Below are 72089 nucleotides of genomic sequence, written 5' to 3'. Positions count from 1 at the left end.
CTTTAAATAATAATGTTTTTATGTTTAACTAAGAGTTTTATCATCAGCAACTGGGTGTAGCTATGGACACCCAGTTGCTAATACTAAAGCAAATCTAGTCCTTGCAAGCCAGTAAAATGAATTTATTTATACTGCCTATCAATCTACATTTTTTATGAATCAGCATCTTATTTATTATGTATCTTTTGTGGACAATATTTTTTGATATGGGAAGGTAGTATTGATGAATTGTAGATGTATATATTATAACTACAAAACACAACTACTTTTCTTAAATTTGATACAAGATATTCTATTAAACAAATTGATTTTTTATATAACATTATTATGTAACAAGGGAAGGATTGATACAATTCACAGAAAGAATGTTCAAACTACTAAGTTTTTACATTATGATAACAGGCACCTTCAGCATGTATATGGCAGTGTGATTAAAAGTCAGTGCATTAGAGCTAGTAGACTCAGTACTAATACTAATTACTTTTTATCAGAATCATCTAACATGGCTAAATATTTCCAGGCAAGGAACTATGATAATGCACTTGCAGATAAAAACTAAACAGATTGTCGTTAGTCAACATAATTCCGTTGCTACTCCACTGATCTCAGATTGAGAAAACATGTTTAAGAAGAGAAAATGTATTAATAATTCTGTGAGGTAAGTTATGAAATTTAATAGACATACTTCAATGATTAAATCTGTTCCATATAACAACTGGGGAATTTTACATTCTAATCTTCAGATAAAGGGAATAGTAGTAGAGAAGCCATCCTTTTCTTGTAGTAGGGAAATTAATTTGAAACAACGGCTATGCTGTAAGGATTTTTTTAATGATGTACATACACCTAAATTTAATACTAAAGAAAGTGTTTATTTTTATAATTTTTCCTATTGTAATAATATTAATGTTGAGACTACTTTTAAATGTCCAATTACTAAACACATAGTTTATTTTACTTCTTTTGCTACATGTTCTATGGAAAACAATATACATGGCAAACTGTGTTAAGTGCGAACATATTTATATTGGTAAGACTAATCAAAAATTAAAAATGATAAGATATCACTTATCTGAAATTGGGAGGGAGGTTGATAGTAATGCATTAAGTAAATACATTATCCCCATGGGGAAGACCATATATTCAAATTTAGAGTCATACTGAAGGTACACATTACTTTAACAGGTGAAGATCTGTCTACTAAAACTTAAGATGTTTACAGATGGATTGACTACTTCAGAGCAGACATACCACCTGGACTTGATGTAAATTAGTATTAAACCTATTTTAAAATTTAAGAGAACATTTTTATGAATTAAGGTTTACCGGGCATTATGTTATGGTGAATAATTTAAGTTAATTTTTTTTAAGTGGGCAATTACTTATTGATCATGTGACTAATTGGAAGAAGCTGGCTATTGATATAACTTGAATGGGAGCAGAATTGGTATTGTGTTTTAGCATTGAAAAAGAGTTTATCCTAACTCGAAGCTTTACTGTCTTTTATTGTTTTTTCTGCATTAAATAAATTTTAGACAGTTGATTGCCCACTTGTTTTGCTTTTAATGTGAATTGCTTTTGGTGACTGGGACCTATTTGAACATCAAAAGAGTTGTTTTTTTTTTTTTTTTTTTTTTTTTTGCTATTACTGCTTTTACATTCCTGGTGTTACGTCTAACCACCGCCAACTATATGGATGCACAGCCCGGATATTCTGCAAATATGGCCGCAGTGTCTACATTTAATTCCACTTCACTACAACGGCTGCTTGTGGTTAGTACAAACCCATTTCTTGATATGTGTAGTGATTGTACTGGTGTTCAGAGAGATCTTTTTCCACTCAGCCAAGACCTGACTGATCTAATAAGAAATATATGTAGTTTGAGTGCAAACTGAACATTTTAAAAGACTCCAGTGGCAGCACTTTCATTTTCAAGCTTATCTAGAAATAGGCATTGTTCCTCGTGGGTTGTGAATTACCAAAATGCCAACTTATAGTAATAGTCACCCAGCATTATTAAAGAAATGGCAATAATTAAATCTTAAATTCAGTGGGAACTACATGCACTTGATGAAAAGTTACTTTGCCAGTACTGAATCAGAACTTTTAGCTGAGACTGAAATTCTAGAGGACAAAATTTTGCAATCTGCAAAGTGTCAGTATGTCTCTAGCGAATATAATAACATGCTTGAGAAGACCAGATTTTTCAAAGAGAAACTCATTGCAGTTAAGAAGCGTAAACTAAACTGGAATGTTTATGATGTTAAAAACCAGTATGCTTTCTATTGGCTGAAGGAGCAAAGGCAGGTGTTGATATCAGTGATTAATCCTTCCAGTAGCAATGGAGAATTGGTGGCTCTTCCTAAAAGAAGTGATGTAGTCTACGATTTAAACAGTTTTTCCACCCCAGTTCATACAACTACTACTAATAGTACTGTAACTACAAATAAAACTAAAAACAACAATGTTTAGGGAAGTGACAGAAATAAGGATACAAATAACTTTTCATCCCTTGAAGTGGTTGAAATGGAATGTTCCACATCCCCTTGTTGTAAAACTAGTCGCTCTTTGGACCACAACAGTTTTTTTAAGGTCTCTGAAAGATATCTCTTTAATTACCTATTCAATTATGACAACAATTGCAAGGACGAAGCACCACCAGATGAAAGAACCAAGGGAGGGAAGAACTAACAGAAGCCGCACAGACAAAGATGGGACCACATATATCAGTAAAGGTAGGACCAGCAACCAGAAGCAAAATGTTGATCAAACTTTAGTCGTCTCTACTCTACATAATCTTTTCAAGCATGTATCTTCATTTAACAAACTAAAACTTTTAGATAAAGGACATACATTTAGAACTTCAGCACAAAGAACTATTAGTGACACTTTCACAGATTTAAGACTGTTTATATGCAACATTGAACTAAAGAATGAGTCTAATAGCAATGACCAGTTAAAAAGGAAAAGAGTATGTCTCCCTTTTAATACACCTGTTCTTGATGCATTTTATAATATGTGTGAAGATGATTTTTATACGTTTTTTTTTGAGAAACAATGTGATAGATATCACAACTTGACTTTAGAGGAAAGGAAAGCTTTGTGTAGTTTTTGCAGTAATTATGATATCATTATAAAGCCAGCTGATAAAGGTGGTGAGATTGTAATTATGGATAAAGAACAATATTATTGTTGGCTGTATCAATTATTGTCTGACTGCAGTACTTTTAAGAAGATTGACAGGATGGATGTTAATAATTTTGTGGCTAAGGTCAAGAGTTGTTTATATGATCTACTTATGGAAGGTTCCATTAATCCTGAAATTTATAATTACCTTTACAAAGCTGAGTCTGTTATCACTGTTATTTATAGGATACTCAAAATTCACAAAAATGTAAATGTACCACCTATGCAACTGATACTTTCTGGAAACAGATGGGCAACTACAGCTATTTCTAAATATTTAGGAAAACAACTGTCCCCTTTTCAACAAGTTAGTAAAAGTTATATTAGAGACACCAATGATTTTCTTATTTTGCTTTACCAGTTGTTTATTTCTAATCAATGCAGTAGTTTTATATTTGTGAACTTGTGTATTAAGTCACTATTTACAATAAAACCACATGACTATGGTATTCAATAATTAAGAGAGTTTATGAGTGTTTATAGTAAGTTTACGGGGACTAAAACTGAATTATTATATACAATGCTTGACATTGTTTTAAATAATAATGTTTTTATATTTAACAAATATTTTTATCATCAGCAACTGGGTGTCGCTATGGGCACCCCAGTTTGTAATACTAATGCAAATCTAGTTCTTGCAAACTGAGAAAATGAATTTATTTATACCGCCCATCAATCTAAGTATTTTTAAGAATCAGCATCTTATTTATAATGCATGTTTTGTGGACAATATTTTTTGATATGGGCAGGTAATATTGATGAATTTTAGATGTATATATTAGAGCTACAAAACACAAATACTTTTCTTAAAATTGATCTGAGATATTCTATTAAACAAATTGATTTTTTGATATAACATTATTATGTACAAGGGAAGGATTGATACAACAATTTACAGAAAGAATATTCAAACTACTACGTTTTTACATTATGATAGCATGCACCCTCAGCATGTATATGGTACTGTGAATAAAAGTCAGTGCATTAGAGCTAGTAGACTCAATGCTAACACTAATTACTTTTTGTCAGAATTATCTAACATGGCTAAATATTTCCAGGCAAAGGGCTGTGATAATGCACTTACAGATAAAACTAATTGTTTACAGATACAAACTGAACAGATTGTCCTTAGTGAACATATTTCCTTTGCTATGCCACTGACCTCAGATATAGAAAACATGTTTAGGCAAAGAAAATGTATTAATAATTCTGTGAGATATGTTATGAAATTTAATAGTCATACATCAATGATTAAATCTGTTCTATATAAGAAGTATGGAATTTTACATTCTAATCTCAAGATAAAGGGAATAGTAGTAGAGAAACCATCCTTTTTGTGTAGTAAGGAAAGTAATTTGAAGCAATAGCTATGTTGTAAGGAGTTTTTTAATGATATACATACACCTAAATTTAATTCTAAAGATACCGTTCCTTGTTATAATTATTGATATTGTAACAATATTAATGTTGAGACTACTTTTAAACATCCAGTTACTATATAAATATCTCATTTTACTGCCTTTGTTACATGTTCTATGGAAAACAATATACATGGCAAACTGTGTTAAGTGCGAACATTTTTATATTAGAAGACTAATCAAAAATTAAAAGAGAGGATAAGATCTCGGGAGGTTGATAGTAATGCATTAAGTAAATACACTATTGCCATGGGGAAGGACCATATATTCAAATTTAGAGTCATACAGAAGGTACATATTTCTGTAAGAGGTGGAGATCCATCTACTAAAACTGAAGGATCTGAATACAGATTGACTGACTACGTCAAAGCAGACATACCACCTGGACTTGATGTAAACTAGTATTAAACCTATTTTAAAATTTAAGAGAGAATTTTTATGAATTAAGGTTTACCGGACTTTATGTTATGGTGAATGATTTAAGTTAATTGTTTTTAAGCGATTAATTACTTATTGATCATATGAGTAAGATGAAGAAGTTGGCTACTGATATAAGTTGAATGAGAGCAGAATTGGTATTGTATTTTAGCATTGAAAAAAAGTGGATCCTAACTTGAATAGTTTTGCTGCGTTTTGTTTTTTCTGTTAAATCAATTTTAGATGGTTAAGTCTGGTTGTTTTGCTATTGGTGTGAAATGTTTTTGGTGAGTGGAACCCATATGAACATCAGGAGAGTTGGTATTTTGTTCATATGTGAATAAATGACAGATGCACAGACTATGAACTCATTATAAAAATATATTTTGCATTATGAAATGTTAAGACTGTATATACTAGAAAACAAAGAAGCAAAATATAAACAACTATATACAAAGAGGTAATTAGTTCTGCCCTGTATGCAGCATGGTCCGAGAGTCTTTTATAACTCAAAGAAGAGGATGCATAAGAAACCCTAGACAAGAGCTGTTTACGTACACACCTCTTCTGTCTCCAAACAGGACCATTGCAGCATGGAGTGTCTGTCAGTACAGGATGTTGTATGACATTCAGCTGCACATGTGCCATGGGGAGGACAATGTTATGTCTGGCTGGTGAGGAAGTCATAGCCACAATGGAAGTGGAGGGCTGGGCCAATAATATAATGCAAGCAATGTACACTGTGCCAGGATATTGTGATTGTTACAGGTTGTTTGGGACTTTCAGTTGTTTTTACGGAAAATGTGCTAAAAATTTGAAATGCAGAAAATCTTTATTAGACTGAGTTAAATTTAATTATTGAAAACATAGAAGCTAATGAAACTTGTGATTATCACTTGCTGTATTTCTTGTAGCATGTAAAATGTATTTATTTAATATTTGTTGACCAGGAAAGTCCGACTAGGACCAAGTCTATTTTCAGCAGAGGCCCAGGGAGAAACACTCCAGACATGTCTGTTGGAATGTGGGACAAAAATGGAGTACCCAGAGGAAACCCATGCGAATGCAGTGAAGACATGAAGACTCTGCATTGAAGGCACACCAGCTGAGAACTTTTTGTTGTGATGTGACATCCTTAACTGCTGTACCACCAGGTGCAAAATGGGAAACATTTTTATTCTGTAGTCTTTTTTTAAGTAGAGATGAAACAAGTCTTGGACACTGAAACTGTTTCTTGTGTGTGTATGTCTGAGATTGCCATTTCTCAAAGTATTCCCTTTCTCTGAGCTATGATGAACTTGGAGTAGGCATATATGTAAGCTCTGGGGTTGTGGGGAGACTTGTCCCCCTGGAAAAATAAATTCATTGTTCTCCTGTAATTTAGGACTTTTTCCATAATTTGGGGGTTCGCATTTTTGAGTCTCAGAATTATAAGTGGGAGCCATAGAACCACTTAATTTTACTCTTTTAGCACAGTGGATTAAGGCTATTTGCTGTTAACCATGTACTTTAATAGTCCTGGTTTGAGTCCCTCACTCTACACTTGACCACTATGTGACTGAGCAAGTCATCTAATGAGAAATGTGTCTGGAGAGACTGGGTTCAGCCCCTTAGAGATACCTAGAATATCTGCAGTCTTTAATTCCTGTCCAAAATTATGTTATCCTATTTGGACTACAGTGTCTATACAAGTGTGTGAATGTGAAAACAGTTATCTTACCATTAACATGGTAATGGGTTTAGGGGTTGGCATAATTGTTAAAATGCTTACCTCACAAATACAAGGTACAAGGTTTACTTCCTAACTTTTAGGAATTAGCATAATGCGATAAAGTCTTCACCTCATAAATCCAAAGTACAGAGTTTGATTCTGACCTTGAGTTATTAACTAAACTTAAAATGCCCCTTCAAGACAATTACCCTAGTATTCACCTAGGAACAATTTAAGCAAAACAGAAACTACATAACCTAAAAGTCTTTTAACTTCAGAGAGCAGCTGTTAGCAGCAGCAGACAGACTTTTCTTATTTTGCCTTCAGATATCTGAAATTTGCAGAGAGAATTAATTTTTTTACTGAAAGCTCATGTCTTGGATTCATTACCTGTAAATTTCTTATAGCTGCTAAATTATTTTTAAAGTGGTAGGTAGAATGCAGTAAATTTTATATTTAATAGTCAGTAATGAAGCACAAATAATATACTTAGTGCTTTTCTTTATGCCATCTGTAATGACAGACAGAGAAAAGGGTACTGACATTAGAAAGGCATCCTCTGCTCTTTCTGAAAAAACATTTAATATGTGCATATGTGTGTGTATATGTGTAGGTAAAATTATCTCAGCCAAATTTCACTTGGCAAGGTAGCTCTGCATGGCACTGTGCTAGGAGCAGGGTTGGTGAAATACTGGGAAGACTTTATCTGCTGTGCAGTAGTTCATTGTAAAGCTTAGTGTGGTGATAGCAGGTACTGGCCATAACCTAAGGCAGTAGTGTGCATATGCTATATGCTCTTATGGCTAATTATCACTTGCAAAATATAACTGGGTGGCCATTAGATCAAATCAAAAGGCTGTATCCCCTGACCATAACATATTAATTGGTGGTATTAGGAGGGATTATAGTCCCATGTCATCTCATGTAAACTGGTATCAGTGGTGCACATTTAAAGCCTGTGTCATGACAGTGGTCATCCCTGAGTTGGTAATTGCCACCTACTACTTGACAGTGCAGCTCCCCCACAGTGTCATGAAGTCTCACTAGCCATTCCACCACAGTGCAGTTTATCTATCATATTTGCATTTGCACTGAAGATTTGAAAGGCAATGATCTGGAAGAATAATAGTGTAGTGTTTGTCCTTCCCCACTGTCATAGCCACTTCCTCCTTTACTTATATATGCTCTGCATTTTCCTCATCATTGTGATCTGAAATATTGCAGTGACTGACCACATAAACATATGTATATGTACATTGTGCATGAATGTAATCAGATTGTTTCACATATAGGAAATTATCAAAATGCCCTTATGTATTAGACCTCTCACATGTTTTCTCTAACATGCATGACTATATAACAAAATACATAATGCTATTGCAATTAGTGTGTCCCACCTTAGAGTTACTATGCCATGTGACACAAATGTCACACTTGCACATTGTCATTATGATCCTGAACTTAGGGCAGCTAATATAATGTGAATGTGCTTCTAAAACGTCAAGTTGTGATTACAGTCTAACAGTAGCTTATTCCTACTGAGACTGCTATACATAGCAGGCAAATGTCTGTGCATGTACAAATCCAGGGCTAGCCAGCCGGTGGTGTGAACCTTGGCTCTACTTGATTGCCACAGTTGAAGTGACATCCCATGTGCAAAAACTGAATAAGGAGTTTGATCGATGGATCAATGGACTGATGGTCCAAATGACAATACATATACCATATACAAAAATAAGTTTGACTTAATGCACTGTTCTGTGTGCCATGTAGGAAAATTATCAGGGTATTTTTTTGTTATTCTTGGTCTGTCGAGAACTGGTTTTAATAGATATAACTGTCTGTATTCACATCATTACCAATGTTCATTAAATAAAGACTACAAATATATAAGCTTGTCCTATGAATCAACTAACCTGTCATCATGTTGGACAATGAACAAGAAGTACAATTTTATGGGATACTAAGATGCATCTCTAAAATCTGACTATAGTAGTTCTCTAATAAAATTATTAGAAACAAGAATCATGTTGTGGCAATAGGCTTTATTTTACTAAACTATATAAAAACATCTTGAGAATCACAATAGCAAATATATTATGGCAGGCTACAAGCTAACATATATAAAGTGCAGAGTCATCTTTCCCTCATATTAGGCAATTCTTCCGAAACATCCTCCAGTTACAGTGAGCTGATTTTTAAATAATGCAATAATATTTTCTTGCTTCATCTAAATGGAAACTCAGATTGTCACATTTCTGGAGACTATTCTATTTTTGAACACATTTCCCATGCTCTTACATTACTAAATTTGACTGTGCTCAATTCACACAGGGTTTGTGATAAAGCAAGGTCAAAACATAATACTGATCTATTTATTTCTCTCTACAATGGTTGCTAACTAAACACCTCCGACAATTCTTCTGTTCACACTGCAGCTTAACAAAGCAAAGCCTGCCTATAAGTCCTAATCTCAAACTGCAATAAGCAGTTGTAGCATGATTTCACAGAACACAATTATATTTTCTGTGCTAGCTTACATAAAAGCAATGTCTAAAATAATTAATACAACATACATATATTTTCTGTCCTAGCTTGCACAGAAGCAATGTCTAAAATAATTCTACTTGAATGAATCCATTTCACCAATTATATTTTAGCAACCAAGTCTTAACCGTGCCATATGTGTGTGATCCATACCTTACTTCATTCATTGTTTAGGAAGCATGTCAACAGAGTGTCATGTAGGTGATAAGGAGTGACCTGTACTTCTGCTAGCCCCAGTCTGTGTCACACAGTATATGAAAAGTAATGGTATATGGGATGCTCTTTGAAATCATTATGTGAATTTCTTTGTTTCATTTTAGTAATTTGCAAAAGTTAACCATTACAGATGTGTAGCACACTGAAAGAAGTTGGGGGTCTATATCAAAACTTCGAAGAATTAAAATGTTGAACGTTAAAACATCGAACCCACAACATCGAATGATGAAAATAACGAAGCCCCGGAACATCAAAATTTTACCTAGGGCAAGATTTCAGTGGGCCATTCTGTGGCTTTGCTATTTCCTTCACTGTGGTGCGAGAGTTACGGACCTTAGGGTTAGGGGGCGGGTTAAGATAAGTGGATAGTTAGTAATGTATGTATGGTGTAGTGTAGGGCTGGGTTTTGTTAACTGTATGTGCGTGTATTAATTGCTTTGTTTGTGTATAGTTTCACAGGGTATGTGTGCGATAATTACGGACCTTAGGGTTAGGGTGCAGAATAAGGTAAGTGGATAGTTAGTAATGTATGTATGGTTTAGTGTTGGGTTGGGTTTTGTTAACTGTATGTGTGTGGTTTATTTATTTTGGTGCGCTTGTGTTGTGTGTATGTTTCTCGGAACAGCAAATTTTTTCCCTGGGAAGAAATTTGCTATTCTGATCGTTCGATGTTATCAATATTCGAAATTCCAAGTTTGAACATATGGTGTTTGATATTTTGGAATTTTGAATATATGATATAGACCCGAAGTTGGAATAGCTTTTACTTGTGGTACCTCTGCTACTTGTGCAATGCACAGTGGTGTTAATGGCTGGTAATATAAATGTTATAAGTCATTCATTACCAGATAGAGTACTATCTGTTAATTATTGGCAGGGTACTATAGAAGAGCCTAGCTATACGCAGGGTAAAAGTATGAAACAGCATTTGTGATCAACTTCTATTAATTCCTGCCTATTCCAGCTATACATTTACAGTACTTATGGTGGTTTTGTCTGAGGATTTTCTCACACTTCTATCATACATTTTCTCTTCCCTCTCCTCTTCAGGATACAACTTGGCAGAATTAATGAGCCTGTGTTGGTTCTGTGGTTATTAACAGGACAAAGCTGTCCACTTGTGGTAATACTGCTGCCCATTTCTAGGAAGACAGTGTCAGATTTCAGAGCACAGCTGATGCCTCACAAAATGTCTGCTCTGAAATACGATTCATGCAATGGTTGCTATTCCTCAAGTACACATAGACATGAAGGCCATGGTCAATCAACAAAATATCTCCCAATAACCCTGCAATTGAGGTTAGAACCTTTGTGGCTTTAGCCATCTTGTTGATAGTTAGGGAGGAAATGTATGGCTAAATCATTATGCTTAATAGAGTGACTAGACAAACATCTTTTAGGTACATACGTAGTCTGATTATGGCTTTTCCCTGTATCAGTGCAATGCCATGTCATCCCATGAATGATGCACAAATACAGTGTAGCACACAATAAAATGTCTATCTACTTAGTGTGGATTTTGTAGTAAAAGTGAGACATAGTACTTTGAATTGCAGTAGAATAATTACATATGCTTGTAGACTAAGGCCAATTTGAATGCTGTTTGCATACTGGCCAATCATTGACATGCTTTAGTGTGTAGCTGTTGGTTTTGGGAAGAAACACTATGTAGTTTTTGCAACATTTTTGGAATTAATAAGGTGATTTGTTTGTTATTCTGTACTTTATCATGATAAGCTGCATTTTATTGTTTACAGGTTCTTATTAGGCTGCCATTATAATTTTATGGCACTGTAGTTATATTGCTGAGTAGTATATTTACAGTCCTGCAAATTTGTTAGACTTGTAGAAAATAATTGCATTGTGACATTTTACTGTGTAATACCTGTGTTGTTTCAGGTAGTGGCTTTAAAAGGAAGGTGAATTTTACAGAGCAGGAGTTGTTCCTAAATGGTTTCTAGCCAGACGGTGACCTACTTACAGGTTGTGGCATCAACCAGTAACTCAGGCAGTGAAGGTAGGCAGGCATTAATATTGCCGGTGGGTGCAGAGGGTGAATATATCATTATGGAATTTTACCATAAAAATAAAGGCATGAGTGAAGTGTAGAAGGGAGACATAGGACATGTGATTACTGCAGGGTGTGAAAGTATCCACCCCCACCACAGTCCCCAGAATGCAGCAGATGACCAGTTCTTTCTACCACTAGTACGTGAGGCCTCTATTATGGAGATTAGTGGGAGCATTAATTAAATAAATAAAATACTGGTTCACGTGAAACAGGGGTAGTAAATGATAGAAAATCAATGACTCGGTATGCTGAAACTATACAATGTGACTATAACTGTAATCAAAATATCTGATATGTTATCCTAAACATTGCTAAGATAATGGTAAGAAGTGAATTAGCTACATCATAAGTAATCTTATTGCAAGACTATAAGAGGATGGTTTCAGATACAGCTCTAAAAGAAATGAAGTTCTTCTGCAAACATTACAAAGAGAAATGAATCTGTAGATGTAACATGAAGCTGCGTAATCCATGCAAAGGCATTATCCTTATATGTGCATTTCACTGTGGTCCTCCCCCACATGGAAAGGAGTGAATTAAGATGGATAAGCTAAATTGTCAATAATAAAGAAGCTGCAAGTTAAGTCAGAAGAGCAAGTATTCTTTGACAATAATACAATTAGAAGACCTTCTAGCATAGTCCCAAAGTTAAACACACTGGAAATGAGCACAATGAAAAGGAATGAAACCTAAACTGAGTTTGAAGGTAACTCTACCCTGTCTTCTGTGAAGCCACTGAAGTACTCTGTTCAGTAAGAGGTAAGGGAGAAACAGCGTTGCAGTGAATAATATGCAGGAATCCTGCCTGAAGTGAAAAATAGTAAAGGTGTATGCATATTGTACCCATCCTGAAGACAGGTAAGGCAGGATAACTCAGATCTGTTAAAGGTTACCATGAATCAGATGCATAGTATTATGCAGTGCAGGCTCCCAGGGATATAAGAACATTTTGCATTGCTTAAACCAGGAGGGAAATATTTTATAAAGTCTGGCCTGAGACATGCCTATCATCAAATGAAGTTGGGTAATACACAAAGGTTAAGATAACCCTTTGTACCAGCCATATTAGTGAAGGCAATAGACCAGTTCTTAAAGGAAATTCCAAACATGAAACCAGTTCATACAGGGATCCCATACATCCACTGATGTTCATCATTAAATTGCTGCTGCAGTAACCTAAGCTATATGGTTTGTATCCTGCAACATATCCATTTTGGGCACCTTCCATGCACCTGTACATTTAAGGATGGAAAAGGACATGCCACTGTAAAGGTAGACACACAGGCACCAAAATTCAGGAGATTGTTGCTGCTGAGTTGACCAGTCTGACTTGGTCTTTGCTGACTCTTTAGTAGTTTGGCAAGTAGCTAGTTTTAAGATAACAGATAAATAAGTAACCCCTTGGGGACTTTCCTTCATATATTTCAGTTTGAGTAGGGGTATACGAGGGGTATACGAGAGAGTCTAGGCATGAACATAGTCTAGGCTTATTAAGAACTGTGTGGATTATCTGTAACTAAGAATAAGTAGGAACAGGCGAGATTTCCACCTAATTAGTTTAGGGTTTTCAAAGTTTTAAAAGTGATGAGCTCTATGAAGCATGTTAGTAGTGAACTTTGCTATTTTGTAGTAACACTGTTGGAGTTTAAAGGTTAAGGAGGAGTTTAGATTTGCTAGAACTGGGAGGCATATAGAAGGGATGGTAGTAGGAAACTAGTTACAATACTAGTCCTGGCTACATCTGTGAAGCAGTGCTTGGCCCTATAGAGAATGCTTATTATTTGTTCTATCTTTTTATGATGTGTTGCATGTATGCCAAATTTAATTTGGTCATCTGTGATAACTCCAAGCAGTTTAGTATGCTTCATTAATTCAGTTTTAGTATTGTTGTTTGCTGCTATAGAGAAATGCTGTTTTCGAATGTTAAGCTGTTATGGGGTTAACAATATTAACTTGTTTTTTGGGAAGGTAGATTAAGTAGGAGTTGTGATCTGTCAAGCCAGGTTTCTAAAAAGGAGAACGAGAAATATTATTGAGTCATCTGTTGCAGAGTAGGTAGAATTTTGGCAGAGAAAAGTAGTGTAGAGTTACCAGCATACTGAACTAGAGAGGCATGCACAGTAGCAGTGAATACGTCATTTATGAAAACATTGAACAGTAACTGACCTAGTACTGAGCCTTGGGGCACACCACAATTTATCGGGAGGAAGGAGGAGCAATCATTTTCCCACTTTGCAGCCTGATGTCTGCTTGTTAAGTAGCTATGAAACCAGTTTGGGGTAGATTATGTGATACCAAATAGGGGAAGTTTGTATAGGAATTTTTTTGGAGCAAACATGGTCAAAAAGCATTTGACAAACTGAGGAAGAAAGTGAAGCCAAGATAATTTGGAATTTCTCTGTTAATTAACTATGTTGGTAAAGCAAAACAGAGCGGTACCTTGATTTGATCTGAAGTTGTCTTGCATTGGAGGGATGAGTTTGTTCTCCAGGATATAGTTCAGAAATTTGGAATGAGTTTCCAGAATTATTGATAAAGGTGATAGTATGGTAATGGGTCTAAAACTGGAGAGGTCAGTGGAAGGGTTTCCCACCATGAAGAGGCATGGCATAGCATTTTTTCCAACGTTGAGGTACACAATTTTCTCTTATTGGGTAGTTGAATAAAATAGATATTAGTTGTGCAACTGCATTTGCAGTAGTTTTAATATAGTCTAGCTTGCTAGGGGCTAAAATTATAGGATATATTTTTGTAGGAGTTTTTTGATGAATAAAGTAGAGATTGAGCTAAGTGAAAAACATTTGAGTTGAATGGCAGTTTGTGCTTGTGTTGGTGGGTTTGTGATGGAAGTTTTAGTAAAAAGAGAGATTACTGTTTTAGTAAAATGAGAACTAATTTGAGAGGCTATGCCCTCCTTTTGGAGAGAGGTGGAAGGACATGGTTTGGTGGCATTGGTTATTGAGTGAGGTCCAGAATAGTTTTGGGTTGGACCTATATTTTTCTTGGTATTGCTTATAAAAGTTTTTTTTTCATTTTTTTAATTTCCTTAGCTGTTGTAAATTTGTAGTTGTTTTGTTTTATTATGTCCCCATGTTGCTTGAAATTCCTAGACAACCAGGGGGGGGGGGGTAGATTTTATTTTATTTCTCCTAATATGAGCTAGTTTGTTAAGCATGTTCTTGTTGAATTCTGTAATGGCATTGTCTAGGAGCATGTTTTTTTTAACATTTCAAGTTATGATGTTGTGAAGCAGAGATAAAGTTGTCAGTTTGAAATCTGGATAGTTTTCTTACTTCCTTATACTGGTGTTTAAAGGATATTTGGATTTGCTGTCTTATTAGTGAGGTTGCTAGCTAGTTACTGAGAGAGTTGTACAGAACACTATGGGATGTATGTTTACTTGGAAGGGATATGAGAATCCAGTCTAAGATGGATTCCCTTTTATTTGTTTATGATAACTTCTTGAGTATTGCCAGGCTGTATAAAACCATACTGTTTTATGCCCATCGCTTAAGTTGTTGCTTGAGTTAATGGTGTTCAAGTCAACACTAATATCACTTAGGATTATTCTATCTTGTTGTATATTAGTAGAAATCCAGTAAAGAATGTCTTCTAAAGTGGAGGTATTATTATCTGTTGGTATATATAGACTCCTATGACTAGTCTTTTTTTTCTTTGTGTTGATTTCTGAGGGATGTTATTAATAGTTCATAATTATGAAATTGTGGTATGTTGATATTGTTGCAAACTGTAGCAACACCTCCTTCACTTTTGTGCTGTCTAGCCAACCTAGATGTGTTAAGTCCTGTTAGAATGATTTATTCTTTTATTATCTGTGGTTTTAGCCATATTTCAGTGGTGACTAGGATGCCAAGACAGTAAAGCTGCTAATCAAACACAAATTTAAGAAAGTTTATTACATACACTTCTCAGACCGGCTTGAAATATGTTTATGCCTGTGTGAGTATATAGATTAAGGTTAGGTGGTGCTTGATTGGAAAGTTGTGGGGAAGTTGGAGATGGGCCGGGGTCACTACATCACTTTATAATTATGGAAACCTGATGACAGAGATAATGCCACTTGTATTTGATTATTGGTTAACAGTGAGATTTTTGAGTAACAGAGTTTTGGTTACTATATTTAGTTTGGAAGTTAATATCTTTGGGTAGATTGATATAGTGATGGTGAGCTAGTGAAAGTATGGATTGTCACAAGTTTTATAGATGTGTGAGAGGTAGAAGAGGGTACATAAATTATATGGAATGTATGCAGGTAGGATATGATATGTGAGGGGAGTGATCACAGTGACTGATTTTATTGTGCTGTATGTTTAAGTGATTTGTCTGCTAGATGATGTGTTATTTGTTAAGGTTACTGAGTGGGAAGAGTTGATTAGAGTATACATTTGGAATAAGTGGGGATGTGTGGGAACTGGGAATAGGGCAGGAGAGCTAACTGAGCCCAAGACTCACAATGGTGAATGGAGTTGGGCAAACATCCACATATGGAGCAGAATAACATGCCAGCAAAAGGAAAAATAAAAAACAATCAATGAAAAATGCAGATATCATGGCAAGAGTTTCTGGATCAGATTGTTAAAAACTACATTTAGTTGGTCCAGTGAAGGCAGTTATAAGTACATGATAAAGTCTACACATAAAAATAAAGATGTGAAAACTGTGAATTATCTAGGGAAGATATTTATTATAAGGAAGAGTGGTAAAGAATAAATTGTAAGTAGTGTCCAATATTATGTAGGAAGGAAGGAAAAAACAGTGAACTGAGCTACAATAGTTCATAGGTTCATAGATGTTTACTAGGCTAATGACAAGGGCCTTTTTAAGCCTATCTATGCATCCCAAATCTCTGGCAAATTCTGGTTCCCTTGTTAAGTGTATGGCAAGATCTTGGGAGATGAAACATTTACAAGCAGAAGCCCAGGAGATGAATCATCTACAGGCTGCCTGTGTCCATTAAAGACATAGGTGTCAAATCAAGGATGAATTTCCTGTTTCCCATCCAATTCTCCAAGTTATATTTGAATTAGGTTAAGGAAAAGACAAAAAGAAAAATTTAGCAAGGGTAGAGTTTCCAAAGTATGATTTTTTAAACCTCTTGCAGCAGAGACATCATAGAATATATACAAATGACCCTTTAAGGGCATCAGGTGTTTTAACTACATGGCAAACCTGAATATCAACAGCTTTTTTTGTTTAACTTTATTTATGGATAAATTCAGACGAATATAGCCAAACTCCACTAGCTATGGATATGCATGCTTCTGGTTTCTTAGAACATCATTAGCACAGCATAAGTAGAATGTTTGGTGAACATTTGGAAACACAGGGTTGTTGTACCCAGCTGATATCCCTAAACATGAGTGTGCCTACAAAATATCCCAAATAACAAAATAAAACAATGAGTAAAAAGGTCACACAGAAAAAAACAATTGGTTAAAAAAACAAAAAGAAAAATCTAACAAGGCTAGACTTTCCTCTGTGTGATTCCTTAAACCTCTTGTATCAGAGGCATCATGGGATATATGCAAATGACCCCTTATGGACATCAGGTGTTTTCCATTTAGCTGAAACCTCTGATATCCTTAAGGGATCATTTGCACATATCCCATGATAGTTGGTCTAAATGTGTGGAAGGCATTATAGCCTTGCTCTGCTGGTATGCTCTCTCCATGGTCCTAATCCATGTCTTGGTGACCACAAAGACATCAGCATTCTCTAGGGTGAGGAGAACTTGTAGGGAGTGGAGTTTTTTTTTTTTTTTTAGATTCCTAGCATTGAGCAGTTACACCTTTGTATTTTCTTGGTTTTGATTTGCTATGTCAGAAGTACTTTCGGTTTGGCACTGCCTAAAAAAAGGCACTATGGGGAGGACAATGTTTAGCTTATATTGAAACGTCTAGAATGTAGAAGTGCAGACCATCCCTGGCAAAGCAGTGTGGTCTGTTGACCATCTGCTTCCATGCTGACAAATATTTCACCCCTTAGAATGACACCAGAAACTAAGCCAATTATTAAAGTCATCCTTAGAGAAGGCAAAAGGCTGCTCAATGCCAGGCTCATACAAGCCTGGGACATATATTCCAAAAGCTCCCTCATGTCTGTCTTCATATAGTCTAGGGAGATGCATCCCAGGTGATCTACACTCACTTGGACAATGGCTGAGTCATACTAGTAATTGTGATCCAATGAAGTGAGTGTGTGCATAATGTGGTAGATCCTGGGCTCTGATAAGCAACTGACTGTAACTTTCTCCTTACTCATCCTGGTGACAGGGACTTCAGTATATCTCTCAGTAGAGTCTACAATGACCTGAATATTGGATAGTTGTGGTGGCTTGCCTTTTATGGGCTAAGAAGTAGATGTGTTGTGACTATATGTATTGATGTGGCTGTTGTTTTAAAAGAGTGCATTCAGAGCTGCTTAAGGTATTTGTTACATGTACTTGATCTAGGAGGTCTTTGGGGTTTAGGAAGGTTACATTTATGTGTGTTAGCATATGTGGGTCTATGTGTCTGCTTTGAACTGTGTCATGGGTGCAACATGTATACTACTGACAACCTGATTGACTTAAGGAATGCTCTTGTGTGAGAGCTTTGTCTCCAGTGACATCGTGTAAACACATCTCTCACATAGCATGTCAGTTTGTTTGAGAATGAACTGGTTGTTAGAAAACATGTGGCAATTTCCACATTCCCTCAAGATGCCCATATCCACTGAGCTGGTAACTGAGATAATGGGAAAGTTTGGCTCCATGGCACCAGCACTTTTTTTTTGACTAGATGGTTGAAGTGAGAATATAAAGTAATGTCAGGAGTATGTGTTTTGCAACTCTGGGAACAGTGCTTGTCATTGCAAACTAGTCACCCTGTGTGAAACTAGGTATTGGTGAAATTTCAAAGGTGCTTTTACAGGAAGAATGTCAACTCAAGGTGTTTACGTCTATACAGACATTGCCAAACACTTGAGGGGAAACTAAAAAGTAGACCCTGATTATTTGTGGATGAAGTATTTAGGGAAATATTGTAAAGTTAGGTTAGACAGCAGCAAATAAAGTAGTACTTTAGCTTTGTCAAGATTGATACAAAGAAAGTATTTGCCTGAATGGCTACTGCCAGTCTGGTCTCACCACCGATTCATGTTGTTGGATTACAATGCTCTTTTGCTTCTTCTCTCAACAGAAACAAAACAATAATAGTTAAATATACTGTCAGTACATATGTGCTTGTGGCTGGTTATATATACACACTGTCAGTGCACTTGTGCATGTGGCTGGTTATATATACTGTCAGTGTACTTGTGGCTGGTTATATACACTGTCAGTGCACTTGTGTCTGTGGCTGGTTAAATATACTGTCAGTGCACTTGTGCCTGTGACTGGTTAAATATACTGTCAGTGCACTTGTGCTTGTTGTTGGTTATATATACTGTCAGTGTACTTGTGGCTGGTTATATATACTGTCAGTGCACTTGTGCTTGTGGCTGGTTAAATATACTGTCAGTGCACTTGTGCTTGTGGCTGGTTATATATGCTGCTCAATAGTACAAAACATTGAGAGCATGTAGGGGCATCAAATGTGGTTCCCTCAGACAAGGATGACCGATGCCCTTGACAAATTCAGAAAAAAAAAGATAGGCACATCTTCAACCTTAGACTTTAAACTGTCAGTTCTTGAGCACATATGCCTAGACACTGACTGTCTGGCATCATTTGTTGGCATGAAGAAGATCATTGCAGACTTAACTGATTCAAAATATTAAGTCATCATTACTTTCTTTGCTCTCCTCAGTTATGGTTAAAAAAACATTCTTTGAGATTCTCCTGCAGCAACTGCATCAGTCATACACAGGTATGCAGGATTACAAACCCAAAATGTGCCAGAAGTTACCAGTTAAGAACTTTTCAATGCCTCCCTTGTTAAAGATATTTTAATTGACACATCATCTGTTGATGTTATTAAGAGATTTGCTGCATGGGAAATAAGACTAGGGTAAATCGGGTTTAATCCCCTATGCCAAACAGCATACAGCATAAATTTCCCTTACAACCCTGGGTCATTTTACTATAAACAGTTTAATCAATCACAACAAAGGTTAGGGAAGTAACCATTTACAAGCAAAGGCTGGGTAGTTCTATAAAAAAAAAAAATACAAGGGCACCTCAGGCCCAATCTCAGTTCTGGAAAAATTAGTGATTAAGCCACACTCCTATACATCTTCTCCCATCCTGGAAGCTCCCTTAACCTTTCAAGAAGTCCTTCTTTACATTTTTTCATGGTAGTATCAAGTTGCAACAGATTTTTAGGCACTAGGAATAATTCAGAATGGGTACCTAATAATTCTGCCCCATCCTCAGATTCAAACCCACTTTTTTCCTTTAATCATTGCTCATATGCTATTCTAGTAGTAGTAGAATCTATACAAGAAAATCAAAAAGGAAAAGGATTCTATTCAAGTATATTTCTGTTAACTAAGAAGAAGGGAACCCAGAGACTTGTTTCGGATTTGTCTTTCATAAATCTCCATGTCAGGATTCCAATGCTTACCCTGCAGCTTCTTCTCTTTACCCTGATTCCTCCTCTAAATGTCTATGTAACTTTGGATCTAAAAGATGAATATCAGTATATAGCCACTTAGAGAGACCTCAGATTCATTTATGAGTTCTTTTTTCTGGTTTACATTTTTAGTTCTCTTCTTTACCCTTTGATTTGTCTAGAGCAACACGGATTTTCAAAAAGTGCCTGTGTAACACCAGCAATTGCTTTTTGCAAGTTAGAAGTCATCCACAACCTCCCCTATTTGGACAATCATTATTTTGCAGACACTCTTCAAAACTGTTGAGAAATTCTCCTCTTTGTGTGAAATCTGTTGTAGAAACTAGGTTTTCATCTCAGTCTGGAAAAAGCATCTCTCATTCCTTCAAACAGAGTAATTTCCCTAGGATATCTGGTAGACACTTCATAAATGATTACTGTTCTGTCTCAGGAAAAAGTTAACCTTTGTCAAGAACAATTTCTTCAATTTCCTCTGCAACTTCAAACTTTAGCAAGGGGATTCCTCTGGATTATGTAATACATAGATTCTGGAATTCTCATGATCCCTTTAGCCAGATTACACATGGGAAAGATTCAGGGAATTCTCAAATAAATCTAGACCCAACATCAGCATCCTTTGTCTTTTCAAATGTTTGTATTGACCTTTAAGAGGAGGGAACTTTACTGGTGTGTAGATCGATTGATTCTGAATTGGCTTTTCAAATGTTCTTCTTGATCATATGTAAATATTGTAAATAGCATGTATCCTTACACCTTCTTTTCATACAGTCAAACCTGCTACTTGAAGGAAACTACTAAATCTATTGTATCTACCTTCCTGAATGATGTTTTTTGAAGTATACTGCGTGTATTTGCTTTTTTACTAACTGTATTCAATGTAATGTTATTCCAAATGTATATATTTTATTACTATCTTTTACACTATGTAACTTAGATTGTATTTGCTTTGCTTTTGGAGCTTTTCTCCCCGGGCCTCCACTGAAAATGGGTACGTTCTGGCCCAGTGGACTTCCCCGGTAATCAAACTGGAAATAAATAATAAATAAATAAATAAATCACTTCTCAATCTGTAGCTATGGATGCCTCAGACTTTGCATGGGGTTATATCCAAGGAGTTTAGTGTAAAAGGTCTTTTGGATCACCATTTCTGAAGGAAACATGCAAACATCAAAGATGTTGTGGCACTGGTAAATGCACCAAAAGCCCAAAATCATTTGTGAACAAAAGGACCTTTTTTGGTAATCACAGAGAGGGCCACTGTCATGTGATACATAAACAAACAAGGGGGACCAGGGTGTACCCTTATGCAGGCCAGTCATTATAGCTTGGAAACTGGCAATTAGCACAACTATCCTTTCAGGCTATTTACATTCCATAAAAGCAGAATACTGTGGCAGACACTCTCAGCAGAAAGAGAACCTTTCAGGAAATAATCCACCTGTGGAGAACTTCCCAAGTAGATCTCTTTGCCTCCATTGACAACAGATAGCTGAAATATTTCTGCTCCAGAAGTCAACTCCCTTTTGGCCAGACAGCAATGATTCTCCCTTCTTTTCAAGCTGGCCAAGGGCAATCATCACAAATGTCCTCATATGACAGACTTACTTTCACAGGATCAGGGAGCTCTGATTCACTCTGTCCTACAATTTCTTCATCTGATGGCCTGTATGATAGAATTTTGTCCCACTTGTTCATCATTTTCTGAAGATGTGCAAGACATTTTAAAGGAAGCTAGAAAATCTGTTAATAGAAAATTTTATTTGGTCAAATGGAAGAGATTTTCTTGGTGGTGCTATAAAAGAAACTGAGATCCTTGGAAGGTTGAAGTTCCTTTAGTTTTTCAACATCTGTGTTGATTGCCAAAATCTGGCCTTTCTTAGGATCATAGGAGATTACTAGGCTATCGACTTGGAGGTCATTTTAAGCTTAGCTGTTTCAACCCAATGTAATACAACAGAAGTACTTGTCAATACCCAAGACTGCATTTAGTGATGACTGCCTATGTCAAGGGGGGTTGTAGGAACTATCTCTGGTAAGGATTTACAGTGCCCTATCCATTCATCCAGATTCCTCTTGAGCAGTGTCATAGAGATGCTCTGTTTCACATGAATTGGTAGCCTGTTCCAAAGATGTGGCAATCACTAGGAGATAAATCTGTCCCTCCAACATATCCTATTTAAGTTGCTGGAATGGGTAGCCCTAGGCCCATTTGATTTACAGATATGCAGTAAGTTCATTAAGTTTGAGTCTTGGGTTGCTCTGTAGGTCAGGCATAAGTCTCCCATAAGAAGTCTATATGATATAGAGTATAGTGACAGGGATTTAAGTCAGTCCATGTAAAGTACATGCTGGAGGCCCATTGATCTTCTTTATTAGAAACCTCTGAGGTCTCTCTAATCACTTTAGTTGCTTAGAACGGCACATACCGAATTGGGCATTATAGTCAGTTATTCTCCAGATAAGTGCAGAGTATAGGTGGGTTAGAACTTCTTTTGTTCTCGAGATGATGCCTTTACTAATCAAGTGAGCTATGTGGAAAGGTTTCCTTACAAATATAGATGTGGTGGTTGAAATTAAGGTCACAGTCAACATGTGATCCCACTTCATGGGTATTTAGGGTATTGTTATTGATTTGATAGTGTGAAGGTACATTGTTTGTGTCGAAGGGAATGATGATGCATTTCTTTGCATTCATTTTGAGACTGTGCATAAAACACCAGTTGTTAGTCTATGTGAGACCATCCTGGAGTATACTGACACAATTTAAGGATTCAATGATTGCATCTAGTTTGCAGTCATCTGCAAACTTGGTCAATGACAACCCTTTAGTTTTGACCTGAACGTCTGAGAAGTATATTCTAAACAGTAGGGAGCCCAGCACTGACCTCTGTGTCACCCTGCTGGTACCAGGTCTGCTGACTGATATGCAGTCACCCACTTTGATAATGTGTGTCTGGTTTGTGAGTCAGTTGGCAACAAATCTTACAATGAAGGGCTTTACATTCAATTTGCTAACTTTATTAGTAATGCCTAAATGTGGGATTGTGTTGAAAACCTTTGCCAAGTCAAGGTATGCTATGTGCACAGATCTGCCCTCATCAATTGCCTTGGTCACAATTTCAAAGAAATCCACCGGATTTAACAAGCAGGATCTGCCCTTCAGGAAGCTGAATTGGGTAGGATTCAGGGTTTGGAGGTCTCCTATGTCTTTATTTATGAGGGCCATAATGATACGTTCCATGATGTTACTGATGAGGCTGGTCAGGTGTATGGGTTTGTAATTCACTGGGTCTGTTGCTAGGCCACCTTTGTGGAGGGGAATAACTGTAGCTGTTCTCCAATCCATAAGATCAAAGCCTGTGGTTAGACTATGATTGAAAAGGATAATTAGTGGTGATGCTAGTTCATGTTTTAGCCTGTTAGAAGGCAGCCTGGGTGTCATCTGGTCCCATAGAGGCCATGTTCTTTGCCTTTGACAGGGCTTTGAGGACCTGCTCTTCAGATATGTAAGGTGGGGATGAAGTTTGGAAGAGGGTTTGTCATAAGTTAAGAGGGGATAAGGGAGTGAAATTTTTATCAAACCTATCAGCTAGCAGGTTTACTATCTCTGTGGGGTCAGGGTGTGTGATACCATTGGCCACCAGTTCTGCACATGCTTGGGTCCTACCCTTTAGGTTATGTACATAGCTGTAAAAGGCCTCATTGTTATCCTTGGCAGTACTTGTTAGGTTTCTATCAAAGGAGGATTTGACAAGTTGTCTTATTTGCCTGTTAAGGCTGAGGATGGTGCTTTTTCATTGTTGGGTCCTTGTCTTTGTTTTCTTGGACAGCAACTTTTTTGCATTTATTATAGAGTTTGTTGATGCTGGAAGTTCAACATGGCAGCTTGATTTTACTTGAGGCTCTGGCTTTGATTCTATCTGGTACAGCTGTGTTTACACACTTAGGCATGTGACTGTACAGGGCTTTAGTGTAAGCTTCAACATAGTTACCACTTTCTGCTTGGAGTGGGGCTTGGAATGCATTTATACCTTCATCTAGGAGGGTATAAATTTGCCTTGGTGAAGTTTTTTAGTCTGATTTCATACTTTGTGAGTTCTGGTGTTAGTGTCAGTTCGAAGGTGACTGATTTGTGGACAGTTGTACCTAATGAGGGTTCAACAGCTGCAGCAGTGCACTTGTTTGACATGTTGGTGAGGACCACATCTAGAATGTTTGTTCTCTTGTTGGGGGTATGGACAATTTGCTCCAGGGCATTTGAATTCAGAAAGTCAAGGAACTTTTGTGCTAGTGAGTTTGGGCTACAGTAGGTTTCCCAGTTGATGGTGAGATAGTTGAAGTCCCCCATAACCAGTATGTTTGGGAAAATTTAGATTGTCTTCAGTTTGGTTAAGTAGGCTTTGTGGGTGTTGTGACCCATGGAGGGGGATCTATAACTGTCTTTGACTTGAATGTAGGTCTTACCCACCATAACCTGGACCTGGAGTAATTCCATGGAGTTGTCCAGTCTAACTAGATGTGAGGTGACTTTATCTGTAATACAGATTAAAACACCACCTCCTTTGGTTTTCAGATGTTCATTTTGCAGTCTAAAGGTATGGAAGGGATTGTATCCTTGCAGAGCCAGGGTAATCTCCGAGGCCTTAAACCAGGTTTATGTGCCGGATGCAAACCATCTCTAGCAAAGCAGTGAGGTTTGTCAACCATGGCTTCCCAGGCAGACAGGAAATGGATCCCCTTAGAATGACACCAAAAACTAAGTCAATTATTGAAATAAATCATGTTTGTCTATACTTTGGCACCATTCTATGTGAGGGTAGTACTCTGCTCAAGGCTAGGGACATACCTGCCTGGGACACATACTCAGAGAGCTTGACTGTGTCTCTCTTCATATAGTCCAGTGAGGTACATCTGAGGTCATTCACATCAATATGAACTATGGCAGAGTCATAATGGTGCTTATTACTTCTTACTCCTTCATTACAGTTCAGCCTTTGGCTATTTCTGCCTGTCTCCCCTTTTACCCTTATCTGAGGAATAGATACTAGCAAACTTCTCAACAGTACAGATTTTAACAGAATGTCCAAATTTTTGCCTCATATTTGTGGCCTTTTAATCATAAAATTGTGATTTTCTGGCAAATCATTGAGGAATTAATTTCAGAAAATAATGACAGACATTTGAAATTCAGACTTCATACCCTTCAGAAAATTAATTCCAATGCAAAACCTGTTATTCTACCAACTTTCTAAGTTTGTAAGAGCAATATTTAAAAATTGCCCCTACTTTTGGGCCTTTGTCCCACCATTATTTATGGCTTTGTCCAGATTTATTGCTCTAGGAGTTTGAAAGCTATGGGTACTAGACATTCACCAAAATAAAGTAGAACCACTGAAGTACAAGAGACCAGTAACCACAAATTTACTTCAGTTGTAATACCAGGGTCAATAAAGGCTGTCACATGAAAAGTAGACTATTTATTCCAAAAATAAGGAAACAAGATTCAGTGCTTTCATTTCCTATCCAGAAACTTAATCAGAACCATACTATTCCATCACTACATTCTATTTAAAGACCCAACACCTTTCTTATTGGCTGTAAGTGATTACATCACTTCCCTAATGCAAAACCTCACTGTTAATACAACTTTATTACACAGTGTTTGAAAAACATTTAAATGTTGATTTCTAGTAATCTAAGTATTGATTTACTAGTTATTGCATATGTCATAGTTAAAAACAAAACAACATGAAAAATGCAAAATGTTAAAAATATTAAAAAGTAGTGATAAAAAATATTAAAAAGTAGTGATAATAAAAAAAGTCTATTACAAATTTGAGAACTACAAGTATGTAAATGTATAATGTTTGTAAGTGTATAAAACATCAGGTTTGAAATCTCAGTGTTAAAATCATCAGTATTTGTTTGCTCTCATTTTTAAAGCTGGTAATAAGGAAACATGGTCATTAAGCCCAGGTGGTACACAAACATCCAATTGTAATTGCCATATTAGTTCTCTCAACTCCAGTTTAGTCTTTCAGTCCCCTCCTCTGTCACTTTGTGTGACCTGTTCTATAATCCAAAACTTAAAATCCGCTCTAGGGCATGTTACTATGTGTCTGTATAATGCATTAGTGTCTTTCTTTCTGTTAATTTCGTACATGTGTTCATATAGTCTCTGTCTTAATGTACATCCTGTTTTTCCTATATAATATCACCCACATTCTTTACAATGTGCTAAATATGTCACTCCTTTCGTATAACAGTTGTAAAAACCCATGGAACGAAAAACAATCTTTGGGTTGTTTAGTGTTAACATTTCTTGGTTATATACACAGGGGGCACTAGGGACATCTCCCACATTTGTATGTTCCTTGTTTACTTCTTCCTTGCACACTCTTTTCCTTCTCAAAAATATATTTCAAGTTAGGATTCTTTCTATACCCAAATCTTAAAGGCTTTAAAAACACCTTGGGTTTACTAGGCATAGTAGAAAACATCCTCCAAATTTTTTGTATTATATTTTTGATCCCTTTAGTGTCCTGGTTGTATGTTAATATCATGTAAAAATCTTCACCTTCTATTCTCTTCTTACTTTCAAGCTCGTCACCTATTTCTTGTCCGTATCCATGATTTTCTTGTTGCATTTTAATTAGGGTCTTGTATTTACTTCCCCATCCCTTTCTAACCTCTTCTTTAGCTCTCCTAGTAATGCTGTTAGGGTATCCTCTTTCACAAATTAATTCCTCAGTGTAATCTAATTCAGTACTCATTTCATCTTCCCCTGATGTCATTCGGGCTGCCCAAATCATTTGCCCCTTTACAATATTCTGTTTTTGTCTTTCTGGGTGATTACTGCTATAATATAAATATGAATTTGAGAAGCATTCCTTAATGTATAACTTTGAAATAAATCTCCTATTACTGTTGTCTTTTATAATTGTCACATCAAGATAATGCACCTCCTTGTCCCATATCTCATATGTAAATTCTAAGAATTCAGTGATGTTACTAATGTATTCCATAAACCCTTCAATATCTTGTCTAGACCCTTTCCAAATAATACATATATGTCCAGAAATCGGTAATAAGCCTTTATACCGTCTTTGTCCTGTGATCCAAAGACATATTTTTTCTCCCAGTATAGTAATACTATGTTGGCTAAAATTGGTGCGCATGCCACACCCATAGCAACACCATCTGTCTGGTGGTACAATTCACCCTGAAAATATATATATAATTGTTCTTCAACACTAGTTCTATACTCTCTAATATCAAACAAAATTCAGTATGGTTCAAAAAATCAAATTCTATCAACATCGCTTATATCCATTGCAAACCTGGGTCGTGTGGTATCACTGTGAATAGGTCTCTAACATCAATAGTAATAAACAAATAATCACTATTATATTCAATCTGTCCCATTTTGGACAGAAAGTCCCATGAATCAATTAAAATGTGAGAGTAAAACTTGTAGAACGGTTTCAATTTTTTGTCCATGTATATGGCTAATGGCTCAGTTTTTGAGCCTACTGATGAGACAATAGGTCTCATGGGGGGGGGGGGTTCAGTGGGTTCTTGTGTGTTTTAGGTATTCCAAAAATGCCTGGTATATACAGCTTACACACTTTCAAAAATTCAAATAATTTCTTGTCAATAGCTCCTTGTAGCAGATTATCTTCTAATATTAAATCTATTCTATGGTATGCTATGTTTACCTCGTTTCTAGACACTTGATTGTATCTATTTCCTGTGTTAAGTATATTTAGCATCTTAGCCGAATATTCCCATTGTTGTATAATTATCACCCCACCACCTTTGTCAGGTTTCATTATCCATATATCTTTGTTGTCACTTAAATTGGCTATTATCTTCCTTTCTTCCTCCATTAGGTTGTTCCTGTACTATTTGTTGGTACTTTTATAGTATGTCCTAACCTCTTAACATATAATAGTCTCAAAGTTATTTAATTCAGGTATAAGTGGTGGGTAAAATGTGCTTTTATTTCTAAATGGGTCAATGTTCACTTCTTTGTTCGCTTGGAACATAGTCTCTAAATTCATTTTTCTAACAAACAGTTTAATGTCTAGTAGTGTGTTTGCTAAATTACCCCTTCTGCTAGGTATAAACTTGAAGCCTTTTTTAAATAAATTGAAGTGTCCATGATCTAACTCTATATCCATATAGTTATATACACTAAAATTCCCCATTTTGTTTATAGGTCATATTTTATCTTGAAACCCCCTTCATTTCCACTGGTAATAGTAATGTTACTCAACAGACTAAACTGGAGCTGAGAGAACTAATATGGCAATCACATTTGGATGCTTGTGTACCACAGAGGCTTAATGACTGCATTTCCTTATTACCAGCTTTAAAAATGAGAGCAAACAAATACTGATGATTTTAACATTGATATTTCAAAACTGATGTTGTATACACTTACAAACATTATACGTTTCATACTTGTACTTCTCAAATTTGTAATAGACTTTTTTATCACTACTTTTTAAATATTTTTTTTATTATCACTACTTTTTAATATTTTTAACATTTTGTATTATTCACGTTGTTTAGTTTTTAACTATGACGTATGCAGCAACTAGTAAATCAATACTTAGTGCACTAGAAATCAACATTTAAATGTTTTTCAAATACTGTGTAATAATGTTGTATTAACAGTGAGATTTTACATCAGTTACAGCCAATAAGAAAGCTGTTGGGTCTTTAAATAGAATGTATTGATGGAATAGTATGATTCTGATGAAGTTTCCGGATAGGAAATGAAAGCGCTTAATCTTGTTGCCTTATTTTTGGAATAAATGGTCTATTTTGCATGTGGCAACCTGTACTGAACCTGGTACTAGACATTCAACTATATAGAAAACAAGGGACTCTTCCATGAAATCTTAATTTTTTACTAGAAAACATTTACTTTTTCCTTTTAAACCAACTCATCAGTCTGATATAAAGTTATTGTCATGGAAAACAGTGTTACTCACTTCATTGACTTTGGCTGGTAGAGTGTCTGAGTTGCTGGCTATTATGGTAATTCACTAACCTTTCATAAGGGTAGGGTATCCTTAAGAACAAACTTTACCTTCACACCTAAGGTAGTTTAAGAATTAACTTTAGATCAATTTATTCATCTCCCTACATTCTTTCCTAAACCAAAAGTAAGGGTGAGAGAATCCTGCATAGTTTGGATGTTCACAGACAACTCAGATACTAGAGTGACAGCACAAAAGACTTCAGAACTTCTGATCAGCTCTTCATCTTGTGTGAAGGTAAGAAAAGGGGATGACTAGTTTCGAAGAAGATTATTTCTGAATGGTTATCTCATGCAGCACAATGTGGTTATTCTCACTATGGGAAGTCCATTCCTTTCAAGGTCAAAGCTCACTCTACCAGAGCTTTTGCTACTTTTAGAACTTTCTGGAAAGGGGTCAACTCTTTAAGTATGTTAGAGGCAGCTACTTGGTCATTTGTTTACACCTTTACTAAATATTAGACAATCACAATGAACACTAGTATCCCAGTAACATTGTTGCAATAAGGCCTTTAATCTGCTAATTAGACAGTGAGTAATATATCTATAGAAGACATGTGAATCAGGCTGAACACACTAACTAACATGATAGCCCAGTGCTATCTGAGATAACTGAACTTTGATGACCAGCATCTTACTCCTGAGAAACTAGATAACTGAGGCTGATCTTCCAAATGATAATCAGAGAAGGAAGGAAGCCATAACCCAAGACAATGAATAGAATCCTCTGACTACATACATACTTACATACATGCACACACACACACACACACACACACACACACACATATATATATATATATATATATATATATATATATATATATATATATAAGAAAGATAGATATAGAGTGCATAAAAAGTCGAATGGCCACAGTCTCGAAATGCATATGATCGAGACCATATGCTCGAAATTGTGGAAGCTCAACTGTGTGAATGGAGAACAGCATAGAGCGCAGAACAGGAGATTTCCCTTTCTGTGCTGTAGTGCAATCTCTGAGTTGTAATAAATAAGTAGCGAGGGTGTGGGGGGTGCAGGGGGGCTTGCTCCCCTGCAGAAACACTTTTTTGTGTTATGTCCCATTTTTTGTAGTTCCCTTTCATGAAGCTGAGCTTCAGAAATTCGAGCATATGGTATCGGCCATATGCATTTCATGTTTCTGAATATTCGACTTTGTGAAGCGGAACCATATATATATATATATATATATATATATATATATATATATATATATATATATATATATATATATATATATATATATATTTTATATATATATATATATATATATATATATATATATATATACACATGGGTCACTTTCGTTTGACCTAAAGTTCATTTGCCTGACAGAAATTTCAGGCAGCCCATTTGTCTGACAGTTCATTTGCCCGACAATTGGAAAAAGGCAAGTAAAAGTTTTTTCTCCTTTCCCCCACTGTAGTGCAATCCTGGAGTTAGAATATATAGTTAGGGGGGTGTGGGGGGCACAGCCCCCCACCTAATTTGGTTTTATAGTGTATAGTTTGTGTTTTAATTGTTCACTAAAACTAACTATATATTCTAACTCCAGGATTGCACTACAGTGGGGAAAAGGAGAAATAACTTTTACTTGCTTTTTTCCAATAGTCGGGCAAATTAACTGTCATGCAAATGAAGATGACCCATATATATATATATATATATATATATATATATATATATATATATATATATATATATACAAATTAGTACTATGTCAGACTAGCCAGAAGGATGGATGGTTGGGTAAAACCAGGAACCCTAAGGGCCATCTCTCCAGTGGCACTCTCCATTGTCAAGTTTTAAAAGTATGGAATTTGCTAAGCACCCTAATCTGATTGTGCTTAGACCTGGGAAACAGCAGAGAGTGTAGCAAAGACAATAGTAATCTAAAGGGGTGCTATTCTGATAAAAATCAGGGATGATTTACAGAGACACTATCCTGAACATTTGTTTTATTCACATTTTGGTTCCCAGGCTAGAGCATTAATCACAGCATGAACAACTGCAGGCTTAGCCCAGGTTTTAAAAAGTGCCAATGAGATTAAATGTATGAAAATGAGAATATGCAAATTCCATTTCTTTAATCATAAAGTAGTATTTGATAATGTTACAAATGAGTAGTGTGTTAAAATAATGCTGCTGGACATTATACTAATACTTTGTTTTCAATTAGATATTAAGAATTTACCTTGCACAAATTGTCACTGTGTCTAAATATAGTGTCTGTTGTCCAGCTGAGATGTATGTATACCTTTCTCTAGCATGTTTCAGCTCCTTTGAATCAATCGCATGTAGAAAAAAGGAATCATGCTTGTACACAAAATGTATGTACATTTTGCCTGTGCTTGCATTCAAGTGAGCAAACTTCTGTAATTAAATGACAACTAAATCAAGAAACATCCACCAGAGCTTCCATCTTCCTATATTTATATCAAGTAAAGATATATTATGCAGCCTGGAAAATTTACATCACAAATAATTATAGTAAGTCATTTTTATGAGCTAAAACATAGGGTGCAAAGAGTCACATGTCACTGCTGGGGCTGGTTTTCTGAGGAAAGGAACTGGGGATATTATATAGATTTATGACATAGGACCAGATGCAATGTGAAGGCTTGATAAAAATACATTTGATTATGAGTATGATAGGAACAGGTATATGGAAAACAGAAGTAATGCATGTATCGACTATGGTGGGAGGCAGATGCATAACATAGAGAGATGGTACTTATATCGCGCTGGGATAACTGACCACTGTTATGTATTCTGGCAGGTGTAAATCACTGGGATATAGTACAGCAACCTCTGCTGTACTAGTGTGGGAGTATGTTAATTTCTACAAATCTTTCTAGTACTTTAGACCTTTATGAGCTTTTGCTATATAGCATTAACTTTCATCATGCTTATGTGGAAATGTTTGAAATTCCAGCATCTAAAAAGGTGGATCACTACTCAATAGTCAGTAGGCAATGTACTAGAGAAGCCACAAATCAAATTCAGCATGTCTCATCACATATCCACTAGCTAGTGAGCAGATATAATAACAAAAATTAGTCTAGCCATGAGATAAATTTACAAATATCTGATAACTATCACTGACTGATGTGAAACCTTAAATAGCAATCACAATTTTGGGCACCTTTACCAAAAATCTTATATAGACACATTTCAGTAATTGTCACCTTTAAAGCTCTTTGTTCCTCAAACATTGTTGTAACAGAATGCATTTATTATAAACAGTGACTTTGATCACAAAACTGTCTTTCTCTAGTAGTTTCTCCCTCATTAAGACGAACGTCTAACGGGAGAATAATGAGCTCATGTAAGAAGCAAGCTACAGAAACTAACGAACTGTGATGGGATCTAAGTAAATATGTAACACATTTATGAAGAATTACAGATTATTAATTAAACAAAAGGCATTCTGTTAATTACATGCAGAATGTAAAGTAAAACATATTTTATTATGCTGTTCAAAGTTTCTGTGCTGTCTTAGTAGCTGTTTTATTCAGTGTATGTTCAGCATCGAAGTTTACTCTGCAGCTTTTGAAGCTGACTGTCTGTTATATCCTGTGCAGGATATAACCCATTTAACTTAGGCGTCTGCAACGGTGATCATTCAAACATCTACTCTTATGGTAAGTTTACTTACATATACTTTTACAATACATAAATATCTGTCAGATATGTTATGTTGTGAAAATTAATTGCAGTTCATTCCATAAAATGTTATTCTGAGTTTAACGACAATCAGCACAGTTTGACTAAATAAAAACTAAAAACTAATGAACATTACTTTCAATTTCAGGATGGCCCAGCACTAGACATAATTTCGTGTATTGGACTCATCCTATCAGTCATCGGCCTGATTCTTTCAATCCTGACATTTTTGCTGTGTCAGTCCATAAGAACTGCAAACACAACAATGCTCATCAACCTCTGCATTTGCCTGCTTATAGCAGATGTTGTGTTCCTTTTTGGCATCTACCAGACCAAGACTCAGGTAGAGTTATTCATTACAGACTTAATCTATTTAAATGAACCATTTACTGGAGAGAATTTTAAAATTGTCAGCCACTGTAAGTTGTTTTCTCACATGAGAACTGTTTATGACCCTGTTATTCACAAAACTGCTTTATGTCTTAAAAATCTTCAACAACATTAATGTACATTGTATTGTGGATTAAAATGCATGTGCTTCAAATAGGCTAGAGGAGCTGAAAAACATATTGTCTGAGAATATCTGAGAGTACTGATTGAGAAAGTACAACAGCAATCTGAACAATGTGCCTTGTCTAAGAAACAAAATTAATAAATTACAGTATAAGATGTTTTTTCAGGATATTTCTGGCTGACAGTTGAGTTTTACGTCACTAGTGCATTCATCTTCAGAGCTGAAGAATCAGGATTTAGAGTAACAAATGAATAAATTAAAATTACAGAAAACTAATTAGTAGGATTTGAATGTATTTGATATTCTTTCAGTGCACTTTATGTATGCTGGCCTCATTCCATCATCCTGCCTGCTGTTTTTCTCATCTTGTTTTGTTCCACCACTGATTTTATCTTGAATATGAAGGATCCCAACAAGCAGCACATTGCTCTGGAAGGCTAGCTTTCCCACTTATCACAGCCTACTCCAGGAGATTACCTTAATATTTGTAGGAGTTGTTGTGGAAGAGAGTAGGTTAGAGAAATAGTATATACAATGATGCATACAGCCTTGAACACATTTTCTTAGCTTAATCCATCTATCCATCCACAACCCCTTTATTTCCCATTTTTCACACGAGGTGAGGGTGTCACTTCAAAATTGCTTATGCTCTAGATGATTTAAACACAGTTCATGCAATCATGTAACAGCAGTCACCCAGTCTATTTCATAAGCAGTTTTATTCTGAAGATGTCTTGTTACTGGGGACTGAGGAAAACAGTATATCTTTTGTTAAACATTTTTACCTGCATTCTTGTTTGGTGTATTTTGAATATTTTGCAAGTTAGCCATTGGAATTCAGCTTTGTGTTTGATTGCATTTTCTTAGAAGAACAATGTTCTTGTCAGCATACTGTAAGCTAAAACTGACCAGTCTGTCCAAATACAGGTAGATTGCACCCAGCCATGATATGCACGCAGAAACACACACACAAAACACCAACTTTATGATCCTATTTTATCCAGTCCATCCTATACGACTGATATATACTGAGCCACTTTTCAGATCTGACCCAGCCTTGCTAGTGATCCTTGTCATGAGCTCCTTCAGAATGATTTTTTCTTCCCATAATCCTGCTGCGTACTACCTGCCCTTAGATTCTTTTGCTGCCATTAATGTTAAGATGGCTCCTCAGCGTCTTCCAGCTAAGAGCTCCATATTTCACAATAGTGTTGTGACTAGTTCTGCTTTCTTCAGAGATTTATTCCATTAGATACAAACTTATTTATATCACCGTGTTTATCTTTTCCCCTTCCTTTTGCTATTAGCAGCATTTTGCATCAGCCTCTTTGTGACATTTCAACAACAGGCCTAATGTCTTTATTTTGTTCTCTTGTTACTATCTTAAAAAAATTATTTATTTTTTTTATTTAATTATTGACATTTGGTGACCGGGAATGTCTGACTGGGTCAGGAGGACCAATTTTCAATGGAAGCCTGAGGAGAAAATCTCCATCAAAAATAGCAAGCAGTAGAGATTATACAATTTTAGCAACTTTACATTTTCTTAATAACAGTTACAGACATTTATAGATAATATGTTGAGCAAAACTTACTTTTTCTTTTTTATGTTATCTAGGCCAATATGGTGCTGAGTAAGCAAACATTCTTTTCTCAGCCAGAATAAATAAATTAAGTAAAACATATATTGTTTGGTCTAGTATAGATTATCATACAGGTGAAAATTACAGTTTAAGGTACAATTTAGCTGCTTAGACTAGCAAGATCTGTGGGAGTTATGGACACAATGTTAACAGTGGCAGATCCAGGAATTTGCAAAGGGGGGGGGGGGCGCAGTCAGGTTAGTTGACTACTGGTTGAAAGCGGGACACTAGGTTTGGTGGTTGTGAAAAGATTACCTTAAGAAGCTCTGACATCATGTGTGGAAAGACATCTAATATAATCATCCAGAGAATAGGACATTATCCTATACTTTGGCACTGCTCTCACCCACAAAGACTTACCCTCAGAGACTGAACCTTCCCCGTGTTTTATGGCCTTTCTGAAAAATTTGAAGAGAGACTCTTGATGTAGTTCTTGCTTGGCTCCTGAAGACATGGTGGCACTTTTTCCTGATATACTGCAGCTCATGTCAATACAAGAACTAACTGCTTCTGTGTCTAATGTACATAATAAAACAATGTCAAGTACTACTGACTTAGGCAATGGCCACAACAGCACGTTGTCATTATGCTGAAGAACGCATGCAAAACACTTCACAAATTATCTGTTCTCTGCTTTGCCATGTTGTCATTACTTTACAAACTTGTTTGTCTGTGGATGGTTTGGAAACAAACTAGAGAGGCACGATTGCAATGCTTTGCACATGTGCTGAGGAGGGATACTGTATATATTGGGAGAAGGATGCCAAGGATGGAGCTGCCAGGTAAGAGAAAAAGAGGAAGGCCTAAGATAAGGTTTATGGATGTGGTGAGAAAGGACATGCAGGTGGTTGGTGTGATACAGCAATATGCAGAGGACAGGAAGAAATGGAAACAGATGATCTGCTGTGGCGACCCCTAACGAAAAAAGTTTAGTTAGTGAATACAAAGCACGCAAGATAACATTCAAAAGCAAATAGTTCTGGTATTCTGGTGTAATCCACCATAAAAGCACTGGCACTGGATTGTATGCCTCTGAGAAGCTTTGAATAGGAGATTACCACAAGATAAGTGAGCAAGGCTGGTACATGCCATCACTACCATGAAAGCCAGACTGAGCCATGCACAGAACCTTGTGGACACACAGATGGACTAACTAGGAGGTGAAGATAATATTCTCATCTTATAGCCCAATATTCACTTTCAAAGTAGCAAAAGAACCACAGCATGGTTGTCAGACAGCCTCAACAGTTTGATCAAGAGAGTTACTGACTGACAATTTCACATACCTTTGAGAAGTCAAGGTGAAAAAGAACCAACAGCAACACAGAGATATTCAATTCATATGTAAATCCATCCCTTACAAGAGGATTAACAAAACCCAAATGCACTAAACAAGCTTACCAAAGTTACTACAGTAGCACTCTGGTGCTTGTTTTGCACTTTATCATTTTTGTCATTACACAGTATACGAGGCTGTGAAATCTTTTTATGTGTCTTCAAGATAAGCAGGCCTGTCACACAACTTTGTAAGCCATTCACAGTAAATTCAGAAAAGCAACCCAGGATTTCCCTCATAATGCTTTATAATCAGGTGTCAAAGTCATGGCCTCATGCTAAATGCCAAAAATGCATAGTCATCCCATTTGGGAAAAAAAAAACCCCACAAATTACCACATAGGTGGCAGCCCCCTTAATACAGAAGAGGTAATAAGAGATCTGGGGACCCAGGTAGATAGTAATCTCTCCTTTGACAATCATATTGCCAAAGTAGTTAGGAAATCCTTCTATGTATCCCATCTAATTATTAATGGATTCGCATCTAGAAATAAAGAGGTTGTAGTGCCCCTCTACTTGTCACTCAGACCCATCATAGAGTACAATGCCCCATTTGGGATGTACCTCACAAGACACTTCCAACTGTCCTCAAACATATGTCCTATGCAGCCTGACTGGAAAAACTCTGGCTGTACTCAGTGGCATATCACTTACTCAGAGGTGATCTCTGCCTGACTTACAAAGCCATGTCCAACTCAATTGATGGACATGCTAAACCTAAAGAAATCCAAGTCATGTGTTGCCCTCCTGATCCTAATGTTTCATGTTCGTCCAGTGAGGACCATTAACGTGCATAATCCTCCATTCATCATTCACACTGGGACTGCTGCATGAGTGCAAGTCATGCCCTACTCTATTAACTAACACATACACACACACACACACACACACACACACACACACACACACACACACACACACACACACACACAAAATCTCCACCTGGTGAGTGACCTGGACTGGCCTTGTTGGCAGCTTTGATGTGTCACACACAATCAAACTGCAGTGGAATGGGCACCCTGGCCACATCAGGTAGGGTAACTACCTCCACCTTTTCATAGCTTTACAATATACATGTTAAAATGTATGTAATACCACCATCTGCTGACCAAACTGTAAATTAGAATTTAGCTGATCTCAGCTTTAAAACTGGCTTCAAAGATACATTTTCATTCAAACCCGGGTATGCATTTGCTTCTAAAAGTAATTGCCAATATAGTTCTCTGTATTCTAACCGGGTTTCCCAAGGACCACCTCTTGGGTCGATTGGTAATACTTCTATTGCAAAAAAGCAAAACTAGCATCAGTACAACTTTGGCTATGTTTATACAAGGCATTGTTAATATTCTTCTTCTTCTTCCTAATATCATACATTTATTCATACACTCTTATTTTAAATTTCCTCTCCATTTTTCCTACATAATACCCATCATATCAGTCACATAAACCTAAATAAATAATGCCATCTGTACTACAATTATCATACCCCTAGTTTTGATAATTTTGTTCCTACATTTTAAATGTACCTTTTCTCTTACTTTAATTTGGGGATACTGGGCACAATTGCCACATTTGTATGTACCTCTCTTTTTAGAATTTGCACTATTGTACCTGGATGAACCACTTTTCAAAATAAACTTTATGTTCTGACCCCTTTTATAAATACATTTAAAGGGGTTCTCAAATATACTGCTCAAGTTGGATATACTAGTGAACTTTTTCCATCCGTTCTCTATAATATCTCTAACAAGTTTAGCTTCACCATCGTACGTGATTATCAAGGCCTTATTGTAGGTTGTATCATCGTCATTCTTTTTCTGACCAATGTCTACAACACCTTTTCCTAAAAGTGGGGCAAACCTCATGTCTCTAGCCTGCACTACTTCTTGAAGTATCTCATTTAAAAGACCGTCTGGGTTATATACTTTTTATAAATATATTTATCTTTCATTAAATGTGCAATATTATGTTTTAAAGAATTCATATTCTTAATGATTTTATGTATGTCCTTTCAAGTGGTGATTTTATGCAATATTTTTTAAGACCATGTATTAGTTCTTTTAATTACACTGCTGATTTGATTGTTTTTTTTTTTTAAAGTGTATATAATTAGTTTTTTTTTAACTGTTGGTACACTCATCTGATGAAGTTTTAGGACGAAAAAGCAGTGAACAAGTTAAAGCGTTTGTGTGGACTATAACTGTGGTGTTGGTGTGCTTCTGTGCTTTCAATAAACCTTTTTTGACTGGGATCCAAACTGCCTAACCTGTGCAAATATAAACACAATGCACCAAGGTAACACACAATAACATTTAATGAAAACAAAAAGTAAAAGACAGAGGTGAGCGCTTTCGCAACAATAGTTGCTTCATCAGACAAAGATCAAGTGAATAGCACTGCTTAAATAGGTAAAAAGCCAATTATCTCATGAATTAATGATGTCATACACCAAAAGTTATTTAAAGAGACAGTTACAACATGAGCATAGTAATAGTACGAATACGATATAAAATGCTGAATAAATACTGCATAAAATACATTTGCATATGCATAAAATGTAATATAATAAAAGTAACAATAAAAATGAACAATAAAAACTGTCAATGTTTAAGGCGTCTAGTTTTCTAGAATGGAATCAAAGAGGTGGTACCATTGAGGCCTGGGTATCTTTCTGCATTAAGTTTCAGTATCCATTTCTATTCATGGCTCTCTGTAACATTTTCTATATCTCCACCTCTCAGATTTCTATATATGTGTTGCAAGACAAAGAATTTGAAGGAATGAGAAGAATCTGTGCACATAACATGTTTAGCAAGTGCATTTGTTTGCTTATTATTCCTAATGTCACGGATATGTTCTAAAATTCTTTCTTTAAAATGCCTATTACTTTTGCCAACATAAAAGGCAGGCCATTGCTGAAAAAAACAAAAGTAAATGATGTCAGTAGTCTTGCAATCTGAATAAGTGTTGGAATGTAGTTTAAAATGTCTAGTTGCATGAATATATATGTTTTTACTGTAGATAGATTCATCCAACTAGAAATGGATACTGAAACTTAATGCAGAAAGATATTGTTGCGAAAGCGCTCATCTCTGTCTTTTACTTTTTGTTTTCATTAAACGTTATTGTGTGTTACCTTGGTGCATTGTGTTTATATTTTTACTTATTTTTTTGCACCTTGGTTTTACCCACAGCCATTTCTTTTTTGTGCCTAACCAGTGCCTTTCTTTGGTTTTATTGTCGGTGTTGTTTTTAAGGCACCTCAACCTTTTTTTTTATCCTGTTTATAAGGTCCATGATAATGTGTTCCATGGCCTTGTAGAGCAGGCTAGTTTGGCTGATGGGCCTATAACTGCCTGGGTCAGTGGACGCTCCACCTTTGTGTAGAGGGATGACAGTGGTTGTCCTCCATTCAGCTGGGATAAAGCTGGTGCTCAGGCTTTGGTTGAATAGGGTGTCTAATGAAGCTGAGAGCTCATGCTTGAGTTCATGTAGCATACAGCCAGGGATGTTATCAGGTCCCATGGAGACTGTATTTTTTGTCTTAGAGAGGGCATTAAGGACCTGCTCCATGATGAATAGGGGAGGGGGGCAGGTGCAGGGTATGTTCTGCTTTACTGATGGGGAACAGGGGGTAAGGTTTTCACTGAACCTGCATGTGGTGTTATTGACCACCAGTTCAGAGAAGATTTGGTTGTTGCCTCTGAGATTGCGGACATATGTGAAGAAGGCCTTCTGATTGTCCTTGGTGGATGTGGCCAATTTAGACTCAAAGTTAGCCTTATAGTAATTCACCAGTGACCTTATTTGGTTGTTGAGACAAAGGACAGATTGCTTCTAACTTGGAACCTGCTCCTTCTTGGCCCTGGACAGCAAATATTTCCTTCTATCATAGAGTTATTTTATTGCTGCTGTCCACCAGACAGGTTTACTCTTCCTTGAGGGAGATGATTTGGTCCTGTCAGGTATTGCTGAGGCCATACAGCTATGTAGGTGCTCATATATTTTTTGCTGTAGGCTTGGACATTACTGCTAGTTCCCACTGAAGGGATGGTGGCAGTGAAGCTGCTTATACCTGCTCTGAGGAGATTGTAGTTAGCTTTAGAAAATGTTTTTCATTTGACCCTGAGAAGGGGGGGGCAGGAGAGATGGCGACTTCAAAAGTGATCGCTTTAGGGTCAGATCTTAACAAGGAGGATGACACTGTAGGAGTGCTACAGTGGCTACTCATGTTGGTTAGCACCAGGTACAGGATATTTCCACCTGTCATAGGGGTGTTGACCAGCTGATCCAATGCATTGGCATTGACAAAGCCAAGGAATCTCTGTGCATTCATGTTTGGGTAGAATAGGTCTTGCACTCTATGGTTGGGTAGTAAAAGTCACTCAGGATCAGGATAGAGGGTTGAATCTTGATAGATTCAGTTAAGTCCAGATAGGTGGAGTGGGTGTCCTGAGTCATGGTTGGAGGTTTGTAGCTAGCTATGATTTGAACAGGTGTTTTGTCAACAGTTAACTGCACTTGGAGTGTCTCCTGTGGGTCATACCATTTGGCCAGCCTGGAGGTGTGTATGTCTATGATAAATATTGAAACTCCACCTTTTTTGGTTTTGTAGACCTCCATTTGGGGTCTGAAAGTATGGTAGGATGTGTAACCTGGCAGGGTTAGGGTGCTCTCCGTACCTTTGAACCAGGTTTCAGTGACTGCACAAATGTTAGCATCCTACAGGGCAAGGAATGCTTGCACTGACTGCAGTTTCATGCTAAGACTCCTAGCACTTAGCAGCATGACCTTTACATTTCATTTATAATAAGCTTTCATACTGGTAATTTTGTGCTCATGACTTTGCCTAAAAAGGCACTATGAAGGAGACAAGTGCCTTTGACAGATGCCAAAAGGCCAGGGGATATGGATGAAGGCCATCTCTGACAAAGCATTGTGGTCTGTCAACCATGCACTTGCTTGTGACTGAGACAGCAAAGATTCTAGGTTCTTAATGTGATTGCATCTCTCACATATTTTTTTTCCCACCCTGAATGTTATATCCCCTAGACGCTATCTGAGGCACCATTTTTAAAACTGGGAAGTCCAAGTCCTCCGTGCTTTTGGCCCTGTATCTAGGCTGCTGCTCTCGTTCCAGGTAAGAGTAACTACTTTGTAACTTAAGAGGCTCTAGACTTAGGGTTTTATAAAACTTATCTATTGCATGTGGCTCAATGTGTTACCTGTATATTGTTTTATACCTATTGTGTGTAGCATGTATGCTGTTTCGGTAGCTTTGATACCAATTAACCCACACGCCAGGTGTAGCTCTATGAGGGACTAGACTTTTTGTCAATATATCTTTTGCTTGTAGCATATATGCTGTTAAACTTTTGTTACCACTGCTTGTACTGTTTTTAAAGTACTCTGCTCTTTTCTGCTTATTTAAGGCTTATTTGAACACAATAACCATTTAGCTTCTTTGCAGCTCCCTCAGAATTGCTATTATGATTACGAACCTTGTGAGCATTTTTGCTGTGAAGCACTAGACACTCTAATGCCTTGATTAAGTTTTTATTGAATTTTGCTTTTCTGATTTTCCCCCACAATGCTATTTTACTCGCGAGGTGTCTTTTAAGCAGCATTAGACGCTGCAATTAATGCTGATGTGCTGGTGTGTTTGATTAGGCATTAGTAAAGTCATTATTCATTCCTACTACTCCCCCTGTTTCCTCGCCACTTATTTTTGGACTGGTATTAGTCTATTTGGGCTTTTTAATCCTTTAAAACTGTTATGCAGTGAACCATACAAGTGCTTACCCTTTAGTGAATCATATAGAGGCTTCCATTAGCAATAGCAGAGGCTGCAGGCAACACTGGTGCCCGGTGCGCTTTTACTAATTGTTAGTACATATAGTGTTTTTGACCCACTGCTCTCCTCTACCGGCTATTCTGTTTAGCATAGTACTGGACTGTTTTTGTCTCCAGAGCCTGTAATTGGACCAATACAGCAGAGACAATACTAATATGAAGGCGATCCCTCGGGAAGTGACTTTCTAGCAGTACTAAACACCAACCTATTGAAACGCCTTTTAAGTAATAATAGACGTTGCTACTTCGCTAAGCGTCCTGGTGTGTCTGAATTCTGATATCCACTATTGCTTGTTCCTTTTGTGCCCCTTCTGTCTGCCACTTATTATTTTAATCTTTGACTTAGTGCTGACCCGCCTGGTCTACCAAGCCGCCCTATACTGAAACTTTAGTGAGCCTTACCGAGGCATCTGACTTTGCAGCAATACTCACTGCACTAAACCAGCCTTAGTCTCTCTCTCCCCACCTGTAGTTTCCTAACGCTGTTCTCTATAGGTGTCTTTCATTAATGCAGTCTATTTGTATTTAGATATTCCCATTAACAAGGCCTACCTCAACTAAAGGTCTTCAAAGTTTTTTTCTCGCGCTTACATTAAATGTTCTAACTGTGTTTTCTCCTCCTAGGAAATGTTTTTGTTTTGCTGTTTTAATGCTATTTGAATATTTTTAAACTGACTCAGACTGCTGTCATACATGCTGTTATCATGTTACATTTATTGTTTTGCCTATCACATGCATGGTATTAGTTCATCTTATCCTGTAAACCTTCTACTGCCCTATTTGTTTTCACCTTCTTTTATCTCCCCTCTCTACAACTTTACTCCTTACTTTAAACTCCCTCCTCCTTCTCTGCTCCGATAACTTCCTCCTGCGCTCTCCATTCATCCCTATTACTTTATCATTCTTTTTCCTATACCCTTTTGTCTAACCATTGGTATTTCTCACTCTTCTTTTCAGCTGCTCCCAAGGTGGTTATTTTCCCCTTCTTCACTGCCAAATAGAATATCCTTCTCTTCAAAAGAGAAGACAGCAGTGGACAGTCTGCTCGATATTATCTAAGCTTACTGTGACCTTACTCTCCCCAAAGAGACTCAGTGTATGTTATCTGTTTTACATGTTTTACTAGTAGCTTCTACCTTACTTGTGCTTCACCCTACCTGGCTCACGTGAGAGCAGCCTACCTCTGGTCACTGCACTGGCCCCCCCAACCTCTTCCTTGGGTTTAATCATTACAATCCACCTCTATCCTATCTCCATATCCCATACCTCTTAGTTGTACCTACTACCCTTTAGTGCAACTCCCTCCTTTTCCCACTAGGTGGTAGCACCCTCTTAATATTAAGCCCTGCAACTAACTTCCCTCTTATTTCCCCTCAGTCCAACTCTACCCACACAGTGTTCCTGCCCTCACCAAGCTTAGCTGTAATTCCTTTCCTTTTCTCACTTCTATTCAGCCACTGCCCTTACCAAGAATAGCCATAACGTCATCCCACTACTTAGATACACTTGTTCTAGACACTGTCCGCCCCTTCACTAAGACTGCTGTTATTTTACCTCTCCACTCTGTCTACTTTTTGTATCTCACAAAACCACACTCTATTTCCCTCCTTTTTAAAAGACAAATAGAGCAGCTTTTCCTTCCCCAACAAAGCGTAAGAAATGAAGCTTCTAAATGTTACACTCTCTTACCTGCACCCCTTGTTGTAGTTCTCCTTCTGGCTGATCACTGATTGTTTCTGGCCATTCCCACCTTCTTTTGTTTCTGGCCATTCCCACCTTCTTTGCTCTTCCCACTCCATTCGCCCTGCGGGCTCACTCCACTCCCCTACCCTGCCCCCATTTCCCACCTGCTCCAGTACCTCTAAACTTATACCTTTCCTAACAGTCCCTCCCTCCTTTTCCTACCAATCAGATTACTCCACTCCATTAGTCCCTCCCTCATCTTTGACCAATCAGGTTTGACATTATCCCCCTCCCTCTTCCTTCAGCACACCCCTAACACTTTAACTGTCACTTACCTTCTAATTTCTTATAACTCATTTCTCCTTTTACCATGCTTAGCCTTCCATCAAAAGTCCTTTTCTTCTCCCACCTCATCTTACTTCTGCCATTGCTATACCACTTAACCTCCTTCACTACCTTTTATGTGCCCTCTCCTCCTCTTTCACCCCAAAACCAGCCCACATCCCACTTTCACAATATCTCAGCCTCGTTAATCATTTCCCACCCTCTACTTCTCTTCAAAATAAAATTACTTCCAATCCCTAATAATACCCATAGACGTAAAGCAAACCTCTTCCAATGTTTCCTATACAAACCTAATAAATTTACCACCTATTATACTCTCCTGCATTTAGCTGACGATATTCACCCCAATCCAGGTCCTTATTGCTCACCTACACATCCCCCTTCTAACCTCTCTCCAACAAATCTGCCCAGCTCCAAAAATAAACATACTAATAACAATCTCAAGTTCCTCACTTTTAATGCACAAAGCTTAAAAAATAAATTCACACTCTTCCATACCTGGCTTAGGCATAACTCCCCAGACATAGTGGCCATCTCTGAAACCTGGCTAAAACCTCACATCAAAGACTCCGAATTCCTACCTCCTGGATATCATTCCCTCCGATCTGACCACACTAACAAAAGAGGAGGAGGAGTTGCTTTAATTTACTCTAACCTCCTGACTATGACCCCATACCCTAACTCCATCCCATCCTTCAATAATGCAGAACTAGTCATTGGCATACTTCAAATAAACAGCCACAAAAGCATCTGCATTATTTCACTCTATATTCCTCCTGGTAATAATGCTAACACATTGGAAGACATCCTCTCCTGGTCCTCTTCTAACATCAAACTAGAAACCTTTATTCTGGGAGATGTTAACATTGACTGGGGAAAAATCAATTATCCTAATCCCTCCATTACCATCAATCTATTCAACTTCACTCAACTTACTAACTCCATTACTAGACCTAATAAAAACAACCCCCCCGGCACCATACTCGACTGGATACTTGTGTCCCATCCTAACAAAATTATTTCATCTGGTGTAATTCCTGACCCTTTAGGAGACCACCTCCCTGCCTTCTCTATTTGAGCCACTCCCACCTCCCCTCACTCTCACTACTTCATTCAAACACGTAACCTAACCAACTTTAATCAAGATTATTTCTCTAGCTCCCTTAAGCTAACTAATTGGAACCCCCTAAAAACACTGCCACTAGACGAAGCCATTGAATATTTCAATTCTACGTTCTTAACTATCCTTAACTCCCAAGCTCCAATAAGAAAAAAAGAATCAGAACTAAACCCACCCCTTGGCTCTCCAAAGAAACAAAAAAGATTATGCACCAAAGAGACAAATCCTGGAAAGCATACCTTAAACACAAACTGCCTGAAATCTTCCTTCAGTTTAAACAATTGAGAAACCTGACCAAAAAACTAGTCATCAGAGATAAAAAGTCTTACTACATCAAATTACAAGAAAACCATACAAGGAATCCAAAACAATTCTGGAACTCCATTAATTCCTTCCTTACACCAGGTACTAAAAGCAACCCATGTCCTGACACCAGCAAATCTGACCCTGAAATTGCCTCACTATTCAATTCCTTCTTCACATCTTCCATTGCTGACCTAACCAAGACTTTTAACAACAACCCACCCTCCCATATCAATCTTTCTCTCCCTTCCCACCCCCACCCCACGTTTGAATTTAAACCTGTTCCTACCAACCTAATAAGGAAACTTCTCTCTAAACTCAAACCTTGCTCAAATGCTCCTGATAACATCCCTTCCTCCTTCCTAAAGATAGCTTCTGACTCTATTGCTATACCCATCAGCATCCTAATAAACAGGTCTCTATATGAATCCTATGTACCCAAACTCTGGCATTCTGCTTTCATTCTTCCACTACACAAAGGTGGCAAGAACTGTAATGTCTCTAATTTCCGTCCCATTGCCATCCTCTCCCCTATTTCCAAAATCCTAGAAAAGTGTATACACCTGCAACTCTTGCCTTTCCTTACTGAACACCAATTGCTCTCCCCCACCCAACACGGCTTCCGCCCTGGACACAGTACCACCACTGCCCTTCTCTCTTTCCTTCATTCTGTGAACTCTGCCCGTGACTCCGGCAATTTAGTTTCATCTGTTCTACTAGATCTATCTAAATCCTTTGACACCATCTCCCACTCCCTCCTTCTAAACCCTCTCTCTAATCTCATCCTTAGCCAAAATGCTCTTTCCTGGTTCCCTAGCTACCTCTCAAACAGGTTCCAAGCTGTGAAATGGGGCCATGCTACTTCTGCCTTCCTTCCTACACCTACTGGAGTACCTCAAGGTTCCATTCTTGGCCCATTACTATTCAACATCTTTATTAATGACTTCCATAAAGCCATCCCCAACACCACAATTGTTTAATACGCTGACAATTCCACTCTTATCTGCCATGCCCCTAACCAAACAGAACTCCAAGCTCTAACCCAGACTGCATTTTCTACCACTGAAAACTGGATGTTCCAAAATCACCTCTCCCTTAATGCCAACAAAACTAAGATCCTCCTCTTTCCACCCTCCAAATCCTCAGCACTAGACAAACACTCCTTTCATATTACCAGCCTTTCCAACTCCACTATTGAAATAGTAACCTCCACCAAACTTCTCGGTGTCATAATTGATGACCAGCTGAAATTCAATAATCATATCCAGCTAAACATCAACAAAACAGACATAAAACTTAGCTTATTGTACAGAAATAACCACTTTCTGTCTCCTTCCACTAGGCTAACCCTTGCCTCTACTTACCTCCTTCCCTCTCTACTTTATGGCACTCCTCTGCTCACTAATATTTCATCCAGTCTCACTTCCAAACTGGAACAATGCTACAACAAAATATCCATATTTGCTACTAATGCGAAGTCCATCACTCATCACTGCTCCCCCCTCCACTCTCTAAATTGGCTTGAACTCCCTAATCAACTTACCTTTCTCCAACTCTCCATTGCCTATAAACTACTGTTCCATCCAACCAACTGTCCTGCTCTGTCAAACATTCTTCTACCCTATAACCCCCCTAGACCCCTTAGAGCTTCTCACCAAAACCTGATCACTGTACAAAAACCTAAGCGCCCAGCTGGCCAAATGCTTTTATCCTTCACACTTGCTAAAAAATGGAATGCCCTACCCACCTCTCTAAGATCCTGCAACAACCTAGATAACTTCAAAGGCCTACTTCATTCTCACCTCTATCTTAATAAAATTTGCAACTGCACTCTTCAACCTACACCTATCAAATCATCCTCCTCCTTCTCTCCTGGCTAACCCCCATTCTCAATTAAACTCTCTTTCGCCTCTTCTAAAATACTAGCTGTATAAGCTACTCATATATTATCTTTACTAGATGAATTAGTTACTAAGTAACCCTAGGGTGACCATCTTTTTCTCCTCTTCTCTTCTATATTCCTAATTGCATGTGCAACTAAAGTTATCTCCTCCTGCTTTCTTCATCCAGAATATTTTACTTCACTTTTCTTTTGTGCTGAAACCTAACTAAATCTGTTAATAGTTTGCTATGTTTTGCCATTCAGACATTACTATTGTAGACTGTTCGTAAAATCCTGTTAATCATTGTAAATTATTGTACTACTGTAGACTGTTCTTAAAATCCTGTTTAATCTTTGTAAATGTATTTTGTCTTAACTCTTTTGTAATAAATACTGTTGTTTTTGTGGAGCTTTTCTACCCGGGCCTCCACTGAAAACGGGCCCCAAAGCCCAGTGGACCTCCCCGGTAATCAAACTGAAATAAATAAATAAATAAATAAATAAATAAATAAATAAATAAATAAATAAATATTGTGTTCCTAGGTGTAGTAGAAGAGGGTTGTCTATGTACATAAGGAAGTTTGTACACTGTCTCAGGATGCCCATATCAACCAGACTAGCAGGGGAAAGCACAGGATATGTTGTCTGCACATGGTTATCAGAATCTGCGGAAGAGGGGTCAGGGGTAGTAGACTGGGTACTATCTGAGGATAGTACCTATGGGTGTGAATATGGCTGGATAACATCAATACAGTAGCTACAGGCAAGGGCCTCTGTCACATAAGACTGCTGGTAAGGGAAAAAATGCAACTGAGATACCTCACAAAGGGTTAAAACAGCACACAAGCACAAACCCACACACATGCCAGGTTTAAATACCACAAAAGCAAAAGAAAAATAGGATCACTGGGACTGACCAATCAACACTTGTCCTTGAGCTCTTAGCTCAACACCCTATGCCAGACCAGTGTCAACCAGTTCACTTACTCCCAGTAATTGCAGGCAGGCCCTGGCCAACACAATATGGCATAGCAGGAAACACAGGAATCACACAAGCAGATGTGAATGCAGCAAAACCTGTAACCAGACTACGTTAAAGATATTTAAACTCTGTTTAGGTCAATTTAACACAGGTGAACAGATGCGCACTTAAATATAACAGTAGCAAACAAGAGCAAATGGATTTAAACAGATTAACCAATTAACCAATACTAAAATTCAAAACTGAGCCCTGTTCCAGCGTTCTTCATTCACACAACTTCTAACTGCACACTTCTGCCACTAGGGTGCAGGGGAAGCCTCTACAAAAATATTTCCTGGATTAGCGCTCAAGTTATACAAACAAAGCTAGATTCAGCAGGTCAGGATCTAGTCTATGCTACAGCAAACAAGGCATACCAATGTCAGAAAGAAACAGTTCAAATCAGCAGTCACAATAAGCCTTTAACCAGCAATTTCTAGCTCAGAAGACCATAATCTACACTCTTCTCCCACAAAAGTGCAGACCGGAAAACTTCTTAATGTAAAATAACTGTCCTGAAGCCCAAGTGCTTAAACCAGATGTAAGACAATATTAGAATAACAGACACTAAGCCTTCAACCAGCAACTCCCAACTTAGAAGGATGTAAGCTACCTCTCCTTCCACAGGAGTGCAGACCACATACCTTCTTAATGTAAAACAACTGGCCTGAAGCCAATGTGCTTAAACCAAAAGGCTTAGAATAACAGTTACAGTTAAATCATGCTACTAACAAGCAGTAATAAATGCAGCAGAATAAGTGCAATTGAGTCATTTTAAGAACAGGCAGCAAAAGCAAATTCAAGTACTAAAGTAGGAAGAAACAAAAATACAGCAAAATGTTTTTTATTTTTAGTTTAAGTGAGAAGGGATGACACAAGACAATTTCAGGTTGAGAAACTAAGGGTGGTGGGCCCTCCCAACACTCCCAAATGATTCTTGTCTACTCAGTAGGATAAGCTGATGAGATGGGACTGGGAGAAATGTCCAGAATGAGATTTATAGAAGGGGATGCCAACTCAAAAGCCAATAAATATAAGAACACAACAAGGGGGAACTCTTAAAACTCAAACAGAACAAAAAACTGAAAAAAACAAATGCAATACTGGAATAAGATACAAAATAGGAGCGATCAAAGCTTAACTAAAGAGCTTCAAATCAACATTAAATGCAAATATGACTGATACGCAGAGCAATGCAGACCGCACGGACACTTCAGCTAACTACAGACATTTCTAAATGAAAGACCAATGCTGTATCTTAGCTGCTCACACTAATTAGCTGACGCTATTCACATGTTGCAAAGGAATTCTTTAGTAACTGTTTTTAACTGACCCTAGCCAAGAACTCTTAAAACTCCAACAGAACAGAATGCTTAAAACAAAACAAATGTGATAGTAGAATAAGCTACAAAATAGAACTCCATCAAAGCTTAAATAAAGATCTTCAGATCAAAATTACATGCAGAGATGAGTGACACTCAGAGAAATGCACACCACACAAACATCATACAGATATACTATATTTCCATCTATATGTAAATGATTTTATATTTGCCTAGTTCCTTACTATTAGCATGTCAAATGCAGATGAGTGGATGTTGTCAGATACAAAGACACATACAACATGCAAAGGTCTTTCTGTGAGACAGGTCTGAATGTAATAATCCACATTAATGCTGGGTTAGCTCAGATTACATCAGTGTTTGTCACCTGCCTTCATTTCCCAGGCTAACAGCAACTAACATACTTCTCTGCATCAGACGTACAAATCTGTCTGACGTTTATGTAGAACTGGAAGTCATAACACCATTAAACACTTTTACATTTTCAACCTATTAATTATTTATGTTTCAACACAATATAAAAACCTGTAGCTGTAGACATTTATGTCTTCTTGCTGCACTGAAACTGAGAAAACACATTTGTTAAACAAGTTCAGCTTATTTACTTGAAGTGTTGCAACTTATGACTGTCTGTTTGATGCTTTCAGCTTCTACTATTAATACATACATTTGCACAGGTAACATGATATACATTTCTGTTCTTTGGATGTACGGCACACAATGTTAACACTCTTGAAGCTCAGTTATACCTTTAAACGTCTTAGAACAAGACATCTGGACAAAGGCACAAATGGGGGGGGGGGGCAAAGGCCCCAAAATAGTCACACTTTATAAATATTGCCCTTACACACTTAGTTGATTGAATAACAGGTTTTGCATTCACATGAATACTCTGAAGGACATGACATCTGACATTCAAATGTGTGCAATTATTTTATGACTGCAGTATTTAATGATTTGCCAGTGATTTGCCAAACAAAACATAAATGTATGAGAAAATGACTACAGACATGAGGCTAACATGTGGTCAGTCTGCAAAACTCTGGACAGTTGAGAGGTATGAGCTCACTACATAACATACAGTTCAGCACACACTTCTGCACAAGTTGTTTAATATCCACATAACATATGTAGGTCTCATACATTTGTAAGACAAGCATATGTATCATAGTAATATTCACAGATGACATATGAATATTTTCAATATCCCAGGTAGCTGGGCTGGCAGTGTCACAGTCAGTATTTTACAACAGACAATCCAGCAGTACTCATATGTGAGGTGACCATTGCTGGGATGACTCAGCGGCCAGAGCTGTGATCTATGTTATTGCAGACAGAGCCATCAGGGATGGCCATGGTTGCTGGACAGCAGACTAACAGCAATATGTCAGTCCAGGAAGTCTTGTTGAGACCTACTGTTTAAATTCCTATTTCCCATGACTGCATCCCCCATCTGCATTCCATTAAATGCTTAATTGTATGCCATACCTGTTATAGTGCTGTACTCCTTTGTCAGAAGAAATACACAAGTATTGTTGTCAAGGTTTGCAGTCTGTCTTCCAGAAAAAAAGTGTCAGACCTGTTTAGCATAGGCAGCAGCTTGCCTTTGTAGGTAATGTTCATGAACAGGTGATGGCCTATGCACCAGTCTGTGTCTTCCACTTGCTAATTGCATCCAGAACAGCTGTGTTGCTTTTCCAATAGGCAATGGCATGGCAACACAGTGCTATAATTAAGGCAAAAATATGGGTGTTGGCCCTTTTCCTGGCCTGTGTGGAGTACATTATTGAGGCGTGGGAGCTACACCATCACAGAGGGCAGGTGGAAATACTGTCCACTGTTTGGATTGATGTGTTATATCCAAAGTTTTGCATGCTACATCTGCATACCTATCAACCTCTTAACACAACTAATCTGGACAAAGCCCGACAAAATGGGGGGACAGAGGGGCCAAATAGGGACAGATTTTAAATATTGGTCTTATTAACTTAGAATTTTGTTAGAGTAACAATGTTTGTTCTGACATACATTTTCTGAAGGATTTGAAGTCTGACACTGAAATATATATCATTATTTAGTGACTTCATTCCTAATATCATCCCAGTGATTTGCCAGAAAACCACACAATTTTATGAGGAGCAGGCCAAAATTATGAGGCAAAAATGGTGCACTGGTATGTTCCTTTGACTGTATGTCAGTGGGTTCTGGGTTCAAACATTGGTAGTGATGTATTTTTTTTCCCTAAAGTCACATCCCTGTAGTTCCCGATATCTTTACAAAAGCATCAGTCATTTCCTATAGCTCTTTGGTGTAGTGGTGTGTTGGTATGACTGCAGTTCAGCAGTTCCTGGTTTCAACATTCTGCATGTTTTACATTTTTTTTCCTGTTACATGACTGTAATGCATGATATCTTTACAAAAGCATTGCTAACTCTCCAGAGTTGATTTGTCTTAGTGGTGCATTTCTCTAACTCTGGTGTGTAAGGTTGTGGGTTAAAGAATTGGCTTTGATGACTTTTTTCCCCTAATGTGAAATGAATATAATGCATGATATATTTACAAAAGGATTGTTAAACTTCACAGCTCATTTAGTGTAATGATATGGTACTGTTCTTGTAGTGTGGAGGGTCTGGGGTTTGGGACTTGGCTGTATTGAGAATTTTTCCCTTATGTTAAATGACCATAATGCATGATATATTTACAAAAGCATTCATAAACATTACAGCTCATATGGTGTAGTGGTATGTTATTATGACTATAGTGAACAGGGTTCTGGGTTAGAGACTTGTCAAGGCTGGTTAGTCTGTTGCTGGGCAGAACAGAGGCTGAAAGAGATAGAGTGATTAAATCAGTTTTAAGTGGGTTTGCATGGTTTTGCGCGATGCTAAGTGGTGCCAAGAGATGCTTAGCTTCACTTAGCTTTGCTTAGCGGCACTTACTCCTGCTTAAACCCATGCTAATTCCAAAAAAAGAAAAGAAAAAAGGGGTGATAGGAAAGTGGTGAAATGGGAGCAAGCAGGGGGAAAAACATTATGAAAGGCAGCTAGGGATGTGCAGGACAGGTGTAGTAAAGGACCATAGCTCTCCGTTTCTTCTGCAGCAACAGCTGTGAATGATGTGGACAATTTGGAATTTAGAGCTTCACACCCCACAGGGAGGGGTGTGGGTGACATAAATTGGTTGTGTAATTCAAGGGTAAATGGATTGATGTCAGTGTACGTGGGGGCAAAATGGAGAGCTATGTATGGGATGCAATTTTTTTGGGGGGACAGATGCCCCCCCCCTTTTTAAGGTGAGAGTAGGATGTTAGGGAAAGGTTTTAGGTACATTTGGGGAGGTGATTTGGGTAGGAGTGGTTGCTTTTACAGACAGACAAGGGAGACAAGACAGCAGACAGGGGAGGTGTATGACACATGAGGGGAGTAAACACCTTGAATGGGGAGGGTGGTTGGGAATCAGAGGCCCACAAGCCCCCAGATGTAAACAGTGGGACTGAGGTCCCCACCCACCCATGGGCACTCACCAATGCCCCTTCACAGCCCAGACTGTGGCTGTGCTGGGGGCTAGACAACAGGGGCAGGCTGCCCCTTGAGGTGCATCAGTCTGCCCTTGATCCAGCTCAGGTGTACAGCCAAGTGTGTCTGGATGACCCTGCACACTATGCCTTGGAACTGTTTGTAGGTGACTGGTTCCTCTTCATGCCCATGCCCGGGGGGGGGTGGGCCCCATCCCCTGAAGCGGTTCCACCTGAGAGTGGTACATGCATACCTCTCAACCATACCGAATCTCTTGTTTTTTACCAGTTTTGAGGTCCAAATTAATGGGGTGCAATGATTCATGAGTGGCACCCCTTAATTTCTGAATTTCCCAGCTTGTTTTTTTTCCACTTTTTTTTGACTGATGTCATCACGTGGAGGCATGCGTGGTGATGTCAACTTTGTGAGCAGCCTGCCAGCCTTTTGGATTTTGGCTGAGCGGGCAGGGCTGCTGATTCATTTAGGAGGAAGAGATGGTTCACGGTTGCGGAATGCGGTGCGGTCTGCGGATGGTTCAGAGACTTCAGTTTAACTTAAGTCACTCACTTTGTGGCTTTGTGCTGTGTCTGACCTCAGCAAGTGGTACAAAAACATCAACATAGTACATACATTGCATACACGGTCAGTGACAGAAGAAAAGAACTGGTGAGTCACATCCCGCCTTCCAAAATTAATGCATTAAACTCTTTTTCACCCACTCTCCAGTCATTATTAAACTTTTCCATACCTTAGCATTTAGTTTAGTATATAAATAGCCTGAGCCTGAGCCCTGAGCTCGTTCCTTGTTGTACATACTATCTACACTACTGACTGACTACAGACTGAACAGAGATAAATGAAATAAATAAATGATGCCAAAATGACAAACTGAACTGCAAAAAAACATATAACACAAACAAGACGGTCAGGTCTGGTCAGTGAATGTCCCCTGTATAAACTTAAACTTTAAAGCCAACAGCCAAGCCAAATGAGATCTAGAGTGAGTGAGTATTTTGCTTTGCCCTCAAAAGACATAAGATAACACTTTACACTTAACACATAGATAGTGGAGGTTGGGAACTGGGAAGACCGCAGCCACTGCACTGTCTGCCTGATGCATTAATTTACTCTGTGGGTTGCTTTGTTTACATTTTAGCAGCAGCAGTATTGCATGTGCTGGACTCGTCAGACTTGTCACTCATCACACAAGTCACATGCTGCAACCAGCTGCTGTAGAGAATAAAGAGAGAGGGATGGGCCAGCCCATGACAGACAATACAGAAGAAATAAGACAGTTAATAGAACAGAAGCCTGCCAGAGACAGAATGCTATTGAGCAAGATTGAAGATTTGAAGCAGGCTTAAAGCTGAATATCTGACAAACAGAGAAAAGACAGTGTTTTTATTTTTATTTAAAATAAGTGGGGTTATTTTTCTTGTTCATTTGTTGCTTGCACTTGTTGTGTCTTGTGTGCCTTGCATAAAGTGAAGGCACTGAGACTGGGCACCGGGCAAACAACACAAGTCTAATGAACTTGGAGCTCTGCGGTGGTGCAAAATAATTAATCCATTTCCTAATTTTCCTGGTCCAAGAAAGTCAGTCTGCCAGACAGTCAGACTCATCATATTCATCATCATCTTTCCTCATCCTCATCATGAAAAAATATATTTCTTCAGCTGCTGCTTCTTCCCTCGGCTCCTCCTGCTCCTCCAGCACCATCAGGTAAATAGAAAAAAGATAACCCCAGAATTCATGAAACTCCATGCAGGAGTAGTGTTATTCCTGCACAGAGAGGTTTGTGTCCATGTAGAACAGCAGCAGTCCTTGCATATGCATGAAGGTAGGCTGCTGTATCCTTTACATGGATACGATCCCTGTACAAGTGCAGGGGGTGTGGTCGAGCAGTGCACTGACACTAAACATGCCCCCTGCATTCAGAAAGTGCCGTACAGCACATTCTAAGCTGTACTGGAATAATATTAGAGCTTAGCTCTAATATTATGCCAGTATTTCAGTGTCCGTGGATTCTAAAATGTAAAATAGATAACTTCAGTGTCCGCGGACACAGAGGAAAGCAATACAGGGGGTTTGTCACAGCTTCTGTGACACACTCCTTGTATTGCTAAAGCACTGTACAGCACTTCTGCATCCTGCAGAAGCAGGAAATGGCTTCAAATGCACACACATACCTCTCAACAGTACACATTTTCACAGAATGTCCAGATACCTGCCTCATATTTATGGTCCACTCTTCATAAAATCATGGTTATCTGGAAAATTAGTGGAAAATCATTAAAGACTGAAGTTGGAAAAAAATGACAGACATTTGAGTTACAGACATTATACCCTTCAGAAAATGCATGCTAATGCAAAGCCTGTTATTCTATCAACTTTTTAAGTTGGCAAAAGCAATATTTAAAAATGGTCCCTATTTGTGGGCCTTTGTCCCAATTTTATTTATGGCTATGTCCAGATTTCTTGTTCTAAGAGGTTGAGGGGTATGCACTCATAATGGGATAAATCCCCCAAATGTAAATAAGCACAAGTACATCCCCACAAAAACAAGACAGTCCATAGACAACATGTCATGCATCAGCATTAGGCTTGCCACCCCTCCGTTTTTTTTCTGGACTATCAGGAAATCAAACCGATTCTCCGGTAGTCCGGAAAACACTGTACAAACTCCGGTATTCTGTTTCAAAAAGGAAACAGACTATCGGAGTTTGTAAATCGGCTGATTTACTATGCTTTTTTTACAGAAAAGCATAGCAAATCAGCCAAAAACAGGCGGCGGGAATGAAAAAAGAGGGCGTTCCCGTTGATCGGCTGATTTACTATGCTTTTTTTACAGAAAAGCATAGCAAATCAGCCAAAAGGGGGCGGCGGGAAACGAAAAAAGAGGGCGTTCCCGTTGAGTGATGCTGTCGTGACATCACAAAATAGGCGGTATGTTGGCGGGAGAGGGGGTGGGGCAGGTGGGGTTACTGGTGACGCGAGGGGCGTGGCGTGGCTCCGGTTTTAGCTGTGAACGAAGGTGGCAACCCTGATCAGCATGAAACACTCACAGAATCCTGAAAGCCCAATCATTGCCATTATGTCACAATTATAATCCCAAGTAGTTGTCAGAACACTACAATACATACCCATATAACCTAAAAAATAATAATAATATATCCTTGTTCTTAATGCCCTAAGGAATGTTTACGTGTGGCTAAGTGGGTGTGTACATTACAGCTTAAACATCCCATAGGAACTAAATGAAAATAGACAGGTGAAGCTTTCAAGCCAACATAGTGTAGTGGTTAGAGATGCAGGTGTTTACAGATCAAGTTCCAAGGCAGGCACCTAGTTTTCCCAAGTGAAAGTAGTGTGAAAATTATTTTAGTAAACTTAAATTAAGTAGCAACTATTTTTTGTCAACCAGGATAGTGTAGCAGTTCCAAAAGTGAGATGTCAGGGTAGAAAAGATGTGAAACCCCCATAAAACACACGTGCCCCATACAGTATAGTCACACAACAATATAGTGTAATGAAAGCACATAGGGGAATGTTATGGAAGGTAAATGTAAAATTACAATGTGTATGTAAATATGTATTTTATATTATACAATGACTTGCCATTAACATACAAAAATGAGTACGCTAATTGGCCAGCCCAGAGTGCCCATTGTAAATCCGAGAATATACTAATGAAAAATGGTCTGGTTGCCTGGACTGCTTCCATTTGTATATCTCTTGATTGTTGTTTTTGTCTGCAGAGATAGCAATGGAGAAATGAAGATCTCCATTGCTTTTTTAACATATCTCGCTATGTGTTACAAGTTGAAGAACTCGTATAACATAGCAAGATAACATAAAAAAATGCAATGGAGATCTTCCTTTCAACAGAGAGAGGAAGATCTTTTTTGCTTTCTTAATATATCTCACTATGTTATACAAGTTCTTCAACTTGTATAACATACCAAGATATATTAAAAAAAGCAATGGAGATCTCCCTATCTCCGTTGCTACCTCTGCACAGCACTGATGTACTGCGTAAGTGTGGGAACACATCCCTTATACAGTGCATCAGAAATGCCCCAGGATACTGGAAAACAGCGGAGGGCCAGCACGGAGGCATGATACAATGACAGTATATAAGAAAGGTAAGTACTGTTTTTCTTAAATAATGTCATTGTATAATAGCAACAACCCATGGCTGGGTGTGGGCAATGCTGGATTTACCCACGGTTGGCATTGTTTGGTCACTTGGGCTTTGCCCTCGAGACCAAACCACACCAAATGTGGGTAAATCCAGCATTACCCACACCCAGCCATGGGTTATTGCTTAAATATAAGATTATAAGTATAATATGCATAAATGTGCCTTAATCAGTCTGTATCCATCAGACCTGGTTCTGCTCAGCAACAAAATAGTCAGCCCTGCCAAGTCAAAAACCGTGATGTTGTCCTCTACAATCACAGCAACACATTACAACACCATCTGAGCTGTAAGAATTTGCAGTGCTGTAATGAACATATCCTGCATTCAAGTCAGCAAGTGTTGAACCCATGACCATAAACACTACAGTCAGAGAAATGTACCACTACACCAACTGAGCTGTAGAAGTTAACCTTGTTTATTCCAACATATCATGCAATAGAGGCATACAACATTAGGGAGAAAGCTTTGTGGAACCTTTTGTGTGTTGTATATAGACATACACACACATGCACACACACACACATATATATATATATATATATATATATATATATATATATATATACATACATATATCTATCTATCTATCTATCTATCTATATATATATATATATATATATATATATATATATATATGGATCTAGGACTTTTTAACGAAAGTTCAAAAGCCTGAATCCATAACCACCTAACACACTTTAACTAAAGCGCTTTCATCGAAAAAGTGCTTTCGTTAAAGTATGTTAAAAAAAAACACTAATTCTACTTGAATGCCTCCCCCATGTGGGGGGCTGTGCCCCTCCACACCCCCCCCACTTTAATATTCTCACTCCGTGGTCACACTAAAGTGAGGAAAAGGGAATTGCCCCATACCACACCATAGTATGACTGGAAAAACAAGCATACTTACGCGAAAGTGCTGCTTTGGTGAACAGCACTTTCGCGCAAGTATGCTCACCAAATTAAGATTCGGTGAAAGACGCAGTCGAGCATCTGTACGGATCCAATATATATATATATATATATATATATATATATATATATATATATATATATACAGATCCATATCAGATCCAGGAAAAAACATTTACCCGAAGACGAGTTCACCGAGATCACATCGTCGACACAACACATTACCGACACAGGTAAGTATAAGTACTGCAGAACAGAACGTATTCCCGTTTCCGCAATTAAATTAAAAACAACAAGAAACATGTATATAACAGGGGGTCAAGCCCCCCTGCACCCACCCATGTGGGGGGCTGTGCTCCCCCACGCCCCTACTTAAACATACCAACTCCGAGATCACACCACATTGCAGAAACAGGAATACATCCCGTTCCGCACTACTTACCATTGTCGGTGATGTGTTGTGTTGGCCATGTGGTCTTGGTGAATTCGTATTCGGGTAAGTGATTTTTCATGGAACTGATAGGTTCCCATACATATATATATATATATATATATATATATATATATATATATATATATATATATGTATGTATGTATATTTTATATATATATATATATATATATATATATATATATATATATATATATATATATATGGTTCTACCTGACTTTGTCGACATACCACATAATCGACAATCACTTAACTGACACGAGAACACCGACAATCCACATCACCGACAGCTGACATAACCGACTATGAAAACAATGACATTCAAGTGCTAATAGCGCCTCTCGCTCCTACCATGTTCCAGGTCATGTAAATAGCTGTCTGTCATCAGCATGAATCATACAGTAGACTTACAGGAAAATAACGCCATTACCGTGATTTACCAGACAAATAAAAATAAACTTGTGGAACCGAACAAAAGTATGGTCCAAACATCTGGACATTCTGTGAAAAATCTGGCAGTGGAGAGGTATGCTCAGAGCCACTTAGTGCAACAGTGTACGCCCTAACATATATCAACTGAAATATCACAATTCCAGGATTCAGTTGCTTCTCATTAGTTACTGACCTCAGTCCCACATCATCCCATTGATGTGTCATGCATACATAACTGTCATGGGGACCACACCAAAGATATTGGCCACACAACTGGACATCCTATGTATATGTGGACATAACACAACATTAGGGAAACTCCCATGAGCTATCAAGCAATGTCCAAACTACAATCAGACTGACATAACACTACCCAGGTCCAGCTCTGGGGCTGTACACATGCATTAGAAAATGTAACAGGCACCACAGGGGTATAACACTAGTGGAAAACAGACACTGTTGTGAAAGTGTATGCCACCAAACAAGTGCTCCACAGTCAGAGCAATATACCAGTAAGCCAACTGAACATGACAGTATAATACTGTGTGAGCAACCACATACTGTTTGCCACTCAGACATCCCCCCCCCTACATATACTGCCCCAATTTGCAGTGTACTGGAAATCCTGAGGTGTTACATGACATGCCACAGTCAGCCCCTACAAGCATACGGACCTGATAGACCACCAGCAGCTGTAGCAGCATGCAGAGTCAGATAGGCAAAGGATGTATGGCACTCACAGCTGCTACTCTCTCTACTCAGCCCAACAAACATATACACACAACACTGCTACACAGTCTTGGCAGTCTGTTCACAATGGCCAGATAGACATAACTGTCATATGTGCAGACTTCCAAAGAACTGCCAGGGTGTGGACCCACAACCCTGGCTACCACTGAATACCATGGCCAGAAGTCTTCCAGGTCATTGGCATGATAACTGGAGTGCAGTTAGTAATTAATTATATACCATACCTCTGCACCTCATAGTGCAGGACATGTGGGCAATGCATGGCATACTTGTGGGACAGGAGGCTGAAAAGAAGGACATATCACACATAATGGTGTTACAAACTGAAACAGTAGCTGCTGTTCCACATGTTGTAACATCACATCCCTGAAGGATACGATGTCTGTAACACCAATGGATGAAAACAATTACTGACTACAATCCTCACATTATCCTACCAACCCCACAAAAACAGATGTTTAAAGAACAGACCAAGCATAATAGGCAAACATCTGGCCAGTCTGTGGACAACATGCCAGTTGAGAGATTTGTCAGAGGCATATGACTGTCAGATGTTAAGTCACCCAGTAAATGCATGTCCAGACAAATGCTGTCAATGTAGCAACCCCCATGTGTATAACAGCAGTAATGACATACAATCTCTACCAGAATCTGGAGCTTTGTCCCCCATGTTGTTGGGCTATCTCCACATGTCCTGTCCTGTGAGGTATTTCTACCTACTGTCTGTGAAGCTGTAGACCCCACACCTCCTTAATGTCCCCCACACATGCAAGGGAAATGGGCAAGGAATACATGAAGGGCATCTCATATGTTGGAACTAGCAGCTGTGTCCAGGCCCACAGCACAATACTATGTGGGCACCTACATAGCTTTATGGCCTCAGCAATACTTGACAGGACAACATCAACCCCCTCAAGGTAGGCTGAATGCCTGTGGTGGACAGCAGCAATATACAAACCACAGACTTGGTCTCTATATTGGCCATACAGGGTAAATCAGGAGCATGTGCCAACTTGGCATCAAGTCAGCCTTTGTCTGATCAAGCATATAAGGTCACAGGTGGAGTACTGTAAGGCTAACTATGTGTACAAATTGGACTCATCCACCAAGGCCAATCACAAGGCCATCTTCACATATGTCTGCAATCTCTGAGGCAACAAACCAACCACACTGTAATGGTGGCTAATAAGAACACATACACCCACAACATAACGAAAGGCAACCTGCTGCAGATAGGTTTAGGGCAAACATCAGCCCCTGGCTCAGCAGCACTATAGCTGGATATGCACATCACCCACACCCCTCCTCTCATCACCAGTGAGCAGGTGCATATTGCCTACTGAAATGCAACAAACACAAGTATCCATGGCACCTGATAACATCCCTATCTGCATCCTACATGAACTCAGGCATGAGCTTCCAGCTCCATTACACACTGTAGTCACACCAAGCCTTGGGACCATCCACATCCCATCCACATGGAAGATGGCCAATGTCATCCCTCGACAAAGAGATGAATGAAGAGTACAGGAGTAGGAAATTAACTAGCCATCATTGGGGGGTATATGACACCTCAGAGCCAGCAGTGTAATGCATGCAGATACAGCACTGATATGTTGCAGGGGTATGGTGTGGCTGTGAATGGTGGCTACTGCTATTCAATGTAACTGTGCAGGTTCCATACATACTGTTGCCAAATGTATGAGGTCCTGTGATGTGTCTGTCTTTTTATGTCTTCCAGGTGTAATATTGCATCAGCAAAGGTCAACTTTCTCAGTGGCTGAGACAAATATAATCATAGAAGCCATACTACAGAACCATGCCATAATGTTTGGCTGGAGCCAGCAGCATCTGCAGGAGAGGAACAGCCTGTGGGATGACCTTGTCCACAGGGTAAACAATGTTGGCCTGCACACATGTACTTATGAGCAGGTCCGGCATCATGAAAGTGACCTCATATGCCATGCCTGGCAAAGGGCTGCTGCAGTGTCTATGGACTGCACAGCCACTGGTGTGGGCCTGGACTTGCAGCCCCACTGACACCTTGGGGCACCCATCCCAGTACAGCATCAGAGTACAAACCCCCCACATAGTAGAGGGGGTTGTCACCCAGACAATGGACAAGGAGTTTGCAGGTAAGGCCCCAGTTTAGATTACTAGGCTAGTGTAGCAGAAATACTTGTAATTGTAGAGTATCTATGTGCATGTGTCAGGTCAGACTGCAGTTGTGGATGGGGTTTTCTAATGCACAGATATGCATATCTATGATGAAGGATAGCAAATTGAGTAGTATTTGGGATTGCACTGTAAATGTGCAGACATGCTGCATCCATTCTGTACTAATGCCACATGTGGGTCTGCTGACAATACTTCATTCCCACAACTACCTAGGTCCCTCGGTTCTGCATGTGGGATAGCAACCTGCACCTGGTGAGTATGTGATTGTTCTGTTGTGGTTTGTCAATATCCCAGGATGTAAAGGCCATGCAGTGTACCATGCACACAGCTGTCACTTATAGCCATATTGTTTTATCTGCATGTTCACTTGTGTTGGGGTTAACTGCATTGCATCACAGTGGTCACCACAGGGGCCTATCTGATGAGAATATCGCATCCCTGTAGCATACCTCATGCCCTGGCAGTGCAAGACCTCTGGACAGAGAACAACAACATGGGTGGACAAATGGCTATATATATATATATATATATATATATATATATATATATATATATATATATATATATATATATATATTTATATACAAATTGAGACCACAATATGTCAGTCCACACATTTTCCAAACTGTAATGTGACCTATGACATGTGAACAATTCACTTGTAAAACCACTCAATCTGTTGACCACCAAATATGGAGTATACAAACCTCACAATAAGCTGGATGCATATGTGTGCACACCCTTCAAATATGTTATTGTAGCAGCTTGTGATTAACTGACAGCTTACAGTCTGCTTGGGTACACACCTGCCATCAAGTAAAGGCACTCTGAATAACACCAAATAACAGTCTGCTGTTCAAGTGGGATAATCATGACATTTGTTCAGTTGCCTGCAACAGCAACAGTCATGGATTACAGACAGCTTACAAAGCAGTAAAGCAATCTCATATTTGAAATGTATCAGTGAAGAGTAGGGTAGAACAACATCAACACAGCATTGCATACACAATGGAACACAGGGGATATAGTTGTCAAAAGGTGGATTGAATATGGCAGAACAGTGCTGTTGAAAAGAACCTGACATCTCTCCAAAAATGATGACAACGCATGTCAAGACCTGGTCAGGGAGGTTGCCAGGGGACATACAGCAATGATGAGGGAGTTGCAGGAATCTCTTCCTAGTACTGGTGTTGTGTACTACCTGTGAGAACACTCTCACATATTCTGCGTCTGGCCTATGGAGTAAGGTCAGAAGATGTAAGCATTTCCCCACACCTAAAACATCCAGGCATGGATACAAACTGCAATATAGCACATCATGTCTCCCAAAGGCAGGTGTGAAAATATGTTATGGTGTAATGAGACTATGGATTGACCTCACTGCCACAATACCAAAAGGTATGTGTGGTGAGAAGCAACATCTCTCATAACCTGAAGACTAGCATCCCCATGGTGAATCACACTGCTGGCAGTGCCCTGCTGTGGGGATGGGGATGCCATTCCAGAGCCAGAACAGGGCCTGTAGTCATGGTGGTGGGAATTATGAACATTTCCAAATAACACCCGCATCTGCCCAAAATCCATCAGGCATCTGCAAGAACACTGAGGATGGTGAAGTGTATCAGCCTTCAACATGACAAAGAACTGAAGCATATATCCAAAGCTACCTAAGAATTGCTCCACCTGAACACACTCATGATTATGGATTGGTTCTGCCAGAGCCTAGACCTATGCCAGATAGAAAAGCCCCAGTGTGACCTGACGAGATCTGTGCACATGAGCTGCCCTTGCAATCTGACAGAGTTTTCATGGAAGAGTGGCCAAATAATGTGATATCAGAATGTGCCATGCTAATACACACCTCCACAAGAAGAGTGAATGCTGTAAGCCACTTACAATGTGCTTCAACATTGTGGGCCGGATTTACAAAGGCTTGCACGAAGTCTAAGAGTAGAGTAAGACTCCATGCAGCCAATATGTCCGCCGAGCGATCCAGGAACAGCCGGTAGGGGTGTGCAACAGAGATCTCAAAATGAGTCCTACACGGACAGGGCTTGGATATGCAAATTACCTCAATTGCAGGCAAAAGCTATGTAAATGAGGTAAGTTTGTTATCCAGGAAACCCAAACCTGTCCGAGTAAGAGTAGTGTTATTTGGAGAAATGTACTCGGTTGACAACTGAGTATGGTTCTACAAATAGCATAATGGAGCTGTGACAGCTCCAAAAAAAGAATGCATTTAGTTGAGGAAGCATGCCAATGGCCAAAAATATGGCCATTGGCAATGTTCAGTGATGCAAAATAAAAATAAAATATATATTTTTTTTCATCCCGATCTCCGGTGTTTAAGCGTAGCACAACGCCGCACAAATGCGCTACACTCTAAAAACCAGAAAATCAATGATTAAGATCCACAAATGTGGATTTTATTGCTATTCTGAATTTACAATGCAAGGGAATGGCAGGCTAAAGACAACATGGCCACCGAGTAGAGGTTGCTAAGGGGGGAAGCTCAGTCTAAGAGATGTAACCAAGCATTAGTAGGCAATCCTATGCAAATGAGGGTTAGGATAGTGAATCGCAAGTTTACATAGCAAATGAGCACAGTCAGTGGAGTGTAGGAGTAGGATAAGGGGAGTAACAGAGTAGAAGATAGGTGACATCATGTAGGGGGTATGTATGAAAGAAGTGAAGCTCATTGGAGCAGAGTGGCATGTGTCAGCTGTCATTTACACATCATTGAAAGAGGTGTGTCAAAAGGTAGGCTAGGTAAAGGCAAGAAATTGAAGGTGTATGCCGTGGATAACACTAAAGTTTCTTGCTGAGTATGTCTGCGTGCGAGTGCGCACCTGTAAACCTGAGTGAGACTGTGTGTGCACGTGTAAGCTTGTGTGCACGCGCTTAAGCCAGAGTAAGCATGTATAAAGCTATTTAAAGTTGTGTAAGTGCGTTTGCGCCGGTGTGCGCATGTTTTACCAAGAATAAGCAGGTTTTAGTCCATGTAAGCAAGTGTGCGTACATGTGAGCTGGTGAGCGTGTGCTTGCACTTGTGTGAGTGGCGCTGCCACCCTGAGGAAACAGAAAGGAAAAGGGAAGCCCAACAAATAGTAGGAAATTAACCAGGGAGTACTAGCAGAGCTAGCAGGTGAAAACAATCAGAATCAGGCAATTACACAGGCAGTACACTAGCCCAGCCCAGCACTTAAAACTCTGCAAACAACATTCCACTATGTTTCTGTCAAGAGACACTGCAACACTGCAGTAAGCTAATAGAAGTGAAAACTGAAAAAGCTTTACTGAGACAAAGAAATGTTTGGGGCTGCCATTGCTGTTATAAGGTGACATATGCAAAATGCTGAGGGTGGTGACAATGTGAATGCTGCTGGACAACCACAGTGAAGAGACAGAGAAGAGTGTACAGGCCCAGGGTAACCTACCAGGGGCTACATGAGCTGGAGATAGTGGAACGCTACAGAGTGGACAGAGACCTCTTGCAGCAAATTGTTGAGCTGTGCAGGCCACGCCTCACAAACAGAACCAACAGAGGGGAACCCATCCCAGTGGAAACCAAGGTACGTGTTGGCCTAAGAATATTAGCAACAGGTACCTTCCAGAGACCAACTGGTGATATGATGGGGATATCACAGGCATCAGTATCCAGGGTACTGCACCAGTTCCTGGATGCCATGTCAGCACATGTTGGTGATCATGTATATTTCCCCAATTCCCGTGAGGTATTGGCCAGCAATATGTGTCTCTTCCAGCAAATAGCGGAATACGCTGAGGTAGTGGGTGCAATAGACTGCACGCACATACGCATCAAAGCACCAGCCATGAGCGTGGTAGGGTCTACTTCAACTGCAAGGGCTTCCCCTCCATCAACTGCCATGTCATGTGTGATGCCGAGGGCATAATACTGAATGTGTGTGCTGGCTGTCCTGGAAGCTACCATGATTCCCATATCTGGCATCTGACGCAGCTGTACCAGACATTTGCCAATGGGGACATCCCACATGGTCGCCTAGTGGGGGATGCTGGCTATGCACTGGAGCCGTGGCTGATGACACCCATCAGAAATGCACACACACCTGAAGAGGAATGCCATAATCAGGCACACGCACAAACACGAAATGTAATCGAGCATGTGTTTGGCCTGCTCAAGTCACGGTTCCGTTGCCTGACCAAATCTGGTGGAGCCTTGCAGTACTCACCAACTACATGTACCCAAATTGTCATGGTATGTGCTATGCTACATAATATGATCCTGTGAAAACAGCTGCAGCAGGAGCAGCATAGGCCTGGGCCAAACAGACCCCCACCATTGCCAAGGCCATCACAGGCAGAGCGTGACTCAGAGGAGGGACAACCTGAGCCTGCCCCAGTAGGCAGAAGGAGGCATGCCCAGTATGCTTTGGCCTTGGCAAAGAGGCAATGCATAGCACATACACTGGCTCAGTAGGAACCCTAGAAATTATACCTCTCTCTGACTCACACAAATAGTAAAAGGGATGCCTAACTTGACACTACCTGTTTCCAAACATGTATAGGGAGTGCAGTATGTGCATCTGACATAGGCAGCCCTGCAGCACATCCTGAGGCATGATTGCCATGTGTTAAGCAATATAAAGCAGTGCTAAACAGCTTTCACCACCATTTAGTATATGCAAAGCAAGTGCACACACTAACAATAGCACAACTGCGGTCAATGTTGAGCAATATTGGGCAACATTCTGTAATGTTGGTTAACGTTGAGCAATGTTGGACAAGCCTGGTCTACGTTGGGCATAGCTGAACAAAAGCCAACATGCTCATATTTGCTGTACTAGCCCTTAAGCAGTCTGGTCTGCTCAGTATGAAAATATAAAGCAGTGACAGGCCTCGAACCCCAGATACTGTGTACTACAGTCATAGTACTGAACCACTAAACCATGACAGTATTGCATTGGGCAGCCTGTATGAATAAATATTGATAAGTCTATGCAACATATCTCATGGAAACCATGCAGGCACAGCATAATCCCTGTCGAGTTATGACACAAAGGTGAACCCTGCAGTATGAATAGAACCTGATTTTCAACACACATACAGTATAATTGTTAATATTGGTCATTTTCACACACATCAACAAATGTAGTGGACTTCAGACAGCAACATACTGAAAGGTGACACTGGGCATGCTCACACACGAATAAATGAGACAAATGTCAGGCAACAAAACACTGAAAGGACAGACTGGGCATGCTCACACACTTAGGCCATGTTTGAGTATAGCAGTGGGCTACACATATCCGGCAGTTGCATGTGTTAACACAGGAACCTCTCAGTATTCACCAATCCACCATGTGCACACAGGTATATGACAACAGACACATATATAATATATTGGAACCCTGTCATAATAAGATATGTTCTGCAGATACTTAGGTTGTTCATAGAAAGTGTGAAAGCAAAGAAGAGGAAAAACTTGCAATCGGTATCATCAATAAACAATGTGCATCCCGAACATTACCATAGGTGCATAGGTTGATACTAGCCTATCTGCCCTAGGGCATGTATAAGCTTAGCCAGAGTGTGTTTGGCTTTCACAGCCCTGTTAGATTAGTAGACTGTGCCTGTGAATAGTAGGTCACACAAGATAGGCCTTTTACGTTTGCTTTATTGTGCCTCTGTCCAGCAGGGACCCAGAAGAGATTCCAGGGGTAAACATACGATCACCCATCCACTCGTCAGTATGTCTCCTGTAGGGGGTCAGTGGGGGGCTCAGCCTATGCGGGACTGGGATCCCATTCCAGAGTGAGGGGAGCGTCTGGGATAGAAATGTGTCCCTCCAGCATATCCTATAAATATCTGTGCTGAGGTGTAAGTCCCTGGAGTGTGTAGCTCTAAGTGATACGGATATCCTGAGGTGGAGCATGTCCATTAATTCTGTGTTGGACATGACTGTAAACAACAGGCACAGATTGCATCTGAGTAGGTGGTAAGTGACTGAGTAGATCTGGCGTTACCTTAGCCGAACTGCACAGGGCATCTGTGTGAGTTCCTAGAACCACGTGGTGAGGTACTTCTGTGGCCAATACAGTTGCTGCAGGTGTTGGGTAAGGTACATCCCAAATGGGGCATTGTATCCAATCATGAACCTCATGAGTATAAGGGCACAATGACTTTACTTGATCCAGATGTGAAACCTGTTGGGATAGGGAGGGCTATATAGAATGTCTGTCTAACCACTATGGCAATGCGATTGTTGAAGGCAAGATTTCAAACTACTCGTGTCCCCACATCCCTAACAACTTCTACCGTACTAAATGTATTAACACCTATGTGGTAATGTGTGGGCACTATGTGATTCCCAAAGGGGATGACTATGCATTTAATGGCATTCAGCTGTAGGCCATGGCTCTGGCACCAGTTATCCATCACTGTGAGACCCTTTTGGAGGATGCATGTGCCAGCTGGAGAGTCAAATATGGCACCCAGTTTGCAGTTATCTGTGAACATGGTCAGCCATATTCCTCCTGTGTTAGCCTGTACGTCAGAGGAATATATACTGAACAAGACAGGTCCCAGGACTGAGCCTTGTGGGATGCCACATGTAACTGGTGTAGAGTCAGACATGGCACCTGCAATACATACCATGTGGGTGCTATCCCTGATCCACTTAGCAATCCATCATGTGACATATGTGTCGATATGTAAGCTGGTGAGCTTATGTATGATGCTTGAGTGGAGTATTGTTGTGAAGGTTTTTGTGAGGTCCAGGTAGGCTGTGTGAACTACCTTCCCTATGTCTATGGACCTGGTAACTGTTTAAAGAAATCGACCATGTTCAAGAGGCAAGATCTGCCTACAACAAAGCTGAATTGTGTAGGATCCAGTGCCTGTAGGTTCCCGATGTCTGTGTGTATGAGTGCCATGATGATACGCTCCATAGCTTTGCTGACCAGGCTAGATAGGCTTATAGGGAGATAGTGTCTGGGGTCTGTTGCAGCACCACCTATGTGGAGCAGGGCCACTGTTGCTGTACGCCATTCCTTGGGTACATATCCTGTAGTAAGTCTGATATTGAACAATAACATCATGTGAGGGTTACTTCCGTCATGAAGCTTGTGTAAGATGCAGGCCGGGACACCGTCCGGTCCCGCTGATGCTGTGTTGTCCGCTTTGGAGAGGGCAGCACCCACCTGATCATCTGTGATGTCAGGGAGGCTACACTCTGTTGGGATGGACATTTACTCAGTAGGGGGGATGGGGGGTGACATTTGCACTTAACCTGTTTGTCAGGATGATGGCAATGTCTGTGGGTTCAGTGTATGTATTGTCATTTTGCAGTAACACACAGCATATCTGGGAGTTGGCACCCAGGTTCATGACATAACTAAAGAAGGCCTTGTGATTGTTCTCAGTGTGTGGTGCAAATTACCTTTTGAAGTGGGTCTTACATGAATTCATGAGTGAACGTAGCTTCTTGCTAGTACTGATCAGAGATGCCTACCCTTATTGGGATTGTGCTCTATCATGTAGTAACCCCCTCCTTTTGTTGTATAGCTTATTTATGGCCGTGGTCCACCAGTTAGGTCCCCTGCCTTTGGAGGAGTGAGTCTTGTTCTTATTTGGGATAGCACAATCCATACATTCCAGTAGGTGTCAATAGAATGTGTTTGTAAAGGATTCAGTGGGCTGAGCCGTACTTACCTCTGTCCCAGGGTCTTTGAAGGATACCACCTTGGTTTAGAGAAGTGTGACGTTTGCTTTCGGTAAGTACTTCACCGAGAGAACCTGGGATGGGGATGGGGATGGGATATGGATGTCCAGTGAGATAAATGTATGGTCTGACCTTACCAATGAGGGGCATACCTCTGGTGTAGAACATGGAGTCCCCATGTTGGTGATGATCAGGTCCAATATGTTTACCCCTCTTGTGGGTGTGGTGACCAGTTATGACATAGCATTTGTGTTTAGAAAGTCTAGCAACCATTGGGCGAGGGTGTTGTGACTTGAGTAGTATTCCCAGTCAATGTTTCTGTAGTTGAAGTCACCCCATATAATGGTGTTTGTAGAGACCATCACATCCTCCAGTGTTCCCAGGAAAGCTGAGTGGGGTTCCTGAGTGTGGGAGGGTGGTCTGCAGCAGGCTACAAACTGAAAGGCAGTTTTTCCCACTGTTAGTTGCACATGTATGGTCTCTGATGCTTCCTGTAGTACTAGTAACCTGGAGGTGTGTGTATCTGTGATGTATATGGATACTCCCCCTAAATTTGTTGGTTGGTCCGAGTCTTGTGGCCGAAAAGCATGGTATGAAGTATAACCTGGTAGTACTGGTGTGCATTTGGGAGCCTGAACCAGTTGTCTGTTACTGCACAGATATTGACATTCACCATATTGAGGAGAGTCTTGCGTGCGTGCATTCTGGGGTCTAGACATCTGTTGTCGAGCAGCATTACCTGTACTGTCTTTTACCTTGTATTGTCCATGCAGGTGGGATTGTCATCTGAGCCTTGCACAAAAAAGGCACTGTGGGGGTGGCAACAGTCTTAGCCAGTATTTGAAAGTCCAGGGGTGACAGTTACAGCTACATGGCATGTCGAGCATGTCATCCCAGGCTGACAGACACTGGATCCCTTTGAATGACACCAATATGTTAGCCAACTGTTACAATTGATCAGCTTGTCTGTATACTGTGCCATCATTCTTGGTGAGGGTAAGATGCTACACAAGGTCAGGGTCATACTGGCCTGGGTTACATGATCACAGAGCTCCTCTATGTCCCTTGTCATGTAGTCCAGGGAGGAACGTCCGAGGTAATTCACACCAGCATGGACAATGATGGAGCCATATTTGTACTTGCTTTGGAGTGACCTGAGTGCATGTTTAATGTGGCAGAACCTGCCACCCGACAGACAGCTCAAAGTGTCCTTCTCCTTGTTCAGCCTGGTGAGTGTGACATCAGTGTAACTGACAATAGAGTCATCTATTACAAGTGGTAGTAGGTGTGTTTATAGCCCTAAGGGCAGTGACTGTGTGGCACACTGACTGTGTGAACCATGTGATATGTGGGTAATGTCGTGGGGTAGCAGTTGTCTGGGTGTCTGCTTAGGAGGTCTCTGCTGCTTAGGCAGATATTATGTAGAGCCTCCGAGTATGTATTTGTGTGGTAATGTAGTTTGTTTGCTGTCGCTATAGGTCTATGTGTGACAGAGTTGTGGTGTGTGTGGTTACCTTCACCACCTGATAGACTGTGCTGGTCATGGGTTGAGAGAGCTCAGCCTCCCGTTTGTCTCTATAGTTGCATCTCCCACATATATCTGAGTTTGTTGGGAGGAGGTGAGGGTTGTCTGTGTACATAAGGCAGTTGTAACATTGCCTCAAAAGTCTCATATTCACCAGCTGGACTGGAGAGTACAAGTGAAACCAACTGTTGGACATGCCAGGATATCATGATGACATACTCTCTGTTGACTGATCAAAAGGGATCAGTAGGGTGTTAAGTGTGTAAATGAGTATAGTAGGGGTGTAGTGCTCAGGTTTGTTGGTGTTTATGAAAGATTGTCTGCAAAGGAGTCCAGACAGAACCATGACACTTCCTCCAGCTATGTTATACACAGCACTGTACACACATATATCTCCTGAATCAGGGCCAACTCTACCTGACTGACAATGCTGACATCCTGTCAGACAGGCCCATACATACATACATACCCACCTCCCACTGACTAATGTCCCTATCATCATACCAG

This window comes from Protopterus annectens, chromosome 6.part1 (assembly GCF_019279795.1).
Source record: "Protopterus annectens isolate FY-2018-M chromosome 6.part1, PAN1.0, whole genome shotgun sequence".
Classification (NCBI taxonomy): Eukaryota; Metazoa; Chordata; order Ceratodontiformes; family Protopteridae; genus Protopterus; species Protopterus annectens.
Note: the sequence above shows the minus strand (reverse complement) of the source record.